The sequence below is a fragment of the Anguilla anguilla genome, chromosome 17, assembly GCF_013347855.1.
Source record: "Anguilla anguilla isolate fAngAng1 chromosome 17, fAngAng1.pri, whole genome shotgun sequence".
Taxonomy (NCBI): Eukaryota; Metazoa; Chordata; class Actinopteri; order Anguilliformes; family Anguillidae; genus Anguilla; species Anguilla anguilla.
This window is the reverse complement of record NC_049217.1, coordinates 25392962-25460461: the sequence shown is the minus strand read 5'-3', so window position 1 is coordinate 25460461 and position 67500 is coordinate 25392962. Positions and strand designations below refer to the sequence as shown.

Below are 67500 nucleotides of genomic sequence, written 5' to 3'. Positions count from 1 at the left end.
TACACTGTACTGGGGTCAGTGTGTGCTACACTGTACTGGGGTCAGGGTATGCTGCACTGTTATCTCTGACCAATGCATTTCCTTTGCAATTCTTAAACCAGGGTTTTGCACTTTCACACTTCACAAAGACTGACACAGTCACACTCTCATATCACACTCTCCCTAACCCACTTTAAAGGCACACGGTGCAGGATTTTTACCTTGAAAATATTATAAAATAACCCAGCTAAGGCATATTTGTGATGCACTGCCATTCTCAGTCTTCACACACTCTTGTCGACCTGTATTTGTTATTCTAAAACGTGTTCAGGACGTTTCTGGGCATGAAACGCACAGACACACACACACAGAAGCGCACAAAGGTGTGCACACACATGCATACAGGCACACGTGCACGCATTCACACACACACACACACACACTCAGGCAGGCACACAGACTCACAAGCACACACACGTGTACACACACGAGCACATGCACACACAAACGCACACACACACAGACCCACACACTCATACACACCACCATTTACCCACCTTCCTCAGGGCAAATTCCAGCTCATGAAGCTGATAGGCTGGGTTCACAGACACCTACACAGAATAACAAGTTTAGGGTACATATCTATAAATCTGCCATTTTTGACATGTGAGTTTGTGTGTGTGTGTGTGTGTGTGTGTGTGTGCCTGCCTGTGGATGAATGGACCTGGTCTGACAACTCTTGTGACTGCAAAAAAGTTCAAAGCAGTGGAACCGGCAGTTCCGATAAAATACACTCGCATTACGTAAAAAAAACGATTTTGCAAAAATGTTGAGTTTGCATTCTATTCGAAGTAGGATGTATACTCCACGTGAGTGGGGCCTTGTGTCCATTTAGTGGGCCCGCTCCAGTGTAGTGAAGGCACTAAGGCAGTCTAGCTTATCATTGCAGGCTGTTAACGCCTTGCAGCGCCTTCCCTGAGTCTGAGAAGAGCAGAGCCCAACACCGTTTCAGGTCTCTTTCTAAAACACACCTTTTTAAATCAGAATCAGAATCAGAATCAGAATCAGAATCGAATTTATTGCCAAGTACATTTACACATACGAGGAATTTGCTTTGGTCAACACACCGAGGCAGCCATCTGCGGCGCCAACTTATTAGATGAGAAATGAGAGAACAGGAGGAAGGAGGAGGAAGAAAAACAGTCCTTTCAATGAAACGAGAAAACACTCGTTTCATTGAAACGAAGAAAAACCTCAGCACATAGCAACATCATAAAAACATTACAAACATTACAAACATTACAACAAAAACTCGAAGACTTGCACATGTGGTAGGGGGTAGGGTGTCGGGGAGGGGAAGTGTCGCAGCACAGACACTGGGGGGAGCGCGCAGCCGCTCAGGCGCAGCGCATCAACCCTCAGCAGACTGCACTGTAACGGGGGAGGGAGGGGGGGTGGGAGCCAAGAAGGCGTTGAGTAGGAGGTGGTGTGTGTGTTATCTTCATGTGCGTGTGTGTGTAAGTCCATGGACTTCATCTCCACCACAGTCTCAACATTGTCTCTGCCGTCTGATACTGATGATGAGGACACGGCCGTTGCCGTGGAGATAACCTCGAAGAGTCCTGATCCAGAGACAAAGTTCCATAGGAGCAGGGAGGTGGGGGTAGTGCTTTTAACCTTGCCTGCTTTCGATTATATTGCTTTATTTTTCTCACTTAGTTATTAGCGTTTCAGTGCCGCTGTGATATGTTTTTTGCATTGGTTATCTTCCATTTTACGCTTTGCCACATTAATTTATAGTTACCTTTTACTTAAACTGTAGTCATTCTGTTTCGTTACTTTGTTTTGTCTTAAAATTGTTTAAGGGAAAAAAAATAAGCATTTACAATATTACAAATGGTTCACTAATTCCTTATATAGTGGACAAACTATGGTGTCAGCTAATTTCCAACCCTTTATGGTGTAACATCCCAAATATATGATTAGAATGTTCTTTACTATCAGTACTGGAGACTGAAAGCAATGTTCTAGAACTTGGAAAAAACATACCAAAAAACCTACTTTTCAAAGGGCTAGGATTTGGCTGCCACCCTAGAAAGACCACAACACAGGGAACCAGCAGACCATTTGAGACATAGCAATTATTTGTGAGTGTGTATCAGCATAGTGGGTGTGGCCTAAGTATAGTGGGCGGGGCTCACCAGTAGGATGCCAGCCTTGGCTGTGGCGAACTGGAACACGATCCACTCGTAGATGTTTGGCCCCCACATTCCGAGCCGGTCCCCCTTCTTGAGCCCCAGAGCAAGCAGCCCAGCGGCCGCCTGGTCCACCTGCAACGCCACACACCTACGTCACCTACGTCACCCTAATGGGTCTCCTCCTGCCATATTGTTTTCACAAGAACACCTTCATAAGAACTACGCCGCCATTTTAGAACAGCTGCCCCATATAAAAGGGCACAGGTTAAATAAAAGCACACAGCTGCCCCATATAAAAGGACACAGGTTTCCGCCTTCTTTAATTTTGCCACCCACATCATAAAAGGATTATGCAGCAAGAAGGAAGTGGAGAGACAGCAGGAGAGTGAGAGAGAGAGAGAGAGAGAGAGAGAGAGAGAGAGAGAGAGAGAGAGAGGAGGAAGAGAGAGTTCAGAGTTCACACCGCATTTAATGGACAAAATAAAACATTAAAACACAGAGCTATCGTATAACAGATTTCAGTTCAAATAAATGGTTAACCAGCATGATGAGAATTAAAGGTCTGAAGTTCAGTACAGTCTACTTATATGTTCATATCATATATTCATCTGGTCAGCTCTAACAGAATTTCACCCAAAAAACCAACGCCAATATAAATGCAGAACACATCTTCTACTTCAGTACACTCACACAAGCCACATACAAAATTATAATATATAACACGTTAATTTTTTTATTTGACAAAAGTTCCAGGGGTGAATGTGCTTATTAACAAAGGGACAATGCAAAATAAGAGAAGAAGCAGACGTTTAAACTCACAGGTTGTGCACAAAAAATACACATGAATGCATGTGTATGCATATTTATATATATGCGCATATCTATAGCCTGAAGCTACAGAATTCACAAAAATAACCCTAGTTATTATTGCAAGCATTCAAACTCTGTCCAAAATATTTTTTGAATGGCACCTTGTTTCTCAATGCTGAAATGAGACCATGATGCTATGACACAAAGATCAAGACTTGATGATTTATCTGAGCGACACCACTCCAGCTCGCAGTCGCTAACGTCTGCCCCAGCACCATCCGCCCCCACACCTGCTTCCTGTCCCTGCGGTTATCTGCAGTGTAAAGCTCTCGCGCTCAACGGCGGTTCACCCGCCACGCCCAGGGCTCGAAACCGAAGCCCCAGCTCGAGCTGTGACGCTAAGGCGATCCCGGGCCGCGACGGACCCGTACCAGAACCCCCGTCCCCCGCCCCCGCCGTTCCCTGCAGCTCAGCGCCAGCGGCACTGGGCCTGACCGGGTCGCCTCTCGGGCGCCGCCACCGAGGGAACCCGAGTCACGAGACCTTCGCAAAATTTAACAGGCCAGAACAGGCAACAGGATGAAGGAGTCACAAACCACAGGTGCAGGTAGACCTCTGCCCTGTGTCTGATAGGACAGTAATAGAGGGAGTGATATTGACCCTGGGTTTGATAGGACAGTTCCTGGTTATGGTTATACACTTTGTTGTACGTCGCTCTGGATAAGAGCGTCTGCCAAATGCCTGTAATGTAATGTAACAGTAAGAGAGGGAGAGGTGCAGGCCCTGTGTCTGATAGGACAGAAAGAGAGGGCGAGGTGCAGGCCCTGTGTCTGATAGGCCAGTAAGAGAGGGCGAGGTGCAGGCCCTGTGTCTGATAGGACAGTAAGAGAGGGCGAGATATAGACCCTGGGTCTGATAGGACAGTAAGAGAGGGAGAGGTGCAGGCCCTGTGTCTGATAGGACAGAAAGAGAGGGCGAGGTGCAGGTCCTGTGTCTGATAGGACAGAAAGAGAGGGCAAGGTGCAGGCCCTGTGTCTGATAGGACAGAAAGAGAGGGCGAGGTGCAGGTCCTGTGTCTGATAGGACAGAAAGAGAGGGCGAGGTGCAGGCCCTGTGTCTGATAGGACAGTAAGAGAGGGCGAGGTGCAGGCCCTGTGTCTGACAGGACAGTGAAAAAGACAGAATTAAAGGTCTTGTGTGATCGGCCCGTGAAGGGCAGGGGGTGGATCCGAACACTCACATCTTGCTGTAACTGTGCGAAGGTCTTGCGGACACCTTCCTGGAGGAAGACCACAGCCTCGCGGTCCGGCCAGCGCTCGGCAGAGTTCTGCAGGGCCTGGCCCACGGTCAGGGACAGCAGCGACCGGGAGGACGTGCCGTGGACATAGCTGGTGGTGAGCTCGGGCACGGTGGGGGCACTGTCCACATGGAGGGCACTAAGGGGGGGGGGGGGGGGGGGTTTAAAGGGGCAGGATGAAAATAGAGATAAAAAGAGAGTAAGAGAAATGGACGAAAGAGATGGAGATTATTTTTTTGGAAACTCGCCTTTCATTTCAATTGCCCTGTTCAAAGTTTTCTTAATCTAATTGCACCCAATCTAATTTTGTTATTTTGCATTGCCAGAGGCTAAACAGAAATAACCGAAATCCATGGACATTCAGAATGTTAGAAAAAAGCTAAATGCATCTCTTCCCACATTTGTCAAGACACACATGCAAAATTTTGTAAGCACAAGCATCCAGTAGAAGCATCACCAAAGGTAAGAAGAGAACTCTTTAATCCTGACACAGGGGAGACAGTGCAGTTACTCTCAGAGGTGTGGGTAGAATGTCAAACTGGGGGGTAAAGACAGAAGGTTCTGGACATCAAGGAGGCCAGATTTGAGCAGGACATAGTGTACAGAGAAACCGTGGGGAACACACACACACACAGCATTTTTACCCGTGTCCTGTTTTATCTATGCATGACAGCAACTGATTTACCAACTGACCTTCGACCCTTCCCCAAACCGCACGGTGGACTCTGCTTTGTAACCTGGATTGCCCTTTCTCAAGATGGTCTCCCTCAGCAGTATTCTCAGTTTCACTCTGACCTGGATGTCAGCCAAGCTCTCACTATGATTCTAGGTGCCACGTTTCTATGGTAAAGGACTAATTTGCACACCAAATACAGTGGGTCAAAATTTTTTAAAGGCAACAATCTTTTAATGGATAATTTGGGGAGGGAGGGGAGAGCATTCAGCTCACAGCTCTGATTGAAAACCAAGAAGCCAAGACAATCAGACGCACATCACCAGACAACCAAATCACAATCACCTCCCCATAGAATAAAGATGGTTACCAAGCTAGTGTACATTGTAATTGGTAAAATGAAAGGCTTTCTTGCTTTACCTGATATTTTGGTTGGGGTTGAAGCCATTGCACTAACAAAAAGTTATTGGGTCTATACGAAAACACAAATACTGCACTATCAGGATGTTCTGTAGGGTACTTCCCATCCTTTTCAAATGATAACTTAAAAAGATGCTATCTGTTTTAGTGAATTTGTGGGCATGGAGGTCTACGATCTACTCAACCTGATCTTGTCAAAGGAATGCAGCAGAACATGTTGGCTTTGTGATAAAGAAAAACTGCTAAAGCAACTGGCTGTGTATAATATTACATCCCCCCAGCCTAAGGAGTTAGGCACGCCTTGAGAAATCCTACTTGACAAACAGCCAAAGCACACTGAATTTTGAAGGCATTATCAAGAGAAGGGAAAACATATCTACTCATATTTAAAAGTAGAAGCAAAGCAATAAAACAGTAATCATAGATTACAGAAAAAGCAAATGACAATGAAGCACAGTTAGGGAACTGCGCTTGCAAGTCCGAGTTTGTTGGTTAGATTCCCTGGTGAGGCACTAGCTGCCATTATACCCGAATGGAGCAGTACTTAACCCGAATGAAATCGGTAAAAAAAAAAAAATTTCCAGTCGCATACTGACTGTATGTAAAATTATTGTGTAAGTCGCTCTGGATATGAGCATCTGCCAAATGTCTAAAAATGTAAAATCTAAATAAACTTCAGGGTCGCCCAAAGATCTCGTGATGAGTGTCCGGACACCTCAATGAATTCCAAAAAGAACTGTGACAACGTTACTCGCCTCCACAAAACATCTCTGGTGCACACCTACCGCGCTCAGTGTAATGAAAACAGGCATATATTCAAAATATTCAGTTGAGAAGAACTCTGCTCCTGTTTAATAGGAAAGCTATTTGCGCATAAGAATTTCTTATCTCTATGGCTTATCGCTATAATTGAAAAAACAAACAGGGTAGTAGACCACCATGAGCAACCGTTGGGAACCGTGCATTACAGAAGGACACGAAACTTGTCCGTGTTGGGCTACGATTAAGGATATAGGGCACAGCACAAGAAATAAGTATATCTAGTTAGTTTGCAAGTTCCCTTTTGAGAAAAGCACTAAACCCACGGATTTAAGGCCAATAGCCGTGCTCACCGACATCCAAGGAACTGCAGGCTTGATCGCTGAGATGTCCAAGTCGTCTGCAAAACTTTGGAGAATCTGACGATGGACTGAACTTGTCTTATTAAAAGTATGCTGGATGACATACTTACATTCGGAGTCTATACTTTCGCTTTTTCAATTCGATATAGCGAGTTCCCCTGACTACCCGCGTCTCTTATATAGCCTAGAGTCGCTTTCGATAGTCTTGATGGACTTCAACACAACCAGAGGCGTGTTTTAGAGTTTACGTCAGAATGGTTTATTTTTGGTCAAGGCGTTAACACGTTTAGGACGGAGCAAACAAGTTAAACATTCGTATCAACAGGTTACAGGAGCAGTTCCACTTTATTCAGTTCTACTTTTCTTGTCACTTCATTTCAGTTCTACCTATATGAATACGCATATGCATGGCTTTACGGGGTTTGTCGGGAACTCTCCGTAATGCCTGATTTATACTTCGTGCACGACACTTTGACAAGTTCGCATGACAAAAATAACGTATTTTCAACTGAAGAAATTGTCGCGCACTCTATAATTTTGTCATGTCGCAGAACTTAATACTTTGTTGCAGTGTTGATTGGACAGCCGAATGGATTTCTCTGTAATTTCACCGGGCGCCGCATTTTTTTTCACAGACGTGAGTATCGCAGTTTCGCGTCTCGTTACCACAGACAACAGAACCCTATCCACAGCCCTTTGCCGAAGTATAAATGCAAAACGTCGTGTGACACTTGTCGAAAGGGTTGTAAGACGAAGTTTAAATCATTCTTAACACTATGCATGTGAGGTTTCGAAGCTGCACTTTTTTTTGCTGACTAGCCATAGCAGTGTCCAAATTGACGAACATGTTTACATTTTCTAAAAATAGTCTTTGGGGAAAGATAAAACAAATAAACAGTTATATTCAAGGGTTGTGTGGAATTGCATTAGTTAAGTGCCTAGCTGCTGAAAACTGGACAACAGGAAGCCAAAATAAACCTGTAAGCTTTATAATACATCGCATTACACTTATAGAAAGCTGGTTAGCTGGTGGTATTAGTTAAACCAGCCTCTGCCCTTTCGCATGGCTATTGGCTGAAGCTAAACAGGCATAGGTTTTGTTAGGTATGGGATTGGGATAACTTGGTTGTTACTGGAAGAGGTCACAAATACTGCACATCATACATACATTCAACCAAGCATCCTTATTCACATTCAACCGGTACCAATGAGTAGTTATTTTGTTTTCTTGACACTGAATTTCTTTTTTACCACAAAAATTAAAACATGGCTCTGTTTGGTCCTCAGGTAATTCAAGAGGCCGTTTGTTATTATTTTCACAGGTGGAAACTAAAACCAGGCCATCAGCCATAGATACATCATTTTGAAATTAATCAGGAGAAGCTTAATTTGGAAAATCAATATGGGCATGTCAATCGATTATTAAAGAGGGTCTTTTTGATAATGGAATCGTAGCGAATATGCTGCCACCTCGTGCCCATCCCTGATATCCACGGTGTGGCTTCAAATTATCCCGAGTCGCCCCGCAACTAGACAGGCAAGCACACGTTCAACTAACCTAAAGCCGCGTTTCCACCGCAGGAACTTTACCCCGGAACTAGGAACCTTTTGAGGAACTCAGTGCGTTTCCACCGCAGGAACTAGGGTCTAAATTTAGTTCCTGTGGCTTTATTTTACCCCCCAAAAGGTTCCTGCTCGGGGGGTAGTACGTTTGAGAAGTCCCGGAAGTAAGCCTGTAGGCTACTGCACATGCTGAGGGCAAAATCAGATTATCGAGGGCAAAATAAAACCGATGTTATTCTGAAATTCGATTAACGATCATTACGTTTCATATGAAAAGTAGATCGTAAAAATTTGTTTCCCCAAGACTTCTAGACCAAAAGAAAATATTGTTTCACAAACTGCTACACATAGGCTAATGAAATTTATGATCACAAAAAATTGACCGATGAGCTTTTCTTTGGTAGTTAAATCACCTTGGTTTTCTACATCGAATTCAAAGCTCTTTGTCCTCAACATTCACAGCAGAGGCTGCTTCCTCTTTTACTTTCTAGGGTTCACGACCTGGCCCCTCCTACCCTCTCCAGTTCGTAATAATAACCCCCCGCCCCCACCCCCGTCCCCCCGGCGGGCTGGACTTTACTACTGTAACTGAAACGTGAGCTCAGCTGACGTGTCACTAAGCATAAACACTCTGGTTGGCTGCTCCTGCGCTGTGCAGGGTGCCATCAGTCCAGGATCAGTCTTACGGTTGTGCACACCCCTTTCTTTTTATCCTCTAGATATGTTGCCATAGCAACCATATCTTTTCCACATTTTACTCAGCTCCGCACAAGTTTCATGTGTAACATATTTTAGCCTGTCACTAACCCAGTTCCATTTCTGCCCCTTCCCTCACTCAAAATGAGCATGGCACATCTGAGCTGCTTCCCTGGCTAGTAGGCTACTACAAGCTCAGTTATGCAGTCAAGGGGCTAAGCTATGCAGAGCTTTAAAAGACACCATTAACATATTAAAATGTATGCTGTACTACTGCGGGCCAGTGCAGGGAGGCCAAGACTGGAGTTACATGTGATCACTTTAGTTAAGTGCCTAGCTGCTGAAAACTGGACAACAGGAAGTCAAAATAAACACGGTAGCCTGCAGTGCACAGTGGGGGAGGGAGGGGGGCACTGACCTGTACACTTATAGCAAGCTGGTTAGCTGGTGGTATCAGTTAAACCAGCAGCCATGCCACCCTGTGCCCTTTCTCATGGCTAAAGGCTGAAGCTAAACAGGCATGGGGTTCTGTTAGGTTTGGATTGGGAGGCTCCAGTTGTTGCAGCGTCCCAATCCAGGCCTCTTCCAGGAACAACGCTCGGTCGTTACTGGATGAGGTCTTGGTGTGCCAGTAGAGGGCCAAATGGAAATCCAATCTCTTTTGTGTCCCGGCCAAATTCCCACTAAAACTCTTCATCCGTCCACATAAACACCCCTCATTTCCGATTGGCTAATTCGTCTCTCACATTAATGCCCACTTTGATTCCTCAGGGTGTCACAGCGAAAGAGAATTTAATTCTTACTTGCTCTGCCTGTCTCATTAAAGGATAACAAACAAACAGAATTTCTCATTTTTTTCTTTGTAGCTCAAATATCCTGGGAAAGACAAGAAAAGCCATTTGAGAACTTTTCAGGAGGAGCACAATCTCTCACATCTCTTTATGAGAGCAGACAGTTTTTCTTTGCCCGGGCTAAATTAAAGAGTTTCAGGCTGCTTCACCTGGAAACGGATTTTGGCACAAGCTGCACCCTGTAACTATTTGGCATTGGGATTCAGACCCTTTTCATTTTGGATAAAAATAGTAACATTCTAAGAGTGAAATTATAACTGTGATCTGCAGGGGTACTTTTAGAAATGTTCCGATTGTGTACATGTGTGTGTATGTGTGTGTGTGTGTGTGTGTGTGCGCGCGTGTGAGAGAGAGAGAGAGAGAGAGAGAGACAGAGAGATGTACTGTTTTTTATTGATAAAACTTGCTCTTTTTGACCAAAAAATAAAAAATTCAACATGTAATTTAAATCACAACTTTAATACAGTTAAATATTATTTCCATGAATAAATCCTTTATCAAAATTAACTATTTTATTCCAGTGCAATAGAATTCACTAATAAAATACATTTTAAATATGTCCTTTTCATCACATTACCTCTGTCATCACCAGACCCCGGTCAAATACATATTTGTTTTAGATTCAAATACTTCTTTACTGATCTTGTGTGGTGTATTGGACCAAAGAAATACTCTCAAAAAGTGCAAACACCCCGCCTTCTGGGCATACTGGCAGGCTCAATTACACCACGCAAGATCAACAGAGCACAGAAAAGTATTTGAATTCGAAACAAACACGTATTTGACCCAGGGCTGGTCATCACTGCTACATCTAAAAACACAAAACAAAGCTTGCGGACCGTGCTGACACACCATCGGCAGACCACCGTCGGTCCAAACCACATCGCATTCGCACTGCGCGGTTCCTTAGCGCACAGCGCGCGTACAGCATTGCTTGCACGGTGCAGCGAGTGTCAGTGCGATGCAGCAGCGATGCAAAAACATCGTCAGAACTTCGGCGAAGTCACTGCGGAGGCACAAAGGAAACCCGCCACGGACACTAAACTCCACGCGCTCCTTTAACTCTCGAAACTAATCGCGACGCTGCCAATTACTGCGAGTAACACGGTATCCTTTTTCAAAAAATTGTCTTGATGATAGGCACTTCAGAAATGCAAAATAATCTGATAAAGATCATTCTAAAAAAAAAAAAAAAAAAAAAAAATATATATATATATATATGTGTGTGAACATGTTCTATAAGTTAGTATATGCAATGTAAAGTATGCTCAGTTCCTTCCATTGTGCGTGTGTGCGTCTCCTGGCACTGGCTGTGGTAATACAGCACCCTGCAAAAAGGATGCACACTCCTGGTGAAGATTAACAAAAGAAATACCGTGTAAGATAAATAACACAAGCAATCGGCTACACTTTAAACCTCGGCCATGTGTAAATATTCTACTTTAAAAACGACTCAATGGAATCAGCCAAAATAGCACTTTTCAATTTATAATTTACAAAGCGTGTCAAATATTCACTTTTTTTTAAATACTTGGTGTACTCTCTTCAGAACTTTCTTCACTTATCTACCAGTGTTTTCTGGGATTGGTGAATATATTGGGGGGGGGGGGGATCTTTGACTATTCAACTCCAGATGCTTATTTTTGTTGGTTGTTCTCAATATTGTTTTTTTTTTTTTTGCATTGATATGAAAGAATAGTATTCTTTTTTTAAAAAGAATATTATTATATTGTTTTTGAGCATACAACATTCTTGGTGATCTTTATCAATGGCATGAATAACTTTGGAGAGGATACCGTAGTGAACACATTTGGTTTTTAAGGTAAAATATGAACAGAAGAACAGACACCAGACTAAAGACACTTATGCCACTCAACATTACTGCAGCATATTCAGGGCTGCAGAGTGAGGCCGTGTTCATATTCATATTCATATTCCCTAAAGAGCAAAAGCTCGGTTACATGTGAACTCAGGTCAGCCTGAGAGGCAGGCAGCTCCACCTGTATTTAAAACTGAAGCAGCACCAGCCGTTTCTTTAGAAAGGGAAATGGAAAGTAGGAGATCAAGAGGAGTAATTATATTTGTGTCTTTCAGTACTCAAGCATGTGTTCATTTGAAGCATGTGTCTTTATCAAGTCAAGATTCTGGCTTTTTGCACTCACTGTGTGTGTGTGTGTGTGTGTGTGTGTACATGCGCTTTTCACATGTAAGTGGAATGCATGTGTGTGTGTGTGCGTGTCATGTAAGCATCCATGGTTCTTTTATATGTATGTGTGTGTGCATGTATTATGTGTATTTCTGTAATGAGTGTATATGTGGTGTGTGTGTGTGTGTGCACGCTTGTGTGCACTTCTGTCATATGTGCCAGCATGCCGGCCTGGAAGTTAAGAAGGCTCCCATGTGTTCAAGGGCCACTCACACACTCGTGACATACATGAACTCCGCCCTCTCCGGGTAAACTCCTCCCCCTGCCCGTCCCTCTGTAGGCACGCTGCGGTACTGCCAGCCCCGCGAGGGTGTGGCATCTGGCCTGGAAGGGGGAGGGGCTTGCGTCTCCTCCCCACCTCTCTGTCTGTCCAGCCAATAGAAGGACCCCACGAGGAAGAGGGCGGCGGAGGAGACCGAGGCGCTGCAGGCGTAGAAGACGTAGGCGTACTGCCCCGTGCCGTCCACCAGCATCCCTGCAAAAGAGTATCCAGTGTGGGAGGACACGCGGTAGGAAAGCCTGGGGATTCGGCCTGCAGGCCAGAGACACAGCGCAAACAAACCCAGGGCAAAGTCCGCGACAGGCCGCCCAATCACGTCATAAGGACAGGGCGCAGTCAGAGTGTGGGCCACACTGTCCACAAGCGAGGATGACAAGGATGCAGCTGGCCCTGACATTTCTGTTGCCATGGCACTGGGAACCAGAGGAGCCCCCTCCATCAGACTTCAGCCCTCAGATTTCAAAAGCAGCCTCCTGCCCCCACCCCCACCCCAACAAACCCAAACAGGATCCGAGGAATCTTAAAGCCCTGCCCATTCCCTCAGGACACACATGCACACACACGCACAGGCACTCAGGCACACAGACACACACGCGCACACATACACACGCACAAAGACACACATGCACACACCAACACACACACACACACACACACTCACACTCACAAACACACACACACCCGCACACACACAGGCACACACACACACAACACACGCGCACACACACACACAAACACACTGAGACACACATGCACACACACGCACAGGCACTCAGGCACACACACACACACACAGGCACACACACACACACACACCGTACCTGCGAGCGGGGGGCCCAGCAGGAGGGTAACGCTCTCCATGGTGCTGAGCAGGCCGAGGGCGGCTGGGAAGCGGCTCATCCCCACGATGTCCATGAGCACGGTGAAGAGCAGGGAGCCCACCACGCTCATGGACAGGCCGAACGCCACCGCGTACGCCAGCAGCGCCGGGAAGCCGGCCGCCGCCGAGCACGCGCAGTCGCTCAGCCCGTTGGCCAGCAGGGCAGCGCCGAAGGCGTAGGGGTAGACGCCGCGGCCCTGGAAGCGGGGCAGGCCCAGGAGCAGGCCGGACAGCGGGCGCGCGAACACGTTGACGAAGCCCAGCGCGGAGAGCAGCAGTGCCGCCCGGCCCGGCTCCACCCCCTGCGCCGTGGCGTACGGCACCAGGTACACCAGCGGCACCACGAAGCCCAGCATCATCCAGGCCACGCCCAGCGCGTACGCGCGGTAGCGCCGGTTGCTGAGGAACAGGTCGAAGGCCATGTGCTGGAGCAGGAAGGCCACCAGGGCGTCGAGGGCCGCCCGCACCCCCCCCTTCAGCCCCCCCGCGTCCCGCGGCGACGGGCGGGCGTCGGGTGGGTCCCGGCGGCGGCGGCGGCGGCGGCGGGGGTCCCGCAGGGGCCTCATGACGGCCCCGCACACGCAGCAGTTCAGCAGGAGCCCGCCCAGCACCAGGAAGCTGCCGCGCCAGCCCAGCCGCGCCAGCAGGAAGTCGGCCAGGAGCGGCAGCGCGCAGAGCCCCAGCGCCGTGCCCGTGGACGACATGGCGTTGGCGAAGGCTCGCCGCCGGACGAAGTAGTGCCCCATGATCGTCACGGCCGGCTGGAAGGAGAAACAGCACCCGAGCCCTGAGGGGAGAGGGGGGGGGGAGAGAGAGAGAGGGGGGGAGAGAGGGTGGGAGGGGGGGAGGGAGGGAGAGAGGGAGAGAGAGAGAGAGGGGGGAGAGAGAGATGGGGTATCGAGAGAGGAAGGGAGAGAGAGGGAGGGAGAGAGAGAAAGAGGGGGGGAAAGCGGGAGAGAGATAGATGGAGGGAGGGAGGGGGGAGAGAGAGGGGGGAGAAAGGGAGAGGGGGAGAAAGACAGAGATGGGTAGAGGGAGAGAGAGAGAGAGAAGGAGGAGAGAAGACAGACAGGAAGAGAGAGTGGTGGCGAGAGCAAGAGACTTGCTTGCTTTACCATGCTTTAAATGATTTTGTACATCCTGCACTCCTAAAAACACACATTAACATTAAGCCCAGCCTTTAGGGAGGAAGTTGTGTGTGCGCTCGCTGACCTGTGATGAAGCCGGCGGTGACGTACAGCTCGGTGACGGTGCGGGTGAAGGAGCTGGCCGCCATCCCCAGGCCGCTGAGGACTCCGCCCACCATCACGGTCGGCCGGCAGCCGTAGCGCTCCACCAGCACGCTGCACAGGGGGCCTGCGTGTGGGCGGAGCCAAAGCCAAACGTCAGGTGAGTCCGCCTCACTCGCCTCTCTGTTGCCGTCACGCCATTCCTTAAATGATCTCCAGTACTTCATTCACTTTTTTAAAATTAATATTACGCCCACTGTGCTGTGCTCAATGTTAGTCCTCTGTGGAGGACGTCCCTCCACACGACAGTTTACCGATTTCTCTGAATTCCACGGCCGCAGAAACATCGCTGTGCTGCATTCGAGCGACACGCCACAGCAGTCACACGTGACGAAAAACTGACGGCGTGGACGCAAACGCAGTAAAACCCACGCAGGGTTTCTGGTTCTCACGCTTCAGTAGATCCAAGCCACGTTTAACACAGAGAAAGGTACACATGGACACACTGAGGGGCCAGGTGACCCCCCCTGAGGTGACTGGGGGAAAGGGGGCTGGGTGACGTCAGGCCTATCTGCAGGACACACTGAGAACATTTTTTTTTTTTTTTTTGAAATGGCTTGGAACCAACACAGAGGTAAATACTCGAATGTAGCCAAGGACAACATGGCTCAGGCACACAGCAACAATCAAAGCCCTAGCAACAAGAGGAACACAGAACTGTGTTTCAGGGAAATTCTCATATCATGTTCTTCTGTTTTTTTTTTTTTTTTTTTTTTTTTTTTTTTGCATTTATAAAAATATACTTTCAAACCAGCACTTTCTCACCCCACCAGACACTGGTAAGATGTGCAGGTGACGAAGGAGTTTGCCCAAAAACACAAAGCAGGCTCCCTGAAGCATGCTCTTCAGAAATTCCCAACCAAAATCATCACAAAGCAGTCCTATAATTCAGGCCCCACGGGCCAACAGCAGGTTTGTGTGTAAATAGTAGTAAAATTCATCCTTTGTATGAGCTGTATGAGCATCACATGACAGAGTTTCCCAGGACTTCGCCCCCTGATGGCTGTGAGACATATTGCGGGTGGCCTTTTGCATGAGGTCTCTTTTGTCAAGGGCCTGTTCTGTTCTTAGTGCCAGTTATTCCACATTATTTATTTTTAAAAATCCCACACATTTCCCCATGTGAATTTCACAGTGCACTTCCTCTATTAACAACCACATCTGTGCTACATAGTGTGATATCTGTAAAATTCAGGTATCACAGTTAATCTCTGGATCTTGGCTTCAGAAACGGTGCAGTGAACGGAAAGTGCTGGCTCTCTCTAAACCAAAGAACCTGCACGCATTCTCCCACAGGAAAACTATCGGTATTGATAGTGAGCATAAAGTTTGGGGAGATAAGCATGCTCTTATCTACTGCTATCTGACAAAGGCAAACAATGAGCAGCAGCATGGGCCCACTGTCAGGCAGAGCAGAGGTGACCAATGAGGAAAGAGCAGCACTGCCCTTAATTCCAGCTCAGTGCTCAGTGTGGGCTTCTGGCTGCATGCAACACAAGTCTTTTGTGTAAATATTCATTAGTCGGGCGATAATGTGGGTTTGGATATGTTTACGCACATTTCATTGCTGTCTTAGAGAAAGACTGAGCCATCTCTGAGGCTCCCATGACATTTAGAAAATATATCCTTTATTTTTTACAGAATGAGGACCATCATGAGTCACAACCCATTCTCTTAATGTGTGTAAACAGTAGAGAGCTTTAGCAATAACAATCTACAGTCATGCTTCCTTATATATCTGGAATAAAACATTTTTAGAGTCTGAGGGTCAAACATTTATCTGCTCAGCTAGGACATCCAGGGGTGTATGTCATGCAATGTGTAATGTGTAATGTGTAAATGTAATAACTCAAGATTTATTTGACGGAAAAGGACAGAAGCAGCTTCCAGGATTATGAGGCTGGCTGCAGATCCTCTTTGACCAATTTGCAACCCAGGGATTTCATTTGGAAAAACACTTCTTGTGTGACTGGAAAACCTAAATGGCATGATATTTTAGAAGGGTACCTTGAACCCTATATCTGGGATCACTCAATGCAAAATTCTCCTTCTGAATGATGAGGCAAAAAACTACACAAATGCAAATTCACAAATTTAAAACTCTTGTTAGCGGCTCTTAAAGCTGCTGTATAAAAAAATGGTTTACAATTAGAAATCATGGCTATGCATTCAGTTAATCCACTGGCAACCAATCGGGTACCAAAATTCAGAACATCTTTTTGAAATCAGTAAAGAGCATGACATAATCACAGTTTATCTGTAAATAAAAGCAAATGAATGCGTAATTAATTTTATGAACATACTGTATATTAAGTTCTATTCCCTGTAAACTCCAAAAAAGTTTCATTTTTAATGCTTAAATTTGTATGTAGCCATGTCACTGTTCAGAATAAAACCCACAAAACAAGGCAACAAAAAAAAGGACTCATTGGTTGGATACAAGCCTGTAAAACATTGTATTGGGAAATGGGGAAGCGCCCCCTACCTCCAGCATGCAGTACTGCAGTCATTATGGAAGGCACCCAGGACGTTTCAGTGTTGCTGGCCTGGAACTCGTTCTGCAGGTCGTTGTAAAAGATGCCGATGCAGGTGGGGAAGGCCAGGGTGAGGGCGAGCACCATGACGGTGGCGCCCAGCACCACCCAGCCCCATCCCCCATCCGGCGCCACCGGCTGCTCCTCGCCATCCTTCGGCTCGCCTGCAGTACCCTGCTGGGCCAGCGGGCGGCGCTGCTGATCCTCCCACTCCTCCGAGTCACACCCCAGCGTTTCCCCTGCACCGTCCCGGTCCCCCTCCCCTGCCCCGCATGCACGCGGGGCAGTCTCGCTTCCCGTCCCAGATCCCTGAGACACGATGTCGCCGCCCTGACAGCAGGGGGCGCTGTGACTCTCGCTCTCCCTCGTTCCCCGGGCTGGGGGCTGGCCGCTTGTCGCTCCTTCTCCTCCGATCGCCCCTGTGGTGTTGCTGCGTATCCACGGACATGTCTGGATGTCAAAGCCGGCCGTTAGTCACACGGTCCAGGGGACCACACTTGCTCCCAGCACCCCCACATTCACAAGCCCCGGATCCAGCACCCCCACATTCACAAGCCCCGGATCCAGCACCCCCACATTCACAAGCCCCGGATCCAGCACCCCCACATTCACAAGCCCCGGATCCAGCACCCCCACATTCACAAGCCCCGGATCCAGCACCCCCACATTCACAAGCCCCGGATCCAGCACCCCCACATTCACAAGCCCCGGTTCTGAGCTGGATCCACCGCTCTTCACTGAAGTGAGGATTAGTGGTTCTCAAGCTTTCTGGGGCAACAAGGCCCTTTGAGAAATTTCTCTTTTTATTACCCACCGTGCTCAAATGCTGTCTAACATACAGTGCCGTCTATAATGTTCGGCACAAAGACTTTTTTTTAAAATGTTGCTCTGTACTCCACAGCTTCAGATTTGTAATCAAACGGTTCACATGTGGTAAAAGTGCAGATTCTCAGCTTTTATAAAAGGTATGTATAAAAAGTGCCGTAATTTCTACGTGGTGAAACAAAATGAGAACAGGATGAGAATCTGCACTTTAACCAGGTGTGCATTGTTTGTTTGCAAATCCAAACATTGTGGAGTAAATCCACAATTGTGGAGTGGACAAATCAATAAAAATATGTCTTTGTTTCAAACAGTATGTTCAAAAATTGTTTTCTAAACAAATGTTAAAAGAAGTGCAGGTAAAATGCAGCTTACGCAGGGTATGCAACTAGCACAGCATTTGAATTGACCGCCCGTCAGTGTCTTTGGAAGGTGTGAGCCAAGACATTGTTTACATGTCCTGCCATCCTTACCTCAGCCCCTCTCATGACCCTCCAGTGGGTCTTGACTCACAGTTGGGGAGCCGCGGTCTGTGGATAATCTGGTTGGGGCATACAAACATTAACATACAGTAACGCAAGCTGACGGCAGAGGATGATGCCTGCAGAAAAGCAAACGTAGTTCCAGAGACAGGTTTGATATAAGAATAGAAAAAGGAAACGTGTGTAGGCTTTGCATCTAAATACACGTTGCCAACAACACTTTCATCACTCCTGAAGGGTCCGAAATATAACTGATTGCTGACAGACGTACTTGTGTAAATTAAGTGTCGTCACGCCAAATATTTTTGCCCACAATAGTCATGTAAATATCCCACAACAACGTCCGATATAAAGTACAACATTAGAAGCACACGCGTTATAAAACGCAACAGGTTTTTTTTTTTTTTTAAACACTTACAACATTTTAAATTAGCTTGTTTTTTTTCGTATTGAGACAGGTTGATGCATGTATAAAGACGACAGTTACCGAATCTGTAATTACTAACATCCAATAACATATTCCCAATATATTTCCAGAAACGACACTGCACTTTTCTTCAGAGATCAAGGCGCGTTATTAGTTCCTAACCTCAGTATGCCCCAATCGGTTTCCCTTACTTGCCCACATACTCTGTATCACTGTCCAATCAAACACAGAATACATAGGCAGAGATTAAACGCTCCCAACTTTCACCAACCTCGAACTAGCGGAAAGCCACGCGCAACGCAGAACTAAACCCGGCGGGTAGTAGTCTCTCAATATGCACTGCCGCAAGGAATGTGTTTGTAATCTTCTTTTTTCATTATTATAATCCTCCTGCCCTTGCGTTCTCATTAGCAGCCTGAATTTGTAATTAAAATTACAATCCCCACGCCATTTTATGCATTTCGCGTGTGTGTGGAAAATTGCGTAATTCTTTTTTTTCTTTCCTCGGCGTTTTAGATTATTCCATCCTCAATACAGCGATCCCATTTTCGCGTGATGTCTCCATGGGAACTGCTCGACAGACCCACACCTGCGTCCGCTACGGGGAAATCGAGTGCAATAAATCTAAATGATAAGGACTAATTTAAGCCAAGGGGAAAACAAGCAGCAACCACTATATCAGTGATATTATTACATGATTGTACAGTTAAAACAGCGCATATATATATAGCATCGCTAGTGAGCGCAGTAATAATTAGTCGAGATTGTAGAACTACAAGTAGTCACATAGTGGTCGTTGCACGTTTCTATGCTGTTGCGTAGAGATGTACATACCCCGTTCTCCTCTATTCCAAAAATCTCGGCGTCATCATGGTGTGCGACTCTAATGAACTCTATGGAAGTCACAGCTGCACTTGACTTGCGTGCGCACAAGTAGCCCATGCGTTACGCAGAGTATCCTGCCCTCCAACCGCACTCTCATACCTCAGGCTTCGAATACAACGCTAGGGAGTCTCGTTTTTGAAAAGGCACCGTTGAAATAACTAACACCGCACCACAGATCAAGCTGCATTCGCGTGCGCGCGCGCGCTTTTGTGCGCAAAGGGATTAGACCGAAGAACTCGTGACTGGAGGGATCAGAAACAGATATTCATATTACAAAGAATTAACATTTATTATTTAAGAATTTTCAATCGGTTAGCACAATTCTCAAGACAACTACTACTTTCATTTTCTGTAATCATTTTTCCACAAAAGGCAAAAGATTATAGAAAAAAGAAAAGGTGTCCGCTGAGTGAAAATTCAAAATTATGCAAAGAAAACTCAATTTTCTTTTAAACACAGCATCACATTTTAATATAAAATGTACATTTTTTAAATAATTACATTAAATATGTTACAAAACTGCTACTCTGTTAGACATAACTAAAAGAAATAACAAAAAATAAACTAAGGATGTTCCAAACTAAGATCTTCCAGTTCCATAACACTGGGTCAAACTGGCATTGACCAGCAGCTTTTTCTGAAAAATCAAGTCTGTGCAGATCCACTGATCTGTATACTATTGGATAGGCTGATATGGTAGCACTCAGTGAGTAACAAGAGCCAACCAGGTGATTTAAAGATCGCTGAATGACTCCAGTCGCCACACCCCTCCCCCCGAAGAAAATAATAAAAATAAAACCTGACATCAAACAGGGATTAAATACATACAACACTCCTAGCATTTCCATTAGACAGGTTGAGTTTTTAGCAGGCATTTGGCTGGGTGTGAATGTACGTGTAGACACTGTGCGTAGAGGCCTGGAGGCCAAGTATGCAGGAGCTGAAAGCTCTTGAAATGTGATGTCACAACGAAAGAGGGGTTGCTATCCTGTGGCTTGTGGTCAGTGCAGTGTTACCAAGGATGATAAACGCGGCCTGGTTTTCTCTTTTAGTTTTCTACCCCTCTCACTGCTCCAGATGTAGTCCCAGCCTGTGGAGCCAAAATGTTTCATGGGCAACCTAATTAGAGGCAGCATCAAAAAAAGGCTTTTTTTTCTGCTTGCTGATGGTTGAGTAGGTCCAGTGCTGGCAGTGAGGGAGATGGGCCAATTCTTGGACTACAACTCCCATCAGCAACAGGCAACTAATGAAGCCAGCGCACGACGGCCCACTGACCATAGAGACTACAATTTAATGCACCACTCGCATGACGAAACACGGCTACGTGGAAATGTGGGCTTTAAGCACTAGCGTATGAAGGTGGGAGAGATCCAGTCTTCCGGAGAGTGAAACGAGAAATGAAGTCAAATATAATGAGCACGTCATACTGCAGAAAGAAGGCAATCAAAAGATGCAATGAGACACCAGATGGTTTCCACAGTTAGACAATGAACATGAAAACTAAGTCCAACTTAAAATGAGACCCGTGCACTGTGCTTTTCCACACGGGGAGAAAAACAAGCAAAGATATTGTCCTATTTCTGCGAACACTGGACAATTTAAATTACAATCAGCATCCCCTCAATGTAAAATAAGGCGATAAGAACAACAATAAGGATAACCAACAACAGGAGTTCCATGTGGGTTTCAAAATGTAGGTAACTTCTGGTATGAAATCTGACAAACGTGGGTGATCAGTCACACTTTAAACACACTGGTATGACTTGGTTTAAGCATTGCTCCAGCATGCTGGGGTCCACAGTGGTGGCACAAATATGACCAGGTCTAGAAGTGAGGCGCAGGTGTGACCAGGTTCAAAGGTGAGGCACAGGGATGACCAGGCTCACAGGCCAGACCCAGGTATGAGGGTGAGGTGAACAGGTGAGCTGCATGCAGTTAAGACCAGGTTTCACAGGTGAGGCACAGGCATGACCATGTTTCACAGGTGAGGCACAGGCATGATCAGGATTCACAGGTGAGGCACAGGTATGACCAGGAGACACAAAAGTTCAGACGAGAAGCCGCAGGGCTGAAAAAAGGTCAAAGCTGAAGAGCCCGAAATAACCCAACAGTGCTTCAGCGCGGTCACAAGTCTCACATTTCTGCACTGTACTCTCAACCCCACACCTCTGCACTGTACTCTCAACCCCACACCTCTGCACTGTACTCTCAACCCCACACCTCTGCACAGCACTCTCAACCCCACACCTCTGCACAGTACTCTCAACCCCACACCTCTGCACAGCACTCTCAACCCCACACCTCTGCACAGTACTCTCAACCTCACACCTCTGCACAGCACTCTCAACCCCACACCTCTGCACAGTAATCTCAACCCCACACCTCAGCACTGTACTCTCAACCCCACACCTCTGCACTGTACTCTCAACCCCACACCTCTGCACAGCACTCTCAACCCCACACCTCTGTACTGTACTCTCAACCCCACACCTCTGCACAGCACTCTCAACCCCACACCTCTGCACAGTACTCTCAACCCCACACCTCTGCACAGTACTCTCAACCCCACACCTCAGCACTGTACTCTCAACCTCACACCTCTGCACAGTAATCTCAACCCCACACCTCTGCACTGTACTCTCAACCCCACACCTCAGCACTGTACTCTCAACCTCACACCTCTGCACTGTACTCTCAACCCCACACCTCTGCACTGTACTCTCAACCCCACACCTCTGCACAGTACTCTCAACCCCACACCTCTGCACTGTACTCTCAACCCCACACCTCTGCACTGTACTCTCAACCCCACACCTCTGCACTGTACTCTCAACCCCACACCTCTGCACTGTACTCTCAACCCCACACCTCTGCACTGTACTCTCAACCCCACACCTCTGCACTGTACTCTCAACCCCACACCTCTGCACAGTACTCTCAACCGCACACCACAGCACTCAGTCAAAGGCGGGCTGACTGCTCCTTCTAGGGTACATGTTTCTAAATTAGGAGATGCAACTTCAAAAAGATGGCTTTCAGGTCTCAAACGCCAATTTCACTGTACTGTATCAATGTACAGTAATGATCAGGTTTTTATCAAGGTATTTTCCTACAGGCCCACTGAATTCACTCACAACCTGAATCTTTGGTCGTGGTCTCAATAAAATAATCAAAAATTCCTTGTACACACAGCCACTGAGATCCACGGTAGTTTAAACAGTGCTTTGCCCGGGTCCATGGCAACCCGGGACTTGTAATACACAGGGAATAAAGAATAAACGCAATATCTGTGGTCGTACTTTTTCAATGTGATACACACCACTGGGTGCAGCAAGCAAAGTGGGCCACTAGAGGTCAGTGTGGTGCAGAAGCCGTCTAGCAGAAAACTTGGGAGACTTGGACCGTGAGTCTACATGAGCCCCAGACCGGGCGGAGTCAACACATTGCAGATCATGGACTTGCACAGACCAATGTGAAGATTACGGTAATTGTATCACAGTGCTGCTACTGCTTTGAAGATCACACTCAGGGATACGTGATAACAACTGGACTGCATAGCCATTGGCTGAAAATAGCTTAAAATGAACTTTGCGTTATAGCAGATAGTCTGGGTCGATATGATGAAGCAACCTACAAGCACTAGCGAGGCAACACAGCTGATGCTGTGACCTTCTTCAAGCGGAAAAAAACCTGCAATTTTCCAGTCAAAAACCCTTGTTTTTCTAACAATATACCCCGGTTTTATTTACCCTTATCTCTAAAACAAAAAAAGAGTTTGGTTAGGTGTGCTAGACTCGTGCCCACTGCTGAATAATAAAGTTCAAATATTCTGTTATACATATAATATCAGTTACCCTTTTCCTTCACCAGCTTTTTGGTGTTTGTGCTCATTTGCCTCGTCTGTGAATACAGAAACTTGGTTTGCATTTGTGGAACAATGTAAAACAGGCCAGGATCTGCATGGACCCACACAGACAGGCAAGTGCCAGTTCCTCATATGGGCCCAGAATTTCCATATTACACGTGCCTGATCAGAGCAGGGGGGGGGGCATTTCACCCATTCCAAGGCCCATAAAACCTGACTGCAAGAGACAGTATGTTGAGACACAAGCACACGTGCACACCCAGCCATTTCCAAATACATTTCATGTCACGTTCGCTGCTGCTGCTGCCATCCCCCCCCCCAGCCCAACCCAACTGGAGACACAGCCCAGCATGGAGGCAGGGTAATCTGTATCCACAGATTGAGGCTGCAGCTGATGAACAAGATAAGGTCGGCGATGATGAAGGAGAATCACCTCCAGGTGAGGTGGGACGCAAGGCTAAACCGGTTTTTTCAGGGGGAAGGGGGCCCGGAGGAACAGCTGTTTAAAGGCTTGTTACGGCCCGCGTTGCCGTGCGTCCCAGGAGTCGTTGCCATCGTTAGCGATAGCAGTGTCAGTGTAAGACTTAGTGCCCGGTGATAATGTTATCGGCGTTAAAACGTTTCAACATCACAAAAAAGGCCGTGACTGCCCACTGCCCACAGCCCCCCATTTCACTCTACTGTGAAAGAGCGATTAACACTGTGAAGGTAAAGCCGTGGCAATGCACCCCGCCATTTTGTGGGTGCGGGCATTCGCGCACGGGGCTACGTTATACGTGTCCAGGAGGGAGGGGGGGTCGGGCTTAAAGTGGACCAGGGCTTCTGCGAGGGGGGGGGGGGGGGGGGGTGGCGGGGCAACCGTCTCTAGGGGTTTTGGTCCGCGAGGCGGGTCTCACATCCGCGAACCTCGCTCCTGGAGAATCTGCTGAGAAAAAACAGCCAAATGAACAGATGGACATACTTGCAAGTCAGAAAACTAACAAAAATGTAACAAAAGGTGGCCAGAGCAAAATAAACAGATTGTCAGTCACCTCATAATATTTAATTAATATTTTAATAAAATTAATAAAGGTCGGGTCAGGCAGTTAGATCATATGCCAGATTGGCAGTGTTTTCTGCTACCTGCTATGCCTGCTATGTTCAGTGTACTGATACTGACACCAAGTGGCAGGAGTGCAGAATGCATCTTTTTCAGATAACTGCCCTGCACAGGCACTGTCTGTTTTCCATCCTTCTGTGCCCAACAGTGAAGTTTCTGAACACCACTGCAAAATTCATTTCTTTCATTGTTCTTCAAAACCATAGACATCTCAGAGACTTTGGAAGAAGAAGCAAATCCAAACCATAGAAGTCCCAGCAGTTGCGCTTACCTTGGCTTTCTCACTGGGTTCGATGACGAGGCCGTTGGTGGAGTTGTTCAGCTCCCGGGACACTACGCACAGGAATTCCGCCTGGTCCTCGTTGCCATAGTTATAGGACGAGCCAATGCTGATGAGCTAGGAGGGGGACAGGAGAAAAGTGGTAGGAGCTAATAGCATACAAATGGTCCAGCAAATGTTTGAGGAAGTTCATGTGGGAGGAGCCAGTTAGTGTTGACCAATCCGGTTTAGCCACTCTCTTTAAGGCACAGGTATACTAAATTGTAAACTCTAAAAATGATTCAACCCAGACATTGATTCAGGCTGAATAAAATAGTACAGGGTTAAGACATGTCAGACGTTAGCCAGATGTGACACCTGACAAGCCCTCTCCCTCCAAACAAAGATCTTCAAAAGCCACAGCTGTGCCGTAAGTCAAATCAAGTCAAATTTATTCATGAAGCACGTCTAAAAACTACTCACGCTGCCCAAAGTGCTGTACAAACCAGAACAGGCAAGTAAAAAAAAAAAAAAACAAAGTGCGGTATCTGTGATTAAAAGAGCGACCCAGGGAGAGGGCACAATCGGCAGTTCTACCTGCTCGAACTTCCAGCCATCAGACATGGTGGACACCATCTGAGTGAGCTCCTCCTCCTGGCACTGCAGCACCCTGTACACGTGCTTTACTGGGCCCTGAGGATGGACACACTGTTAGTGCACAGGCACAGCTTTACTGTATATACACACCATTACTACTCACTCACACACACACACACACACACACACACACACACACACACACACTCAAGCACAGCTTCACTACACATGCACACAATTACTACTCACACCCGCATACACACATGCAGTTACCACACACGCAGCTCTGCTGCAGATACGCACAGAGTTACTGCGTGCACACGCGACTGAACTGTACGAAAGCGTCTGCACGTGCGCGCACAAACAGACTGCTGTGCGTTTCACTATCTCAGAGGACACACACTGTGACTGCACACACAAACCTGCGACGTCCTGTTCTCGTTGTCCCGAATTCTCTCCTTGACCAATCGTACAAGAGGAGCGATGTTGTAGAACTCCGCCTCCTCCAGAACTCCTGCGGGAGACAATTATTACATTCCATTCCATTACGCTCATTTGGCAGGTGCTCGTATCCAGAATAACTTAAAATGAAAGAGAACCTGAGTGCATCCACTTGACTTATTCATGCAACAGATCCAGACCTGGCAAACAGCAATCCCAGACCATCAAGTGTGTGCGCGGTGTAACAAAAGCGCAAAATGTAAGTTCACTTACACCAACCTGAAGCCATAATAAACATCATACTTCACACAGCACACATAAATGGCCACACAGGGTGGGGACAGCCTTCTTGGGGCCAAGAGGTCCTGTGCAGTCCTGTGTAATGGTCTGTGATTGTTGTAGTCCTGTGTAATGGTCTGTGATTGTTGCAGTCCTGTGTAATGGTCTGTGATTGTTGTAGTACCATGTAATGGATCTGTGATTGTTGCAGTCCTGTGTAATGGTCTGTGATTGTTGTAGTACCATGTAATGGATCTGTGATTGTTGCAGTCCTGTGTAATGGTCTGTGATTGTTGCAGTCCTGTGTAATGGTCTGTGATTGTTGTAGTACCATGTAATGGATCTGTGATTGTTGCAGTCCTGTGTAATGGTCTGTGATTGTTGTAGTGCTGTGTAATGTATCTGTGACTGTTTTAACCTTGCATAGTTACCTTCCTCTGCCAGGTCCTTGTTCATAATCAGCTTGCCATGGCGCAGGTAGTTCAAGACGGGGCCAAAGTAGGAGGGGTCTCTGTCGATCAGGTAGGCCCCCGTCTCGTCCTGTACGGCAAACAGAGGCGTCGGGACATTAGGGGTGAACAGCATGCTACCCACCGCCCACAAATCCCACTCATACGACTGCAACCATCCACCATTCCCACTCAAATGACTGCAACCGTCCACCATTCCCACTCACAAACCATGCATAAGTTACTTCTGATAATTCATAATCTTATGTTGGTCGGACTGCAATAGGGTTCAAGCCAAGTCAATCACTAACATATGACGTAACACTGGCTAGCTCTTAAAAAAAAAAAAAAAACTAATTAATTATTTTTTGCATTAAATTCTGCAGTCTAAAAAAAAACTACATTCAGTCTAGCCATTTACAAACACATCCCTTTTACTTATGTGTTTGCATATAGTGTTGTTCTGCCGTACATTTAAGGAATGTTTAGTGAGGCAGGTCTAGGCTGAATGCTGGACTCGCCATGCACTGAAAATATCACATCCCTCAAACTGCATGCCAGCACCTAACAAACTATGCAAAATATAACTGAAAGCTGGCAGTAAGCTAGATGAACGTGAGTAGTAGTAGTATTGTCTACCACAGACAATAACCAACTTGTATGCCTGCAGGTTATTTATAAAGAATATAAAATATAAATGGGTACAGAGTATGGCACATTCAAAGCGAAACCGGTACGATCTAACCAAACAGGGTCATGGATGTCTCTGTATTACAAGCCCAAATCATACACGATTACAAATTCTGTCAAGTCTGACCCATGTCTAGTACCGCTACTAAGATGTATAAAAGACAGTCGCTACTTACAATCGATGAGATGATTCGGTCAGCATTATCATTGAAGTACTGAAGTAGCAATGCAAATAAACAACCACCCGGTGAATTAGGACATTTCTAAAGTTATTCACCTTATCCGAGTCAAGATCTGGACCGTCCTGGCACAATCGATATAGGAAAGACTTGGGATCTCTACACAGAGTCTGTTTGGTGGTCACAAAATAGGTCCCACCGACGTTGAGCCGTACCCATCGAGAGCCTGGCTTATCCGACTGCTCGGACGGGGAACTTTGGTTGCTCTTTAGGGGAAATCCGAACACTGGCCGGGCCGACACCCCAGGACTGCACATGGAGCTCCGCGCTGGAATTATCAAAGTAGGCGAGGCGAGTCTAACAGATCGAGACCCTGTCTGTTCTATGGTACTAGTGACACTTGGCTCCATATGTAGCAAGCTCTGCAGTATATCCGTGGTTTGGGTCTCTCACATACACAAAATATTACAATGCCTATCAATGTCGAATGCCGTGTCTTTTAACACGGGGGGATGAAGGAGGCAGTGGAGCGCATTAGACTCGATAAAATGGGCAGTTCTGGCTAATGCTAACTGGCTAGCTAAGAAAACACAAGTAAACAGAGGAGAGGCAGAACTTCCGGGTTGCATCCAACTAGATTTTAATTAAACCTGTTCCACAAATCAAGCGTACTTTCGGAGATGATGAGTTACAAGCAACCTATCCGATGTTTTCTCAAATAAATTGGCACCCAAGTGTCATTCCTTATTGCAAATTAGTCAACAGTGTTTGACAACGTTGAACACAGTGAGGTCAGAATTTCTTCCGTGTTAAATTCATGCGTTACTGGAAAGATAAGTAAAACATGGATATATCAGTTCTGGACAAGTTTTCAGTTAGAATACAGGATGAACCTCCGTAATATTTTCACAAGTATTAATGCACAAGCATTCCAAATGTGTCATTCATCTGTTCCAAATTCAAAACGGTATGGTTCAGACTCCATTGTTGTTGTGGCAGTACGCAGTCGCAATTTCCGTTTCCGTTCTCCCATAGAATGTTTTACAGGGGCTATGTTCTTATCTGTTCTTATTTTTTACGGTCTCTGGTTCTTATGCAGTTGTGGGCCTATAATAATTGCTGTCAATAATAATAAATATTATTGACAATAATAAAAAAGCGTCTATCAGTAAAGCGTACCCATAAGATTTAATGTCGATAAACTTTTTTCGTCACCCTTAAATATGCATATATTTCATTGGCTTCTTGGCAGCTAAATTGGACATTTTGATGATACAGATCGTCTTTCATCGCCTCTCTTAGCAACAGCTCTCAGTTTATCCCAAAAATGTGCCTTACTACTAACCTGTCTCTGTACCCAAAATGTTTACCCAAAACGTTCAATTTGCAAAATCTACAGACGACATACATCTTGTCAGTTTTGCCCTCTTTATACTTAAAGGAGTACCATGGTGGTTGAACGTAACACTTCCCAGTTGTCTTCAGGCAACAACAAAACAAATGTGCATAATTTTTTTATTCTTCAGTCATTTCAATGTACTTTAAAACGTATTTTTCTAAGCCTAAATTTCCCACGATAAAATTCACCCGAACCGTCTGGGCGTGGTAATGAGAACTGTCAGTTAGCTATGATTGACAGACCGTGCCCCGTTACCATAGCTACCCCCATGATATGCGCTCTCTTTGGGAGACTGAATTTTCACAAGCTAGCTAGCTTAGTAGGGCTAGTATATCAAGTATCGGTAGATAGCTAAGGTAAGGACGTTGACTTATATCTAATGATAATTTTTGATATCTAGCTAGCCAAGTTAAGATTAAAGCACAACTATAACGTCCTCATAAAAGCAAACTAGCAAGCTAACGTTATCGATAACATTGCCTTATGAAAGCAAACCTCCTAGCTAGCTAACGTTAGCTAGCTAGCTAAATGAATATAACCAGAAATAATCTAAAGGCACTCTAATTTAAGTGAACCTAACGTTAGTCAAATATTTGCATTGTCTAAACAGCAGGACGGTGTGCCCTGTCAGATTTCTTTACGGGGCGTGGAAATGGGAGTGGTTACTGTATTAATGACGTAGCAAAATGACAACTTTCTCAACCGGTTGAAAATAGGACGATGAATTTAAAACGCATATTTCTCCAAGAATACAGAACGGACATATTTAATACTTTGCTCATTGTGTTTCTTCAATGCCTCTTGTGCAAATAGCACATAAAACCGAGAAAGTGTGAAAATCACCATGGTACTCCTTTAAGTTCATATCTCTACGTTCTTGGCTGAAGTCACAGCCCGGATTTCTACTCATTGCCTTCAACTAAGCCTGGGGAACAGAGCTTATGCTCCTCCCAGCAAACTGCCACCCTCGTAATGTGCTTCCATCACTGTGAAAAGCTTTTCAGTGTCTTCAACTTATTCTGTGAAGAGCCTTGGTGTGACCCTGCATGGCTAACCGAGCCTCTAGAGACCCTACACACAGTGGCCATGCTGAAGATACGCTCCTCACAACAACTGGAGTTATCCTTCCTGTCCATCCATTCTCAGCTGCTGGACCAGGTCCTGCTAATTTCACTTCTGGACTACTCTAATGGTCCTAATACAGCAATATGGCTGGCCAATGGGCGTGTGCCAGTCTGGCCACTTTAACTGGTCCCGAATGCTGTTGCTCACCTGGCGTTCCTAAATCGGCACATCACTTCATTCCCCCCTCCAGTACTCGGCACTGCGACCGCCCACCCTATCTATCTACAAGGCATGCACTTCCAGATTATACGCTTTTCACTGGAGGGATTGCGCTGCCCTGAACACATCCCTCCCTCTCGTTCGCTCTTTCTCAGTCTCTCATAAGCTACCTTCCAGTGGAAATTCTTGCTGTTGGCCAGTAAGTGCATCTCGGCAGCAAACAGATTTGTCAACTTTTGCCACTGGGGGGTACTGTTGTACTGCAGTCACTTTCGTAGCTGAAAAATCTGAGCCCGGGCTCTGAATTTTCTCTCTGCTTGCCAGTGAAAGTAATTACAGAACCATATGAAGTGTAGATGAACTTTTCACCAGAATGAAATTATACTAATATATATTATAATGACATGGATTGACTTACAAAAGGCAGTCAGTTTTTCAGGTTGAGAGATCAGGTGGCCAGCCGGTATGGTGTCAGATTGGAAAAAGAGGTTACTACGGGTTGGTGTCCTCATTCTGTCTTGGCAGAAAATGTCAAACAGAAAATGCTAACCAGTTTTTACAAGCCAAAATAAGCAATGGCCCCTTAAGTACTCACCTTCAGGAGTTACTGTAGGTTACAGCCCCACCATCAGATGCCTGCAGGTTTGTTTTTCTGTAATCACCCTACATATTTAAAGAATTATTTTCCTGATTTCACCACGGGTAATACAGGTATGGAAGGCAGATGTGTGCTAGTGCACGGTGTGCTGAAGCCGCAGATTTTAAAGCTTGTTTATTTGGTCTCAGTGCCAGTCTTTCTCTTGCAGTGCTTCGTCTGCTAACTATCATCCACCCTGATATGATACGACAGACGGCTGGTCCATCTGATTTGAAAACACCACTGCACAATACCCGCTGTGTGTTCTTCGTGGATGTCGAGTGGTCTTACGTGAGCCCACCTGCTGCTGCAAACTAATGAATTTACTAAGCTGGGAGTCCTCGCCCTCACCCTCACCCAGGCCCAAACCAAGCTTGCCCTCCCCCGCCCCTCTCCAAGGGTCAGAATGTAGAGGTCGTGGCAGACTGCCTGGTCGCCATGGGGAGGGCTGATGCCCTGGTTTCCATGGCCTGTTTCCAGGGCACATGCAGACACTGCTCCTTAGATTCTGCAAACAGCAAGACCTGGGGAGTGGGGGGGGGGGGAGGGCAGGACAAGCCTAGAAATGAGACTGAAGCATCCTGGGAAATGCAAACCACAGAAAGGGATACTGTACATACACACATGCATGCAAGCACACACTCAATACGCAAACATACACATATTTACGCAAGCACATGCTCAACACACACACATACACACACATGCATGCATGCATGCAAGCACATGCTCAATACGCACACGTACACATATGCATTCACATAAGACAAAGACTTCAGAAAAGAAGCAGTCGCGGTGCAAGACTTTTTGAAATCGAGCCACAGGCTGGAAATTTGCGAGTCAAACTGCAGAAGTTGTAGGTTACCATTCAAAAGGTGCATAGAGAGCACTGCAGGCTGCCTGTAGCCTGAGCTGCTGTGCTTCGACCCTGACCCAGCGTGCACAGCCAACTTCCTCTTCCCAGTACCCCAACAATGAGCCATGACATCATTAGAAACTGGTTGCCCTGGAAACCTGGCCAAACTGTTGCTAGGAGACCTCTTAAATGGCACTCCAGTTTCTAGGGGGAATGAAGGCAGGGTTTTTTGTGTGAGCGTGTCTGTGTGTTGGAAGGTTAGAGTAAATAAATGTGCCATTGGCAGGGTGTGCGACATCTATTTGTTGTCAGAAACAAACAGAGGGTTTTTGTGCAGGGAAGCAGGGCAGGAATCTCTCCCTCACAAGAAGACAGACACAGAAATGGGAGACCTTTCGTCTGCACCCTGCGTTAGGCAAGTCCGTGTGCTGTGTTTGCCAAACTGGGGGCTTCTGTGTCAGGGCTTTGTGTTTGATGATGTGAGAGACTGTATCTGCGGACGCTGTTAGCTAAGGGGGGAAGACTGTCCACTGTGTTAACCAAGCTAGGCGACTGTCTGTGCACTGTGTTAGCAAACCTGGAAGACTGTGTCTCTTCACTGTGTTAGCAAAGCTGGGAGACTGTGTCTCTTCACCGTGTTAGCAAACCTGGAAGACTGTGTCTCTTCACTGTGTTAGCAAAGCTGGAAGACTGTGTCTCTTCACTGTGTTAGCAAAGCTGGGAGACTGTGTCTCTTCACTGTGTTAGCAAAGCTGGGAGACTATGTCTCTTCACTGTGTTAGCAAAGCTGGGAGACTGTGTCTCTTCACTGTGTTAGCAAAGCTGGAAGACTGTGCCTCTTCACTGTGTTAGCAAAGCTGGGAGGCTGTGTCTCTTCACTGTGTTAGCAAAGCTGGGAAACTGTGTCTCTTCACTGTGTTAGCAAAGCTGGGATACTGTGTCGGATCAGTATGTTAGCCGAAACCATGTAAACCTACCAAATCTACTTGGGAGTCACTCTAGATAAGAGCATATGCTAAATTAATGCAGTAATAATAATAATAATAATAATAATAATAGTAATAATAATCATAATAACAACAATAATAATTATAATAATAATAATAATCATAATAATAATAATGTAGAAGTCATGTTAGATTAGACCCTCAGTAAGCATGCAGTGTGGCAGCTCCTGCAGTGCCTTCTGGGTAGTGATTGTGAGTGGGCGCTGGGCGTCCTGGCGGCAGAAGAAGCGTTTGTTTTCGCGGGGACGGGGAGCGCCACGTGCGCCCGGCCTGCCGCCCGCCCGCGCCGGAGCAGCAGAGGTCAGGGGCCCCCGGCGAGCGGGGCGGCAAAGTCAACACATTCCCCGAATTCCTCCCCTGCCCCGGGAGGCGAAAATGTCAGCCGCTCCGCGGGACGCTCTGAGGTGCCTCTGTCTCAATCCGCCCCCCCCCCCCTCCTCCTCCGTCAGTGACCTCGCTCTCATGCGCTCCACACCTCCCCCCCCCATCCTCCTCCTCCTTCCTCCCCCCCTCCCTCCTCCTCCTCCTCACCAGCCGGGTGACTCTGCATTTCGCTGGCACCGCGCTTTCCACAGAGAGCGCCTTTGTTCCGCTCCGGCGGCAGGCCCGCCCCGGGCCCGCCCCGCCCCGCCACTCTCCCGGCCCGCCGGCGCTCGCGCCGTCTCAGCTGAGCTTCCCTCAACGCCTCGACTGTAGAAGCATCGCTCCAATCAAGCCCTGCGGTGCCGGCGCCAGCGGCCCGGGCCGACCCGACACAGCGCTAATTATTCTAGCGTGCCCGACGGGGAGCGCTCCCGAAACTGGTGAACTGGGGTGGAAACATTTTGTGGATGCCTATGTTAACGTAGGTAGGTAACGCCTTCCACGGGAAACACCGAATCCCAGAACTCTTTGAGGTTGAAGTAAAAATACCCTTTTTGAATACCCTACTGCATTTTGGAAGGCCCCTTTCGTAACTGCGCGCTCCGATTAAGGGGAGAGGAGACAAGCATTCTCCCTCTTCCGAAGCGTGCCAACGCATGCCAGCTCCTTCTCAGAGCTACAGGTTTTATGGGACAGCAGCGAGCAAACAGATCCCTAAATGCGCTGCTCCCCTTTCCATTGACCAAGGGCCAGAGCCAGAAGGCTCAGAATGGAAAGGCTGGAATCTTATCGTTGTCATGGAAACTGTTTGCATTTCCCAGCATGCTTGATTCTTGGAGATGGGGGGGGGGGGGGGGGGGGGGGGGTGTTGGAGCTCAGGTTTTCGTTGACTTAGTGAAAGTCATTATGGGTACACTTCAGTTGGAAAGAGTAAGAGGGAGGAAACTTTGTCCATCCACAAAGAGGATACAGGGTTCCAGGAAAACGTTTTCATTCACTGGAAAAGCAAGAGAACAATCTGCAATTTGCTTGCCTGAAGAAAAATAACAGGCAGAAATTGTACTGTAACATGAAAAAATTCTTACAAATAAAAATAAAATAGAAGGTTTCTGCTTTATACATTTCTGTCATAAGAAACATTTTCAAAACTGTACATCAAGCTCTTTACAAAGCACTTGGGACTTTCTGTTACAGTCTGCAGACTACATACACACTACTCACACACAGAACACACACCTCAACACGCTACTCACAAACAGAACACACACCTCAACACGCTACTCACACACAACACACACCACAACACACTACTCACACACAGAACTCACACCTCAACACGCTACTCACGCACAGAACACACACCTCAACACACAACTCACACACCGAACACACACCTCAACACACTACTCACACACAGAACACACACCACAACACACTACTCACACACAGAACACACACCTCAACACACTACTCACATTACATACATACTGCTCATTCGCAGTGCCGCAGGACACACACACACACACACACACACACACACAAGCTGTCAGATACATGTCTGCTCACTCCCCATCTAGCTGTCTCCATCTCTCTCTCTCTCTCTCTCTCTGTCTCCGTCTCTCTCTCTCTCTCTCTCTGTCTCCGTCTCTCTTTCTCTTTCTCTCTCTCTCTCTCTCTCTCTCTCTCTCTCTCTCTCTCTCTCTATCTCCGTCTTGCTCTCTCAGTCTCGCCCTATTTCCACCTCACACTCTCTAAGGCACACACACACACACACACTCGCACACTGCTCCTCTCCAAAGGAACAGCAGCATTAAGAGTCCCAGGGTGTGTGGACGGCAGCTTCAGAATGTGTGCGTGAAAGAGAGAGTAGCCAGTGAGTCCTCCGGCGGAAGGCTTGGGCTCTGCCCTCCACAGGCCAGCACCTGGTGCTCTGCCTCATTTTCGGCCCCGCCTGGGAGGCCCGGGCTCAGTCCATATCCATGTGGCACGGGTTGGTCCCCCGCGCCTGCGCTGTCCTGTACACCTTCAGGAAGTCCGCGTACCGCGGGGCGCACCCCAGCCACGCCTCCCCGAAACGTATCGTCCCGGTCAGGAGGAACTCCTCGCCCTCGGCGTGGCCCCGCGCGAAATTCGCCCCGCACCGCGGAGGCGTCTTCACCTGCCCGGTCCAGCGCCGCGCCCGGCCGCCGCCCGCCACGAACACGCGGCTCTTCTCCCTGTACAGCCAGCTCAGCGTCACGGCAACGGACGACTGCCCCGCCCCCTCCTCCGCCCCCCGAACACTGCCTCTGGCCACTGGACAGAGAGAGAGAGAGAGAGAGAGACAGAGAAACAGAGGGGGGGGGGGGAGAGAGAGAGAGAGAGCGAAAGAAACAGAGAGGAAGAAAGGAAGAGAGAACAGGCAGAGACAGAGGGGTAAACTTTTTTTTCTTTAAACATCGGAAAGGTTTCACTGATCAATACTGATGAGAACGGAAAGCAATTGTTTTGCATCATTGACAGTAGGGCATGTGGGAATTACTAAATGCTAAAAAAAACACCTTTGAGATCCACTTTGTTAGATCAGGACATGCCCACTTCTCCCACTTCCTGCTTTTAGAGTTTATGATATTAATAAATGCTGAAAGTGAGTACATATGGATGCAAAAGTGAAGACACGGGGCGCAGCTCACCGAAATCGCTGGTGCAGACAGCCATGAGGACCTCCTCATCACTGCAGGGCTGGCAGGGGGGGCCTGCGGGTGGGAGAGGGGAGATTCAGGCTCACGCCAGGCCTGTACAGAGATGGGCCCGGTTCGGCAGAGCCCTCTCTCCCAGGCTTCAGGCCCTCTGGCACCGCCCCGAGCCCGCGATGGGCCCTAGCAGGCTGCACGTGCCTCACGACCGACATGAAACACAACCCCGCAAACTCTACGCTCCGCCCCGCCACGCCCGCAAGAAAAACTAACCAGCTTGGACCAGAATCACTTCAGAGAGATATGGGAAAAGAAAGGGAAGGAGTGAGGGAAGGTGGATGGAAGGAGAAATAGGGAGACGGAGGGAGGAAGGCAGAGAGAGAGAGAGAGAGAGAGAGAGAGAGACTGTTACATCTGGAGTGATTTGCACACATTCCACTCAAAGGGAGAGACACAGAACTGCAGGCCCAGTGGGGTAGGGTCGTGGTGCAGAGGGTTATAAACAGGAGTAGAGGGATGAGCGGCTCCGCTCACAGGACCAGCCTCCGTGAGCAAGAGCACAGCCGCACGAAGGAGAAAGCTGGGCTCACGGCCCCAACCGCGGAAGAGATCCAACAGCCGTCGGATTTAGCTTTTTTTTTAAAAACCTCACTTCGACTGTAACACTGAGCCCCGCTCATCATTTGCTGACACACGATCCCTGGCTTTAAAAAAAAAAAAAATAAAAAAAAAAACAGCAGATGTGATAAATTTGATGTCAGTCATACTGAGCTTTGGCAGGGGAGGATGAAGACTCCCCGCATATTCAGAGGACTGGAAGCCATGTGGTTTGGCCGCCGTCTCGCAGAGTGAAGGAAGTGCTTTTTCAGATGGGAACGTCTGGCACAGGGGCCAGGGGAGCACATGGCGAGCATCTCACAGAGTCACACGGCCAGCGGGCTGCGGCTCGTTCCCACCTCCGCTTCCTTTTGCCTTCAGTTCTGCTTCCTGCTTCCTGCTTCCTCACCCTGATACCCTCAGCATTGCTCGGTGATGGTGCAGTCAAGTGGCAAAGCTGAGCCAATCGCAGCGCCTCGTTACAGACAGCTGCACCTTCCGCAGCACACGTGAGTCGGTGATTGACAGGACTGTGTGGCTCCGCCTAGGCTGCCACTCACCTTACCCAGCCTAACAGAGAAGGAGGAGCACTGGAGGCATCTCTGAAAGGAGGTCTCCACCCCCCAATTTAATCCCTCTCTCCTTCTCTCCATCTCCCTCCCAATCACGGTTTCACTTTTCCTGCCTCTCTTCCCATCTCACTGCATCATATTGCTCCCCTTTCCCTCTCTCCTTCTGACCTTTTTTCTCTCCACCTCCCCAAAAAATTGAAAAAAAAAATGTGCTGCACCATTTCGCTCCAAACTTAACTCAAGTCCACATTTAAGGAAGAGCTCGTTTACATGAGTGGAGAGTCTTGGTTCAGGTGTGTTATCTTGTAGGTCTCTTTTTCAGGCACATCAGGTATATCTGTGTATATCTACAGTATCTAGGTGTTAATCAAGGATGGACAGGGACTGGCAAAGTCGTACCACTTAGTTGGACGACTGTGAAGTGACAGCCGGAAGCACAGATTTTGGAGCACAGACTCTCCCAAACTGACAGAGGGTGATGCAGCTATGAGACTGGTGCTGAGAACAGAATTGCGTATTGAAAGTTGTGAGAGAGGAGAAAAACCAGGAATACAGATTGATTAAATAAAAACCAAAATGGGGGAAGAAAAAATAAATAAAAAAATCCCACCTGTGGATGGACCTTGCTGGGCACTGACCAGCTCGTACTGGAAGGCAGTGATCTTTCGGCTGATGTCGCGGTAGGGGATGGCCTCGATGAACAGCGCCCCCTCCTGGATGCCGAAGCAGTGCACCTGGCCCAGGGCCTGCTGGGCCTCGGTGAGCAGCAGCCGGAGCCGGCTGGCTCTGTCCAGGTAGACGTTGGAGCCGCGCGACCCGACCGCGGGCTTGATGCACACGGTCAGGCGCCGGGCCGCCGGGGACGCCGTGTTGGGGCGCAGGTTGACGATGATGGCGCCCGTGGGGTACAGCCACTCCAGGGAGCCCTGGGAGCAGCGCAGGTACACCTGCTCCACGTCCCGCGCGTGGGCCTCGTGCGTCAGGCCGCTGAGGGGCAGAGAGACGGCCATGCGTTCGTTAATTTAAAAAAAAAATATTTCACTGTTTTTAAAAAATAATTCCTCCCCCCCCCCCCCCCCAAGCCACACCAGAAAAGTTTTTCTCCCCAATTTGGTGTCAGCAGTTACGATTCCGGAGTCACCACTGTGCCAACACTGCCCTCACCTGGGGAGAGTGTCATCCCAAGTCCTCAGATGCACCTGACTGTGCGAGCCGGTTACTATTTTACCCCCCTACTGGCCCAATGTAGTATTGCAGGAGGGGTACCATTGATTGCCAGAGAGGTGTGTTTCTCAGTGACCCAAAAAATGGTCGCCTGTGGGCACGTGGCACGTTGTTCTTGGGAGGAACTAATGTCACCTGAGGGACCCTGGCCTACTTAAGCCAAAGTCTATCCTTGGCAGGCGGAGGCTAATTACCTCACCCCAACTGTTGAGTTCCAGTCATAGGACCTGTGAGTGCAGGGCCTGGCTTGCTCATTTGGAAATCTGAAAGCAGGTATCCGTCCACCACTCTGAAGAACTACAATAACCAGCAAACATCAAAGCTGATGTCTTCTCACTGATAAAGATGAGCATTAAGGAAACAGATTCTAAACAGAGCCAAAGTGACTCATCGTCGCAAACAAAGCAATGATATTGTCCTGATCTCACTTCAGCTGAATTCTGCCGTGGAATTCCACACATGGTTTCAGATGAAAAGCAAACAAGATATTCAGGCAGGGGTATGAAGTTCATTCAGTTCAGACAGATTCATTCAGCAACACTGGAAAATTAAAGTCATGCAATTTTAATCTTCCCAAGCGAATGCAAAACAAGAGGGTGCACACCCAATGACATCAGAAGGTGCTAGCTTACGGTGGTGAGCTTATTAAAAAGAAACATAAAGCTGCACGCTTTTTATTCTCCAAAATATAATTTAGTTACCAAACATTTACCAATGTTGCGGAACAAAGTTTCACAACATTTGATGTTTAAAATCGACAATTAAACTGGACTGCTACCCATGGGACAATATTTATAGGCATGTTAAATTCATCATGCTGCCTGGCAGTTTTAATGGATGAGATGGAATGGTGCTTTTTTTTTGCCAGCCAAGGCTAAAAATACTTTAAAAAGAATGGATCTGGGCAAAACGGACAAAATGTGTGGGCTTTGAGATTCTGCTGTCGACGAAGAGGTGTTAATTAAGGTAACTGCTGAACCTGATCTGCTGCTGGTTTGTGACCAAGTGGAATCTCGTGCCAACAGGAAACCTTTTTTTTTTTTCTTGGAGCAGCAGCAGCAGAGCGGAAAGAATGCGATTAATATCCTCCCGGGCAAGGTGCAAAACCCCAGACGCGCGAGCCTGGCTGCATGACCTGTCACGTGCGCTCATGATCAAGCGAATCTCAACAGACAAACACGGACAGTTTTATTGTGGCTTTCCAAGAACTTTTCACCCTCTGAAAATAGTACTAAGATTGGCAATGTTGCCATCACGAGACTAGGTCGATTTGAATAAAAACCGACGAACGCACAGCCTCCAATCACAGCAACACCAGGAGAGAAACAGTTGCTGCATGCCTGCTTCTACTCCTTATACCACGTCTCGTCAAATCAGTAGAATCTATATCTGAAAAGAGAAATCCCTTCGTACGGCATTCGATACTACAACGTTAAAGGCTTTAAAGTCTCTGAATGGAAAACAGTAGGAATTTTTTTTATAGAGAAACATTTGCCTTCCATCGAACGAGGCGCACCACAATTAGTCACAATTTTCTCCTCTTGCAACAGCATGATACTGCAGATGCACCCCCGCATTAGCCAACAGGCATGGGCTCCCCAAGTACAGCCCTTTATTGGGTTGTTTTTATTAGGTTTTAAAAATAGTTGTTGGTGAGCAATTGCAAACGTTTAACTGAAACCCAGGCTAATGGACACCAGATTATTGGTTCAGGAGTCAGGGAGTCAGGACTGATTTTTTAAAACTCACTGTCTTAAGTAGGAAAACATTTCAACCAATTCCATAAGGAGCGGTTTGCACATTTGGCATTCAGCCTCCAAAACACATTCAGATATTTTTTAGTTAACCGGTACTTGCGGGGGGGGGGGGGGGGGGGGGGGGAATCTTGATCTTACAGGCTTTCTCCTTGCCCTCTCAATTCCTTTGTGCAAACAGGCACTGTTGACGGACTTAAATGTCTTTTATTTTAGAAACATTCGTTTTAGCAGACGCGACCGCATAATTTTATTGCACAGCGTTTGTTCAACGCGCGCAGTTAGGCTCTCTCTTTCACCGACTTGAACAGGACAAAGAACATAAGTTAAGTTGCTTTTGTAGTTGCCAGCTACTCCAACGTTGGAACTTAAATATACTACCACCTGTAATAACTGTTAAAGTACACGTCACATTTCCAATCGGAATTTTATGTTGGAAACAGCATTATGACACAGAAAGATGAAATCCATAGCCTAACTCCTCAACTAGCCATTTATTTTGTGAACTACATAACGAATTAACTGCTTGTAAATTTTTACACAGTTGTAGAACTGTAAATTGATTTTTAAATTAATTATTTCAGATATATAACACAAACAGAAAATAACTGGGGAACGACCAGACAGAGACATTTGATTTACACTGAAGAAAATAAAACCCTACGCATGAGAAAATTAAACACCAGGGCCATTTTTTTTTTACAGTTTGATGTCACTGACAGGGGTGAATGGATTCCTGAACCAAGAGGGAGTGTTTAATAATCGGCCAATAGCAGATACCGTAACAGGTGCTCAGGTTGTCCGCTGGGACAGGTTGTGTTCTGCTTTCGCCTCACCAACCATGTAACTTTAAAAAATATTATTCGTGCGCGCTGGTAAAACTGACTCACTAAAAAGTAGTCCATACTACGGCTTTTAAACATCCTCGATTCCATAAAGTGAGACGTAGCCCACTTCGTTTAGAACTTAGCAGAACAGACATGTTTAAAAGACCCAGGGCAACGAAAGCCGACGACAGAATTCGAGCAGAAAGATCAGAGATTCTGAACGACAACGGAGAAGTGCATCTCGCCCTGTACACTTCTTACTGGTGGATAAACAGCACAGAGAGTACAGTCAAAAACATTAAATCACGCGCACCTTCCTTTCCAGCTGCACTGGTCACTGGAATACTGAGAACTGGTTGTCCGGCAGAGCAGCAACATCGCTACCAAGTACGCCAAAAGCGGCGAGAGCAAGTCTGTCCCATCGCTACTCCACGCCTTCATCGCAATCGTGTTCGTTCGTCCTCAAGTATAAAATAAATCCACCGCGATCACTTCAGCTACATGGTACCTGCGCTTCAAGCGCGCGGATCATCCTTTTTCTCCAACGCCGTGTCTTTGCCCTCGCGGGGATCGCCTTGCCGGATCTGCCCTCTCGTGCCCAAGTCTGGCGCAGCGTGCCTGTGGAGCAACTTCACTGAGCAGCTACTTTACTCCAACTTCATTCACGTCACCGCCCCTCCAGCTGACCGCGCCGTGCTGTGCGCTCCAGGCCACGCCTGCTTACTAGTCAGGCTATCACAAAGTGAATATTCCCCGAACTATCTTTTATTAAACAGAAATTTAATATTAATCTGTCAATCACATGCAACGCGATTAAATGGTTCTCTCTTCGTGTCTGAATAAATTACGAAGTTGAGGAATGTGTCTGTTCTTATTGAAATTTTTACTTTTTTTCAACTTCAGAATTTATGACTCCTGAATTGTATTCTACTTCGCTACCACAATTAATAACCATATTTATCTTAGTTATTGCGCAAACCTACACTCTTCCTGAGTCCCAAGAAAAGTGTATTCCCAAAAATCAGTGCATGAATAAGATAAAACATAATCTGGTGAAATATGCTTCATTGTACTTATAAAGGGACAATTTTCGCAAACATTATAGTGCAGATGCACACAGTAGGCAAATAAAAAAAATGCTTAGAAAAAGTATGAAAGCAATATCATCACCCCAACAGTCATCAGCCAAGCATCACTAAAATCTGCCCAAAAAAACATTTAGAACTGATAATTATTCTATAAAGGTGAAAAAATGAATGCACAGTAAGTCATACTGCTGTAACCAAACCATGTAGTACATGGCATACCACACAATTCTGCCGAGGTCCTGCTACCATGTTTTAAAATATCTCGGGGCTTGTACAGTTTGACATGTCCATGGACTCATTTTTTTTCAAACCCTTATTCTAAATGCAGTGACTTAGGATCTGTGATGCCATGTTCGGGAATGCAGAATTTGAAACCTTTGGGGGTAGCCTAGGTCAGGGGAGCACCAGCCGACGCTGAGCGGTGGGGTACGAGTCAGGTCAGCCGATGACAGGGTGCGTGGGTCACCTAAAGGTAAGGTGATCACCTTGAAAAAGTGCTGAACTTGCCAAGTTAGCTTAAAGCTAGAACAAATAAGCAACACAATATAAAAACGGCTTAATGCATTTGTCCACCATAGGGCATAGCGTAGCCAGTTCCATTCCATCTGAAATTCTGGACCCAGCGTGGCGAGAAAGCTGGGGCAGTTCCTCTGCCGTTTCCACACGTCTAACTCGATTAAACACAGAACCACCCCCCGCCCTTCCCGATTTTAGCCTGAATTTTATGAGGAAGTCAAATAAGGGCACAGATCTAAGTGCTCCGTGTGCAACTGGGCATAAACCCCCCCCCAACGCTACCCTATAAACCCACAATTAAAATGTGACAAAAGCTACCGCCGCCTACGCGTAATGAAAAATACACCCATTATTGAAGCATGACTGTACAATGCGGATTATAATGAACAATACGTTCACAGTTCAGACGGCTCTTCTTGTCATAAAGTAATAAAACATGCCTTGCTCAACTACGCTGCGCCTACTTAGAAGCCCAGTGGAAACTGGTTAGACGGGAGAAACCGGAGCCGCTGAAACAGTTACTTTCGCTGTCGGGTTTCCTTCCGCGCAAAAAAAGAAAAGAAAAAACACTCCGTGTTTTTGTTTTGCTCCCGGCACGCGGGCTTGCTACAGAGCCGCAAAAGGAACTTGTTCTGCCGGAGAGCACCAACAGGACGTATGCAAAACAATAACGGAGTATGTCGAAACAAGTGCCGTCAGCTGTTACGTGCGTATGAGTAGAAGACTGAGCGAGCGAATGTGCTGCCGTGTGTAGTCCATGTTCGCGTGTTTGTGGGTGCGAGCCCCGCGTGGACACGTGTGCGCATTTCTGTGTGTTTTTATAATGGAGCTAACTTTGTTCTGGAGACCCCCACCCTGGCACACAGAGAATGCCCATGTAACGTAGGGGGGAGCTCCTCCTGACAATCCCTCTCTCTGTCTTTCATAGGAAAATTAGAGTATAGTACCACTGACAGTAGGGCGTCCAGCCCAATCCTGAATCATAATTTATGTTCATATAAAATTACAAAAATAACATTTCCTTGCCCTAAAAAATATTAACCAATTGACCAATTAATGAGAGTATGTACTAGGACAAAGGATGGGTGAGTTGGGGAGGTGTCATGTGAAGTAAGGATAGATCAGTGACGGAGGGTGATTCGGAGAGTACAGGAGAAGCTTGGAGTTCTGCCTGTCTGCACACGCATGAGCTTGTGAATGCATTTGCATTTGTGCGTGTGTGTGTGTCAACACACTCAGGGGTGCTGCCAGGGATTTTGGGACACACGTACAAATCTCACATTGGGTCCCACCACCCCAGGCCACCCCACCCCCACATAATTACAGCTCAATATTTTGTGGGGCCTCTGTCAGTCAGGGACCTTGGGATCATCCTAACCGACCCCCCCCCCCTTTCCCCTCCCATATGGCACACCTGCACCCTCTCCACATCTTCCTGAATGTTGTTTTTTTTTTTTTTTTCAGTTGAGAGCAGGAGTGGCTTTTTTCGGTTTTGACTTCATTTTGTACTTACATCGACATGGGCACGCATGCTGTATGAGCAAACGTGGATCTGTATGAAAAAGCACCATGTGCATCTATACGAGCTTACATCATGTGTAGCAGCACACTGTAAGACCAGAGTTCAGTATACTGAAACGGTTTGAGGTAACTGTCAGCCTAAAAATATTTAACATGTATTCACTGGTCTTTAACTTAAACTTTGATTAATTTTCAATAAATTTGAAATAAACCTCGTTATACTGTTTTTAATTGAGTTATGATTATTTGATACATTTTTAAAGTTGAGACTACTTAGTTAATTTACTAGGATTAACATTTAGGTTTTACAGTGTAACTGAAGTATGAGTAAAAAATGTGACTTAAAATGCCCATTTCCAATTTTGTGCATTGTAACTTATGCAATTTGTATAAAACGTCAGCAACTTCAGCAACATCAAAATATCAAGCAATGTCACATGTAAATTACTAATTAGTCACCGGCTGCCACACATTAAATTAATATTTATAACATATTAAATGTTTGGAAAAGATGGGATTGTTATAAATTTCCATATTTATACATTTCTAAAAGTGCTAAAAGTAATTTAGGTTTAATAGTTCCATAGACCATATATAAATAAACAAATAGCCTAATGTCATGTTCATAATACCCAACAACCCCTTTCCTCTTTTTAAAACCAATGAGAATGTTTACAGCTGGTTGGGAGAGGGCTATCAATGGGTTAGGCACGCATGGTGTTCACTCTGGGCACTTTCTGCTGTCAATCGCTGATCCGCTGATCTCAGATCAGCTTTTCTATCCTCAGTCCTAACTCCACACACAGAACATTCAGGTGCCTTTGACTGGCCCTGGGTCAGCGGGGGCAGGGTTACAGAGAGGTCTGAGGGAACCTTGCCTCGCCCTTTCACCGTGACCCTGCAGGTGGGTTATATCCAGCCGCTTGTCTTAGCATGTCACGCTCGGTCACGCGCTTTTTGTTTTGAGGTCAAAGCGGCGGAGGTCTGAGAGATAGGATGGAGGAGCTAGCGCTAATGCTAGCCTGTTTCTGCGCGCCCCTGCAGCCGTCACAGCTGGGAGGGAGACGGCACGGTCACGGCCGCGCACCGAAAGACAAACACGTCGAAGGTCGAGGGCAGGCAGCGGCGGGAGTGCGTGAGGGTGTCTGACAGCCAGAGCCACTGACACTCCGTTAAAGAAGCAGGTCAGTGCTGATCACTCTGTTAGAGGAGCAGGTCAGTGCTGGCAACTCTGTTAAAGAAGCAGGTCAGTGCTGACCACAGACGAGAGGAGCAGGTCAGTGCTGATGACTCTGTCAGAGAAGCCTGTGGGGTGGCAGGGGGGCTGGGGTTGGGATAACAATATAATCCATTGTTTGGGTGCAGACACACTGACTGAGTCAACCTGTATCTCCGGTCAGGACAGACAGAACGCTCAATAAGAACACTGACCGCTGAATGTTCTACACTCTCTAAAGACCGGGGCTTGTATCCACTGCATCTCTCTAGGGTCTCTGAGCATACAGGGGGTGGGAGGAGTTTGATCGAGAGAGAGTGAGAGTGTGTGTGCGCGTGTGTGTGTGTGTATGCACGCCTTCTCCATCCCAGTCCTTTTCACCAAAGCTATCATTTCCTGTTGTAGCTATTTTGACACCTCCTTGTGCGTCAGCAAAACGTTTTTCAAATGGATTCAAGGAGATGCTGCCGGCCAAATAGAAAATCTCTGGAAGGGATATTTTGGAATTCTTTTTTAGTACTCACAGCTCACTACATGGAAACATTTCTGAGAATCTGGTTTTTATTTCTCTCTCTTGGCATTTTTACACAGGAATGAATTGTTCTGCCAGGAAATAAAATAGGCATGCACTGGTATCATTTCATGCCCTGGACGAGAAATACAGTTTCTGGAGGAGTTGAATGAGAAACGTCATGCACTGTTTCACTTGGCAGTCTGACATCAGGCCTTGCAAAACACTTAATCCTCTGCATGTCAACCCCTCTGAGTGTCCACACACACACACACACACACACACACACACAGGCGCGCGCGCGCGCCCGCACACACACACAATCGCACACACATACTCACACACACAGACACACTCACAACCACAGACGCACAGGCACGCACACGGGCACGCGCACATACACAAAGACAAACACACACTCACAGACACACACACTCGCAGACACATTCGGAGATACCCACACACTCACAGACACACACACTCGCAGACACATTCAGAGAGACACACACACATACACACACACTCACAGACACACACACTCGCAGACACATTCGGAGACACCCACACACACACACACACACACGCACACACACACTCACAGACACACACACTCGCAGACACATTCGGAGACACCCACACACAGACACACACACACACTCACAGACACACACTCTCGCAGACACATTCGGAGACACCCACACACACACACACACACACACACTCACAGACACATTCGGAGACACCCACACACACACACACACACGCAAGAAAAACCGCGGAAAACATGCCAAGGCCTGCAGCATTACCTCCGCTTAATGTTGACAAACAGATAACCTGTTCAGCCTCTCTCTCTCTCTCTCTCTCCCTCCCTCCCTCCCTCTTTCTTTTTTCTTTTGCTCACTCCCTCCCTCAATTTCTTTCTCAGCTTGTTCCTGTTTCTCCTCTAAATAATCTGCACAGTCAAAAAGTAAAATGGCCCCCGTATTGCGTACGTGTTTGTGAGGTGAGTGTATTTGTGCATGTGCGCGCGCATTTGTGCCTGCGTGCGTGTGATCCTCAATTGATCTCTGCCCTAATTACATCATGTCACAAATGTGTCAGCTGACTGACACCAGCCGACCTGATTGGCGGACAGGTTTCATGTGTATGCAAATACAGAGGGGAGGTGAATCAGTGCAGGCCTCAGGGAGAGACGTATGCAAATCGCTCAGCCTGCGACTGTACTTCAGAGCCGGAATGGAAACTGTTGCAGTAGAACGTACGGACTACGGTTTTATGAAATCTTCATTCAGGCACAATCTGCAGTCCGGCGCTGTCACACGGACACCAGCAACGGTCACGCACGGCGCTCGCTGATCTGACCAGCTCTGTGATTGGCCCGGGCGGCTTTTCTTTCGTTTCCGCCCCTGAGTCTGAACCAATAACAGAACATTCCCTCCTCGGCCGGCTCTGTAGACCCCCCCCCCCCCTTTTTCTTGCATTTTTATACAGAAGTACGCCTCACTTCCTGTCATAGCTCCTCCTCTTCTGAACGCACAGCCGCTGTGTTCACAGGTGCAGAGCGGGAGAGCCCTGGCACCGGGCCATACTGCATGTGTTTGGATGAAACGCAGATGAAATCATGCTTTCGCCACACAGTGTTTTGGGCTGTGCTACAAAGGGAGAAGCATTTCTACACTTCTGCAATAACTGTCACCCTTTACTGCGCTACGCAGATGAGTGTGTGTGTGTGTGTGTGTGTCATAAGTCTGGGTGTGTTTATACAGTCATCACTTGCCAAGGCAGAAAGCCCTTAAGGGCGTGTCACGTGACCTTGATGGCAGCGTGCTGACAGGTAAATGAATGGGGAGGAGTGGGAGGAGACTCACGGCTTGCACACCTTTCACACACAGTTGGGAGAGAGAGGCAAAGCTGTCACTCACTCACAGAAGGAGCCGAGGCTGGCGGAAAGAACAGGGCAAGAGAGAGAGTTACGGGGTCAAAGTTCGCACGTGCTCATAACTGTCTGACCTCGCCAGGACCCCCCCAAGCCAGGTTCCAGTTCTGACCTCTACCTGATCGAATCCTGTCATCACTACAGGGTTCCTGACTGAGCTTGTGCAAAGATCAAACCTTCAGCGAAACAAGCATTCTCCCAGATCGCTGAACTCCCCTCATTTCACATAACTCTTACTCGAGTTCTCCCTGATCACCATCATCATCATCATCATCAAAATGCACAGTATTTCAGAAGGAAAATGAAATGCTCAACATTTTTATAAAGGGAGAATTGAAATGCACGCATGCATACACACGCACACAAATTTATGCACGCACATGCACAAATGCACACACACACACACACACACACACACAAATTTACACACACAAACACATCCCGACTCATTCCCATTCACACACAAACCCACATCCCCACTCACTCTTTGTCAGACACACACACACACACACACACACACACGTGTAGAGATCTTGCCCTTCCGATGGCATTTGCTACACCAACCTTTGATGCAGAAAGATACAAAACCCTCAGTTTCCGCTCCCTCCTGCCTGTGCAATGCCTGCCTCCACACACAAAACTTTAAAGCTCAAATTTTCATAATCTTTTTTTTAATGTCCTGGATGCTAGAGTCGCACAGAGAGAGGGAGGGGAGAAACAAAGCCAAGAGAAAACCACGGCAGGCTGCTAGACTTAAAACAAGCGGTTCAAACTGAGGATGAGGAAGGAGGAAGAGGGCAGCCCACAAGGGGCCATCGAACCCCTGCATAATGCACAGCAGCACAGCACTGTACATATGGGCCTATGTACACGTTATTAAAAAAAACAAAAAAAAAAAACCCACAACCCCCTCCGTGTTTATGTTTTCTTTTAAGGGCAGGGGATGATGTCATGCTCTTTGGGGAATGCGTTCACTTGCGCACGCTCTCTCTCTCTCTCTCTCTCTCTCTCTCTCTCTCTCTAGGGGATTTGCAGGTCTTCTCTCTGGAGCGTTTAACTTCACATTAATACATCTAACGATCAAAACCACTCCCCCCCCCCCCCCCCCCAGAACACTGTAATTACTAGCGTGCTAAAGAGAAACAGAGGGTACGTGCTGAGTGTGGACTTTTGAAGCAGAGTTCTCTCATTTCTGTTGCCAAGAAAAACGAAGGGGTCTGTGGAGACTCCGAGAGACGAAAGAAGACCTTTGAGGTTAATACTCCGCTTTACCTTATACTGTACATGTAGAGAGAGAGAGACACAGAGAGAGAGATAGGGAGAGGGGGGGAGAGATAGAGAGAGAGAGAGGGGGAGGGAGAGAGAGAGGGAGGGAGGGTGAGAGAGAGAAAGGGGGAGGGAGAGCGAGAGGGTGAGAGAGGGAGGGAGAAAAAACACAATGCAAATAATATATCAGAGGTTGCTCATAATATCATGTTGAGCAGTTTTGAAACTAATGTGTTTCAGTTTGGCCTGTGGCCACACTCATTCAGAATGACTCACAGTCTGGATCAATCCAGAACATTTTAAAATGTCAAATCTCAGTGCATTGTTCATCTCTAGCTTCACAGAAGCTTGCAACCCACACACACACACACACACACACACAACACACACAAAGCCTCAAGCATGCTTCCTACAAAGATTCCTGGAGCATTTAAGCTGACGTGCATCTGACAGCTTGTGTTCGTGCGTGTGCATGCAGTGGAGTTATAATGGCAAACGGTAAAACAGATTTTCAACAGTTTCCTTCAGGAATTCATCACAATTATGTGTGCGAATGCCTTTGAAGGTTTAGTGACATGACAGTAAGCTAAGAACTCAAAGACCTAACAGAGGAGGTGCAATTTAATTTGTTTCTTATCCACCCCTCGGCACAGGGCAAAAAGCAGACAGAACTGAATGAATTGTCCCAGAATTTGTGTCTGGAAGAATGCGGAATGCTGCTTAACTGACAGAGGGGTCAAAGAGGAAGCGCTTGAAGCCGTAACATCTCCAGACTGACAGAGGGGTCAGAGCCGAAACCTCGTAGAGTGACACAGCGGGTGATGATTTTTGGGGAGTAGGGGAAATAAGATGATATCCAGATATGAATGAGGAATAAAACTGTGTGTGTGTGTGTGTGTGCGCCATTGCGTACGTGTGTGTGGGGAGGGCCTTGGGGAAATGTGTCCTTGTGTTTTTATGTGTGTGTGTGTGTGTGTGTGTGTGTTTATGTGCCATTGCGTACGTGTGTGTGTGGGAAGGGCCTTGGGGAAATGTATCCTTGTGTTTTTGTGCGTGTGTGAGTGTGTGTGCGTGCGTGTGCTGAATGACCTCATTGAAGAAAAACTCTGAACATGTCTCCCTCAAAGACATCTGGTTCACTTTAGACCCAGTATCATCATCTGCTTTTCATCCTCGGAGTATAATAACACACACACACACACACACACACATATGCACACACACACGCACACACACACATATGCACACACGCACGCACACACACACGCCCAAACACACGCACATGCACACACGCATTCCGCAGAGGTGAATTATGGGCTGGATTGCTGCAGGTAATACAGTATTGCACTCAATCTGTTCCTCATGATGCATTTCGCCCCACTTTGTCCAAGGGGAACAAATCGACACTTTCAACAGAAGCCGCAAAGGATTTGCCCCTGCCCCCCCCCCCCCCCCCCCCCCAAGCCCGCCCCCGTCCAGTAGACCCCCACCTGCCTGCCAGTTTCAGTCAGCCTGAGTTCCTGGACCTCCGAAAGTAAGAAAGCTGAGCCGTGTTCCCTTCACACAGGGTACAGTGTCCCAGAGCAGAAGGAGCCCGTGATTAATAAAGGACGATGACAGCACCGCCACCCCCCCCCCCCCCACCTGCCCCTGCCCCCCGCCCCCACCCCCACCCGGCTCCCCCCACCCACCCCGCGCTACAGGGGTCTCAGCCTGACACCTGGATAACCTTTGGGCGACGTCAAACCCCCGAGCGCACCTGAAACAGGACCCCCGACAGGGGGGGTCCCCCGCGACTTTGTTTTGGCGGGGGGGGGTGGGGGTGGGGATGGGTCTGTGGATAATTCTGGAAAAACAGGGACTGAAACCCAGAGTGAGATTCCCCAATAAGGGATGCAGCTGGCACAGGCTCAGTTTCAGGTACAGGTACAGGTACAGGACCTACGGATCATGAAAATGCTAAATGAACACTCATGGGGATGTATTACCTGTGCTTGACAGATCTCTTTGACTTGGCCTGCCAGCCTCTTGTTGATTCGCACTCCTGGAACAGTCGGCGATTGTGCCTTACACTGCTCGGCTGCCATTTAACTTGATAAGATGGATTCTGACCCGCCGAGGAGCCGGTACTGTACAATCCTGCCATTGGTTCTGGCATTTGGTCCTGAACAGAGCCTTCTTTCTCTCACGGGCGAAAAACCTGAGAGTGAAACTGCAATTTCGTTGGGTAGATTATGTTCAACAAGTAGGTTGAGGTTTCGGTTTGGAATTGGCCGCAGCTGCCAAGGGTGCATCAGCAGTGGAGATTATCCTCCCTGACCTGACAGCGAAACAAAAGATCGTTTGTGACTTTAACACCTCCATCCAGCTTCAAGCTGCTCCTTCTTAAATCTTTTCATCCATCCTTTCTAAAACTCCAGAAAGGAACAATGAATTCAACGCCGTGATGACTTCACTTAGGCCTGGGCAACCATACAGAAAACAAAGAAACAAACAAAGAAACAAACAAACAAGCACACACACGCACACGCACACACACACACACACACACACACACACACACACACACACACACACACACACACACACACACACACACACACACACACACACACACACACACACACACACACACACACACACACACACACACACACACACACACACACACACACACACACTCATGCACAGGAATGCAAGCACAGATGCACTTAACAGGCTTTTAAAAATGTGTTGTGCTTTTCATGTGAACATTTAACAGGAAGCAAATAAATTGATGAATGACAGTATTTATTATCAACCACATTTATCTAAGCACAAGGCACAGCAGAGCCATGTAAATGGAGAATACACTGCCCCCAAGTATCCCTGGGGCCCCCGAGTCTCTCTGGGGCCCCTTTCTAACGGGCCCTGCATTTGCAGGTTCGAGCCTCGGCCCTGCCTGCTCTGAGAGGAGCAGCCCACTAGGGCCTGGGCGGGTCCTAACCGCTACGCTAGACCTTCCCAGCAGCAGCACTCTGGAGACCCATAGGCTAACTGACCTCCTTCATCGAGAGATCCTCCTCCTCCTCCTCTCCAGCTGGAGAATCGGCGCTCTCCTGTGGCCCCCCCGGGGCCCCCCCTGGATCAGTGCATTCCTGCTGTCTTGGATGCCGGGCTTTGGAAGGAGTCCGGTCCAATTTTCGGGTGGTTAATCAGGCTCTCGGCCTACTCTTTCGGCCACCGGTGGAACACCTGATCTGATCCCATGATCCTCCTTTCTGCCCATCTACAGAAATGTCTGTCTGTTTACTGCAGCCCTGCTGCGACGGGGCTGACAGGTCAGGGTGAGAGAAAGTCCTGGAACAGTGAGTCCCATTGTCCCATAGCAATATTACTGCCAGGTGTGTGTGTGTGTGTGTGTGTGTGTGTGTGCGCGCGCGCGTGCATGCGTGCGTGAATGTGAGTGTATATTCAGTTTGCGTGCGTGTGTGTGTGTGTGTGTGTGTGTATTTCAGTGTAATATATTACAGACAGAGAGAGCTAGAGAGAGATGGAGAAGAAAAAAGGAAGAAATGGAAGAAAGAAAGCAAAGCAAATTTTTTGCTCATATGTTCTCCCTGTAGAAACTGCCTGAGTTTGTGAGCAGAGTCTCCCTCTCCATCCAGCTCTACACTGCAGTGGTGGGGAGGTGTTGAATTAGGGGGTGGAATAGGGGGACAGGAAAGCATGTTGGGCACTAAGAACAGAGCATGAGTCATGGGGGGGGGGGGGGGGTAGAGGGGGGTATTTGGAGTGTTTGGGTATGAGAGTGTGTGTATGAGATTGCGTATATATGAGTGTGTGTATGAGTATGTGTACAAGTGTGTGTGTATGAGTGTGTGTATACGAGTATGTGTACGAGTGTGTGTGTGTATGAGTGTGTGTATACGAGTATGTGTACGGGTGTGTGTGTATGAGGGTGTGTGTGTATGAGAGTTTGTGTATATGAGTGTGTGTATGAGTGCATGTATATGAGAGAGCATATGAGTGTGTGTGTGTGTATGCGTGTGTGTATATGAGTATGTGTATGAGTGTGTGTGTATGAGTGTGTGTATATGAGTATGTGTACGAGTGTGTGTGTATGAGAGTGTGTGTACGAGTGTGTGTGTATGAGAGTGTGTGTACCAGTGTGTGTGTATGAGAGTGTGTGTACGAGTGTGTGTGTATGAGAGTGTGTGTACGAGTGTGTGTGTGAGCTCGTGGGTATGTGTTACCTGGCAGCAGCAGTTCAGTAATTACCAGTCTGCAGGGAGTTTTATTTAATCACAGGAGACTCAGGCCAAGAACAACCTGGGATCAGTTTCCACTGGGGAGCCACAGTGGTGCCGAGTGAGGAGAGGAGGACAGATCTGAAACTGAGATCAGTGAGAATCAGCAGCTCGCATCTCACCAAGGGACCGGCGACAAACTACCACTCGCACACAGACAAGAAACAAGAGCAACGGCAGGGTTCCAGAGCCAACACAACAAGGGCTTTTTGCTGACACAGAATGAGGCTTTCAAGGAAATAGCCTGGGGTTGAGAGGTAAACACAGAGGTCAACTATCATCATCATCATCATCATCATAACCATCATCATCATCATCATCATCATCATTATATAGCGAAGTTGATGATGATGATGATGATGGTGATGATAGTTATACCTATGAACTGAGTATGAACAATAACTCACTAGAGTCCAACTGTGTACGAACAATAACTCACTAGATTCCAGAGACGCACAGAAAAAAAACTATTGTGAATTAGTTCTTTGCTGAGGAACAAATACTTTATTTAATTTATAAAGTGCTTTTCATTTTCAAATCTAAAAGAGCTGTATAATCACGTCTAATAATAGCAACAATATTAAGAGAAGAAAGAGAAAGAGGAACAAGGAGGTCTGTGAGATTACAGCATAATTCTGACCGAGATTTGATTCCCCAAAACCAAGAACCAATTTGTAAATGCGGCACAGAAAAAAACTCAGTACAAAAGCTAAAAAGCAAATGGCGCTCAGCAAGGCTGAAGCCCACGAAATAGTGACTGCTTGTTTCGCTCCGGCCCTCTCTGTCTCCATGAGGTTAGCCAGGCCAGACTAAACAGTGACCACAGCTATTCTGAAATTCGCTTAAGAACGCACGAAACCTCGGTCGAGCTCAGCGACGGCAGGACTCTGATGGCGAGGGTGGACAGGCCGGTGGGTGGAGGAGTGACCACTTCCCCTGTTGGGGTTTGGGGGGTGGGGGTGGGGGGCAGTTACAAACTAGTGGGACAGCAGAGGTAGTTGTATCCCTGGCCCAAGGACCCTATAATGAGGAGTCATGCCCATACACAGTCCCCGCCCCAAAGTCCCCGATCAGGCTCCTCCCTTCAACCTGATTGGCTGCAGAGGCAAAGGCCTTACAAGACGGGTAATGTGAGCAACATGTACCCCCAAAAGAGCCAGTACGGGACATGGCTGCCAGTACGGTTTACTGCAGGGTTTCTCAAACCCAGTCCCGGGACCCCAGGGTTTCTCAAACCCAGTCCTCGGGACCCCAGGGTTTCTCAAACCCAGTCCCGGGACCCCAGGGTTTCTCAAACCCAGTCCCGGGACCCCAAGGTTTCTTAAACCCAGTCCTCGGGACCCCAGGGTTTCTCAAACCCCGCCCTGGGACCCAGTGTCTGCTCACTTTCTGTTTCGGTCCAATCCTGTAATTAGTGGAGGTAACTGAGAACCACGCTCCTATTTGCCTCCACGATGTTTACGTTCGCTTTAATGAATGTTTGGCTCAAAGCAAACACGGAGGTCCCCAGGACTGAGTTAGGAAATCTCCAGGGTATAGGATTCTCTCAGTGAAAGACCTGTGCCAATGTTTCTGTTATTGTAAAGAAGGGGAAAATAAATTTAATTTATTTCATGTGAAAGACACGCCTAGTTTACATTACTGTGTGTCAAATGAACTGATGCCAAAAAACGAAACAATGCGTTACCTTACTGCTGGAAAAAATGATAATGTACCCTGACTGCTTGCATTTGAGTCCATCTGTAAGTGGATATGAGACTAAGAGGTGATCCCCCACTCCGCCGCCCCCCCAAAAAGAAAAAAAAAAAAAAACGCAAAAATGAATGGGCAGCAATGTATTTATTTATATCGACTGAAAAGTGCCCTGGCGGATACTACCTCGGGGAAACTGCTGAGACAAAGCCCTGAAAGAGCTCCATTCATCAGTGACGCGCGGGCTGACGTGCGGGTCATGTGACGCAGAGCCGTGACCACGCGGCGTCCTGACACAGACCGAGGAGCTGAAACACAAGGGAGGTGATTCAATTAGCGAGTCCCGCGACATTTCCCGCCCCTTCCTCCCGCCCAGTGCGGCCCCTCCCCAGGAAAGAATCGTGAGCGCCCCCCCCCCCCTCCCAGAACAGCCCGCTGTCCCCCCCAGGCCCACCTGGAGGATGGAGGTCACGCAGAACCGGTCCCAACGGCGCGGACAGTCCACGCGCATCCACCGCAGCGTTGCCGTCGGCGACCCGGCTGGAGGTCGCCCAGAGTCTCTTCAATCGGCTGCCACTTCTGTTACTTTGCTTCTAGCGTTTCCTTTTGGTTGTTTCAACGTTGCCACAGCGTTCACTCTCCCAGGAAGGCCTCCACCACGTTGCTGATGGGTTTCCTGACATGGATGTCACTCATAATAATTCATATAGTCATGAAATATAACATGTTCAGAACACAAAGAAAAATACACCTGATATTTCAAGATTCAAAACAGACATGGGAAAGTGCAAGACAACTAGACCATAAATTAATCACATATTATGTGAAAATTATCACAATTTAAAGTAAAAAGATAAATAAACAGTGCTAGTCAGAATCTTAAATTTAATATTAATTTCAAATGCTTTTAAAGTGAAAAAATAAAGATTTAAAACCAGGCCAGTCAGGGTGTCCCAGCGGGAGGTTCCTGAATATTCTGCAGTGGGTTCCCTGGTCCGGTGGTTGAATTTCCAATCCTCATCTCAAATGGATCAAACCAAAAAACATTTTTATGGTGTGTGGCCTCAAAAGTGCTTGACTGTGAATAATATTTAACAAAAAAGCAAACTTCAACATTAACATTTCTGCCTGTGACAGTGAACAGCATTGTGGGTAACGGTCATGTGACAGACCAGTGTGCTGCTCAAGCAGGCTGGAGACATGGAGAAATACAGGGAACCCCTCAGGCACCTCACTTATTGCCACGTGATTATGGCGATAGCAATAACAACAATAATAACGATATTAAAAAGGAACGCGGTGCAGCTGAGGTTTGTCCTGTTTCTGCTCTTCCTCGGTGAAGTGAGTGCTGCCTGTGTTCACTTGAGCTCTGCTCATGAAGTGATGACATTTAGTCAGCGCATGCATGCCTACTGCTAATAATAATGGACTGCATTCACTTCGGCCATGGGTTGCTAATCCGGAGAACACAGAGTGAGTTTTTTTGTTGTTGTTGTTACCCAGCACTGAATTAACGAATTAAAGCAACTGATCACACAGCTGCTTTTGGGGGTACAGGGGACAGGGGTCTGTTGTCCGGACGTTGATTTTAAGTTTTGGACCGCTTAGCTGAAAGCCAATGGGGTTTGTTTCCTTGTTGAGCACCCCCCTCCAGCCCCCCTCCCCCCGCCCCCCTTCCTCAGCCCCCTCGCACCGCGCTTGGGTTGGCTTGGCTCTGTCCGAAGCGGGGGCTGAGCGTCTGGGGTGGGCGTGCGCTGAAAAACCCCGGCCACTTTTTAATTACTGCGGGATTCTGAAGGGGGTTGCACAATGGATTCCAAATGTAGGGCCAAGGGCAGAGGTGGGGAGGGACGACAGAGAGGTTCCTGTAAGGGGAGTGTGTGAGTGTGTGTGGGGGGGGTGGCCTGGGGGGTGGGGGAATGGGGGGGGAGGACAGTACAGCTGCCCCCCCTTCAGGTACCCTATCCCTGTGAGGCTGCCCCAGACTGAGCCAAAGGCAGAATCTCACTGACCCACACCCACAGACCGGGATGCAAGTTCCCACAGGAATCCCACCCTCTCTCCCTCTCTCTCTCTCTCCCCATCCCATTCTCTGTTTCTCTCCACCCCCTCCCTCCATCCCTCCTCCTTAATTCTGCTCTCCCTGCATCTCTCCCCCCTAGAGACACTCCCACGTCCTTGGGTTCTCTGCCGAAACGCAGAAACACAGACCCACCCCCCCCTTCGCAAGGCGCAATTTACGGGGGGCAGGGGGAGCAAGGTCACGCACCCCTCGTAAACAAACAGACGCGCGCGCGAATGCCTGCACGCACACGCACGCACACGCCTGCACGGCTGCGGGACCCGGGTCAAACCTGCTTTTAAAATACTTTAACTCTTTCCATGTGCTTAGATTTGGGGGGGGGGGGGGGGGGAGAAAAAAGCTCCTCTAGATCCATGAGTGTTTTCAATGAAACATGTAACTAACCAAAAAAATGCAATCAAATGGAAGATTATTTTTTTGTCGCGCTTATTTTGTGAAACGCTTTGTTTGAAATTGTCGCTTCTGGTTTAAAGAACAGTTAAAAGAATTTCACGCAATTATTTTGATCCTGAACAAATGCCAAATAAACAGTGGAAGGACAAATAGACAGAGACGGAGACAGCGGTAGGCAGGTAGGCAGACAGACAGTGACAGAGGGAGAAAGACAGACAGACAGACAGACAGACAGGCAGGCAGGCAGGCAGGCAGCGACAGACAGACTGACACACACAGACAGCGACACAGAGAGAGAGACAGACAGGCAGGCAGACACAGACATCGACAGAGAGAGACAGACAGACAGGCAGGCAGACACACAGACAGCGACAGAGGGAGACAGACAGACAGACTGACACACACAGACAGCGACAGAGAGAGACAGACAGACAGACAGGCAGGCAGACACACAGACAGCGACAGAGGGAGACAGACAGACAGGCAGGCAGGCAGGCAGAGGTCAGAGGTCGTGTTTAACTTCAGACAGAACGCATGCAGCGGTAGGCCGTTCCCAGGGAGACCTGCAGTGTGCAGCCTGCTGCTGTCGTCCTCTTCACTGCCCGATTGAAAAGAGATTCCCATCCTCCAGCATTCACAGCCGAGCACCCCATCGATGGCGGGCAGCAGCCGGGAGGGCGCGATGTTGGGTGGGCGTTGGGCTGGCGCTAGGCTAGCATTGGGCTGGCGCTAGGCTAGCATCGGGCTAATGTGGTGCAGTCACTGGGAAGACATTGGGCAGCCGTTCGGCAGAAGCTGGGCTGGCGTCGTGCAGCCGCTGGGTGGATGCTGGGCAGCCGTTGGGCAGCCATTGGGAGGCTGTTGGCCTGGCATCAGGCAGCCCTCAGACTGATATATTAGGCTGTTAACTCAAGACAAATGGCAAGGAGCGAGTGAACAAGGGCGGTAGACAAAAGGACATGGGCAATGCTATGGTGACGCCATGACAGCGCCATGAAACTGTATTGCCTTTCGCCGTCTACTGTCAGGTGACCTCATTCTTTGGAGAGTCTCCACACAGTCCAGATCCAGGACCCCAGCTGATAATGTGCCGATTTGGAGGTGTGACAGAGCTTCCACAGAGCACGAGTCCAGCTTAACAAAGGATAAAATAAAGCACAAACTCAGTGCGTGGCACACAGGCTGTGGATAGTACCAGAGGTGACAGCTCCGCACTGAGGTCTACAAGACGAAAAATCACATAATGAACCTGATGAGCGGATCTAATGCCATCAGCTGGCTCGGGGTGCATCCACATCCTCTGCCACTGCTCGGACAAAGCCAGACACCCACAATCCTTTGCAAAACAGGAAATGCCAGCTATTTTCAGGCCTGAATGAAACATGGGCACTGAATGATGCTCTTTGAATCGGCCGATACAGAAAGGTCAGGGAAGGAGGGGGAGGATAGTGACAACCTGAATAAAATCAGATTTGCTTTAAAAGGCAGTTTTTGACATTTAAAAACTAGTACAGTTTGGAGTAAAATGAATGAATGCTGCAAGTAGCGTGTATATAACATCAAAGAGAAATACAAATTAGAAAACATAAAACAAAACATGTTCAACTACGTCAATAGCAGATTAAATGCCTGTAATGTAATGTAATATGTCCAGTCTCCCACAGCCACTTGAGACCAAAAAAAAAAGGGGGGGGGGGGATTATTATGCTGGTCCACAGTCCCCCCTGCGTTTGCTTTCCACTGTCCTTCGTCTACTTTCACAAAGTACAATGCTTACCATTTCGGTACAGAATCGCGGACCACCTGCTCCCCGAACTGAATTTCCGGCTACGCGAGCGCTTCAGGGATGCAACTCAACCAGCAGCCGCGGAGGAAATTTAAAGATCAACCAGAACTACAAGGGGGTCGGGCTTTCTTGTCTGGGGGTTCAACATCACAATTTGACCTCGCGGCAAAATTACCGTTTCAGTTTTTACAAGCCTTCACCTCTGGCGTGCGCGGTATAAAAACAAACCGCTCCCCATTAACTTGCGGTGCGTGGAAACACACGACTTGCCGCTTGTAAAAAAAGAAACTCAGTGGCAATAAAGTCCGGTCGTCGCCGCCGGCCGGCAGCCAGTCCCCGAAGGGCTGTAATTCCAGAGACCAACGTAGCAATTTCTGAAGCGGCGAACGCATGCCTGTTTAAATGCAGCTTGTTGCGTTTTTACCCCACAAAAAAAGTGCGGTTTCCAGGACAACGACTGCGTCGGCTGTCATACCGCGCATAATTATAGAACCTCCAGGACTCCCATCAAGGTCGTAGTCAACACAATCGTTTATATTTATGCTATAATTAAGTACACTACAACTTCTCTGCCATACCAAATCATTTTTCCTCAGAAGTTCAACAAAGGCAGAAATCTGGATTGTGGTTTAAAGAGCTGTTCATTTTTAGGGACACTGAGGACATTTCTCTATTGCCGGATTGACAGGTCTTACGTCACACTTCCCGAGTCTATGAATTTGAGGGGAAATGGGCCTGTAAAGGACCTGAGAAGTGGACGATATGTGCCATAGGTATAAGTCTGAAACCATGTGACTTATGTAGGCCTACATTATACAATGAACAGCTACTGTAACTCCGCTGCTTATGACTGGATTCCAGAAGTACAGGACTGATACCTTTCTCCCTGCAGGTTAGGACCAGTGCTCCTGATGGCGAGGACAGTCTCATATAAAGAGCCTTTTGTTCTCAGGGTCACGGGGCTTCCGTTGGTGGGTAAGGGAGGGGGGTGGGGCTCTGGCGACGACGAATCATCTGTGAGCTGTTTCGTAGAACTGCAGCTCCATAATAATCACTAAAACCTTAAAACCTCCGCTGTGATTTTTGATGCTAGCACAGAGAGGGGGTGTTGGAGCTGGAGTTTAAACTGTATTGTGCTGTGGAAAGGAATGGCCCTTCCTCGTCTGCAAGGTCCTTCGGAAACCAGAACATTCCAGTTTTAATGGAGCTCAGTGGTCTTGCGGTGTAAACTCAGTATTTAACCCCTGCTAAGGTCACTGCAACGAATCTTGTGTCTGCTATTGCTAACAAGTTTTATAATCAGGGGTTTGATAATGGGGGTGGGGTGGGGGGGGGGGGGGGGTGCTTTGCAGTGGATAACACACATAATTTCTCAACAAGCCAGATAAACCAGTGATTTTAAGGTGCATTACTTCTATTAAGCCAAGTCACAGTTTCTGCTCTAATCAAATTTAACAGTAAATTCAATCTAATTAGAACAGCTGTTCTAATCAGACTCAACTTACTTCCCAGACCCCTTTCACCCAAAAAACACACAAGCGTGCACACGCACGCACGCACGCACGCACGCACGCACGTACGCACACACACACACACGACAGGGAGAGGATCACAAACATTGAAAGTTAATGCTGTGGCAAAATGTTTGCATCATCCTGGTATATACTGTATTAATCTGAAGACGCTAAAAAAATTTTAAATGTCACATCCAATCAGAGCTTGTATTTGGCTTAGGTTTGGGTTTCACAAGTTCAAATAATAGCCTCTCCAAGTTTAACAGAGAGAGAGAGAGAGAGACTAAAAGAGAGAGACAGACAGTCCAAGAGAGATATCACCATTTAAGTATAACAGAGAGGAGAGAGATATCACCATTTAAGTATAACAGAGAGGAGAGAGATATCACCATTTAAGTTTACCAGAGAGAAAGAGAGAGAACACCTTTAAAGTTTGAGAGAGGAGAGGGGGAGACAGAGACTAAGAGAGAGAAATATCACCATTTAAGTTTACCAGAGAAAAAGAGAGAGAACACTTTTTAAGTTTGAGAGAGGAGAGAGGGAGAGAGAGAGAGAGGGAGAGAGAAAGGGAGAGGGAGAGAGAGAAAGAAAGGGAGAGAAAGGGAGAGAGAGGGAGAGCGAAAGGGAGAGAGAGAGAGAGAGAGGGAGAGAGAGAGAGAGAACGGGAGAGAGGGAGAGAAAGGGAGAGAGAGAGAGAGGGAGAGAAAGGGAGGGAGAGGACACACGCGATGGACGGACAGGCGGTGCAGCTGACTGGAGTGAGGTCGCTGGTGTCCAGTGGTGCTCTGGGTCGCGGCGCGCCCACAGAAGCTTCCTCAGGCTCGGGTTGTTAGCTCAGCTGCGCGACGTGTGGAGAGAGCAGACCGCTCTCCAGCTGTGGGGGCGGGGGGGTGGGGATGGGGTGGGGGGTTAGTGAATCCGCAGCGGGCAGAACACCCTCCACCCCCTCCCCTCCACCCCCCCCTCCCCTTCTTCATTTCCAGGATCCACCCCTCCACCCCAACACATCTGGGACCCATTCAGCCCCACCCTGTCCCCCTCGCCGGAGGTCTCGGAAGCGGAGAGATCTCCAGATCGCGCGGCGCAAGGCGGCCGTTACCGAGGCCCGTCCGGTTACCGGCAGGACTGGGCGCGAAAAACGTCTTCAGACATTAAAAATCCCTTCGTCAGCTCGCCCGCAGCAGCCCTTCAGAACCCCCCGCCCCCCCCCCCCCCGTCCCACCCCGTAAATGAGGGGCAGGCAAACGTGGCTGAGAGGGAACTGACTCTCTCTTCGTAACGCAGCCTCTGGAGTGCCAGTACTCCACACCTTCCGAGTCTCGCGGACGTGGCGATCGGGGGGTCTCTACGTTACGGCGTCGACTCCAGCCGAGCGTCATCATCTCAAGGTCTCCCTGCTTCTTTTGCACTTCTGGTTAGATGCTAACTGCATTTCGTTGTCTCAGTACGTGTACTCTGTGCAATGACAATAAAGTTGAATCTAATCTAATCTCAAGGTCCCCCTTTAACGAGAGGTCTTTGTCCCAGCCGGATTTCACCTGTCGCGAGCGTCGGTTTAACAGCACGGACTGTTCCGCGTGCCCTGGATCGCACTGAAGAAGCGCTGCGCCGTTCGCAGCCGAGGCCGTCCAATCCGGAGAGCCGACTAGCCCGCGTGCTCGAGGTGAATCGTGCGCTCGGGCGGTTTGGACGCTACCAGCGGCCCGAACGCGGGGCCGAATCTCCATGGAAACCGTTTAAATCTCGCGATCGCGGTGGAGAGAGAGCGGCGGCTGTTCTGCGCTAACGTCCGTCCGGCACATCAAGCCAGCACGACTTTCTCCTCGTTGTGTTTCCCAAAAAGACCGCCATTATGAGAAAAGGCCCATCGCCATGACTACGCAGAACCAGCACTGCTTACAGCACTCAGGCAAAGAGAGAGAGTTTATAACTCTACAACGCTGGCAGAGGCTACAATGACTTGATTTTTTTTAAAGCCTTTTCCTCTTAATAAAAAGGAGATTTTGGAAATCTACCCCGGGATTAATTAAAATCGAATTATTTTAAAGCAAGCGAGCGGGAAAAAGAATGGAAACCCTAGACCAACGCGGCAACGATGAGGCTTCGGGCGAAACGCTAACCGGAGCTACTTCCGTTACCGTGTGAACACAGCCAAACCACGGGGTGGCCCGGCAGGTGGGGGGGGGGGGGGTGCGACCCCATCAGCAGAGACCAGACGCCCCGATCTCCACACAACAGACAGCCAGGTCACAGTGGGGGGGGGGGGGGGGGTGAAAAAGCAGAGAAACCAAAGCGATAAGGGACACCGTTACGGATAAAGCACACGCCAGGAAGGACATCTCAGCCGCTGCTCTCCAAAGCATCGACGGGCTGCTCGGGGTGTGTGGAAGCCCCAAGCTGAAGTGAAGGAGCCCGTCAGCCAGAGGAACCAAAACTGTGAGATCGCACCACCTAAGGAAAAGTCAAAGCCCTCAATGGCATTCTGTTAAGGAGACCAAAAAAAACTACCAAACAGCTTCTGACTGAGAGAGTCAGGAAGCAAACACAAATATTTGAAGAAGACCATCTTGCCATTGACATCACTCTACATATTGGGGGAAAAAACTGTTGTTTTTTTGTGTTTAAAATTGATGTGATTTTGGGAGCATTCCAGGAAGCGAGTTGTCAAAGTTAACTTTGCTTACATACCATCCCTTAGATCTCTGACCAGTTATCTTCACGTCAGCCACAGATGCAATTGTGGCGCTTCATGTCTATTTTACGCAAAATCTTAAATCGTACCAAGTACGTTCAGGACATTCAGGCCTATGCATTGCATTTCATTAATCAGAGGCTGAGTTTTACTGTCACAGTTCTGTACTGTGCGATTACAATTCCCTCTGCTCTAGGGCTCGCAGTTATCCTTGTTGCTTGCACTTGGTAAGGCTTGCCATAAAAAAAAGTGCGTAACCTGACTTTCTGCTGTACAAACGCTTTTATTAAACGCCACTGCAGAGTGAGACACCAACAGCTCACTGACTAAACCCGCTCCCCCGCCGTCCTGGCAGTGCTGCTGCATTGTGCCGTTGCATTGTGTCTTAGCACGACACGGCCCCCACAACCCACTCGCCCCCGCTGCTGAACCGTGACATCACAATGGAGGGGATTCTATTCGCCCCCCCCGATGATGTCATTGTTATATTTAACATTATAGTGTTACCGCGTGAACTCTGGGATGGAAAATCCCACAGGAGATCACCGGAGCAGTCACACAGAGACATCGTTTAAAAAATTTCTAGGCCGCATATTATAAGAAGAGTAATCAGATTGAAAAATCGTGAAATGGAGGCACGAGCACACTCCGCAAAAACCTCTCGGGGTAGTTTTCTTTAGCTCACTGCAAACAGCCAGTGAGCAGCATTCACACTCATGTCTTGTGACTGTCATCCGATTTTACTGAGAAAAAATAAAAATCTACAGGTTTGAGGTGTACTGTAATACATTCTTGTCATTCATCTCTCTATTTGGTCTTTAAAAACATACACTTAATCGCTCACACACACACACACACACACAGACACACGGTGGTGGAGCATGGAAATAATAAGTAATATTAAAACCGTTTTGTTTGTTTATTGACAGATCATCACAGGGTTATGATTGGATGCCAGCCAGACTACACATGAACCCGAAAATGCACAGATGGATGGAGAGAGTGAAAGAAAGAAAGCAAGAGAAGGAGTGAGAGAGAGGAGGTATTCTTCTTGTATTGTAAAATAACTCCTTGACTCCCAATTTAATTGGACGACTATAATCAGAGGGCAAGTGAGCATGCAGCTGTGGCATCACTTCCACCTAGCACAGTATGGTGTAGTTTCTACTGCTGTATTTTTACTAAATTACACTTCAATTATTTTTAAATGTTTTACATAGTTAATTATGAATTATTATTTTACATTAATAACGTAAAATAACAATTAATAATTCACCAATTTATTATTATTATTACTGGTTTAGTTGCACTTTATTGATTGTGCCATTTTTGTATGCCTAACAAAGCCTATTTGAATTAGACAGACAGAAAGGAAGGAAAAGAGAGGGAGAGAAATAGAGGGAGAGAAAGGAGGGGCACGAATGGGTGCTCTCCTCAGATCGAGTGATGTCCAGTGCTGTGGTTGAGTAGTGGGGGGGGGGGGGTCACTGAGCTGGGCTCTGTAAGAAAATGGACACAAACATACACATTATTTACACATAATCTACACTCATTGTTCCACAATGATGCTATTCAGTTTAATTAATTAATTAATTAATTTATTCTCTTTCCGTGTCAGTAAAGTCAACTGGACTGAACTCTGTAAAAACTCTGTAGCCCTCCAGAATATCACCTTGGCAAGCATAGCAGGCCTCTGAACTCCCAGCCAGTCACAGAGCTGATTCCTGTAGTTGCGCACCGCGGACAGGTCCTCTTCCCTGAGTGACAGATGTGCAGGTAAAAGGTGGTGTGAGCTCACAGTGTCCTACACGCTGATCACAGTCATCATAATAACCGTTTCTGTTATAACAAATATCATTATTATAATGGTGACATTTTAAACAAATTTTTTTCCCCATTTTCTTCCAGTTTGGAATTCCCCATCACATCTGTTGGCGCGGCGACATCCCCTGACAATTAACAGTCACTGTGCTAGAGGCGTACACTCCCTGTGCAGTTGGGATAGGTTCCACACCGACCAGAGGAGTCGACGTTGCATGAGTCATGGAAAATCCCGCCAACTAAAACTCTCCCCGTGACTATGCACAGCCTCTTGGGGCTTCTGGCTAAACTCTGTCCCACAGCCTCAAAAACCATCACTGACCAGTTGGTGTCACTCAGCTGGGTCATGACATCATCCAGGACAGAAGGGTCGATGACATCGTCGTAGGTGAGCAGCATCTCGTACACCTGGCTCGCCGCGGTTTTTCTGATCTGCAGGGTGGGGACCAGAGCACCTTCAGTCAACTGTGGCAGGGTGTGAGAGCTTCCTCTCCCCTGACCCCACCCCCTTCTCCCCTGACCCCACCCCACCCCCTATCCCCTGACCCCACCCCCTCTCTCCTGACCCTGCCCCCACCCCCTTCTCCCCTGGCCCCACCCCCTCTCCCCTGACCCCGCCCCCTCTCCCCTGACCCCACCCCCTCTCCCCTGACCCCACCCCCTTCTCCCCTGGCAACCCCCCCTCTCCCCTGACCCCACCCCCTCTCCCCTGGCCTCACCCCCTCTCACCTCTCTATGCTCTGGCCCCCCTTCTCTAGACCCCTACACCCCACTTTCTCTGTTCAGATGCAGGCCCACCTCTCCAAACCCCGCCCCCTTACTCAGACACCACACCCACCGCCCAGACCCCGCCTCCTCTGCAGGACTCACCACAGGGAATGGGTGGCAGAGCAGCAGCAGGAGCTGAAACAGAACCTTCTTCCGGATCTCCCCCTGGAACTGGATCATCCCACAGAACCTGAGAGACAGAGAGAGAGAGTGTATAAGGCACAGAACGAAAAAACAGAGAGAAAAAGCATGAGAGGGAAAGAGAGGAAGGGAGTACGAGAGAGAAAGAGAGAGAGAGAGAGGGGGAGCGGGAGGGAAGGAGGGAGGGGAGAGTGAGATGTAAACACGCAGATGTTCCGTTCTGCTGATCTAGTGTTTTCAGGAGAAATAACATCCTTCACCCTGTCAATCACAGCAGATTCATGAACTCACATTTCATCTGCAACAGCTGTGTTTGTATGCACGTGTGTGTGTGTGTGTGTGGGGCGGTGTGTGTGTATGTGAGGACATGGTGTTAGAAGTGTGTGTGTGTGTGTGTGTGTGTGTGAGAGAGTGCGTGTGTGTGTGTGTGTGAGAGAGTGCGTGTGTGTGTGTGTGTGTGTGTGTGGGGCGGTGTGTGTGTATGTGAGGACATGGTGTTGGAAGTGTGCGTGTGTGTGTGTGTGTGTGTGTGTGTGTGTGTGGGGCGGTGTGTGTGTATGTGAGGACATGGTGTTAGAAGTGTGCGTGTGTGTGTGTGAGAAAGAGTGCGTGTGTGTGTGTGTGTGTGTGTGTGTATGTGTGTGAGAGAGAGAGTGTGTGTGTGTGTGTGTGTGTGTGAGAGAGTGTGTGTGTGTGAGTATGTGTGTGTGTGAGAGAGTGCGTGTGTGTGTGTGTGTGTATGTGTGTGAGAGAGAGAGTGTGTGTGTGTGTGTGTGTGTGTGAGAGAGTGTGTGTGTGTGAGTATGTGTGTGTGTGAGAGAGTGTGTGTGTGTGTGGGTGTGTGAGAGAGAGAGTGTGTGTGTGTGTGTGTGTGTGTGGACATGGTGTAAGAAGTGTGAGTGTTAGGGCGTGGTGCTCACACAGTGATGCTGGAGCGGAGCTTCTGAACGTCTTTGGACTTCTTTATCTCCTCCTTACACAGAGCCAGCAGCTCCACACAGAACGGGTGACTGGGGGACACAGAATGTTTGACTTCAAAGCTCTTCAATGGTAAAACAGAATAATACAAGAACAATAGCCAAAATAAGAAAATAAATACATACACACACACACACACACACACACACACATAAAACACAAGCTTAAAAGATGGGACCACACACACACTTCTATATACACTTCCACACACGCACGCGCACGCACGCCCACGCACACACACGCACGCACGTGCACGCGCAGCAGAGTGGAACTGTGGGATATCTGAAGATACTGGGTCAGAGGTCATTAATCCTCCCCCCAGGGTGGCCTGAGGGGCCCGGGGCCCCGCACACTCACTCGTCTTCGCTGGTGAAGATGTCAAAGCAGCCGTTGGCCAACATCTGGTCCACCATCTTCAAGAGGGGGATGGACACTCTTAGGACAGAGAACACAAGGACTGTGTCAAACGCTATACTACACTCTAATTGTCACACAACACAACACCACTTCTACTGAAGTAGAACTGTCCTGTCCTCCATCTGCACAGAGCCGCCTCCTCATAGGTCAGTTCTATCTACAGAGCTGCCTCCTCACTGATCAGCCGCACCTGTGCAGAGCTGCCTCCTCGTTGGTGGGCACAGCTGCGGCTGCGCAGTCCTCACCTGTCGTTGCGCTGATGGTCTCTGAAGATGCGCAGCAGGGTGGCCCCGAACTGCTCCAGCGCGGACCGGTCCTGCTGGATGGTCCTCATGTGGTCAAACAGAGACTGGGCTGAGAACAGCACCTGAGGAGGGGTCAGAGGTCAGCACAGGCCGCGCCCACG

At 47.9% G+C, this 67500-nt stretch overlaps 5 protein-coding genes across 12 annotated transcripts in view; all 5 read right to left on the bottom strand.

Moving 5' to 3' along the window:
• The window catches only part of acsf2 (acyl-CoA synthetase family member 2), an 18783-nt gene extending 12047 nt beyond the window's left edge, over positions 1-6736 (bottom strand). Inside the window, exons 1-4 of the mRNA XM_035398426.1 lie at positions 6490-6736; positions 4228-4423; positions 2181-2309; positions 537-590 (exon numbers count right to left, since the gene is read on the bottom strand). Of these exons, the coding sequence (XP_035254317.1) occupies positions 537-590; positions 2181-2309; positions 4228-4423; positions 6490-6602 (492 nt within the window). The 5' untranslated portion in view covers positions 6603-6736. The remainder of the gene's footprint in view (positions 1-536; positions 591-2180; positions 2310-4227; positions 4424-6489) is intronic.
• Positions 6737-11267: 4531 nt separating this feature from the next.
• Positions 11268-21450, bottom strand: LOC118216854 (monocarboxylate transporter 6-like). Of its 6 annotated transcripts, none has more exons than XM_035398427.1 (6): positions 19363-21450; positions 18093-18160; positions 16749-17247; positions 14187-14330; positions 12916-13761; positions 11268-12289 (listed from the first exon to the last, which is right to left on the bottom strand). In XM_035398427.1, the coding sequence occupies exons 2-6, from the start codon at positions 18105-18107 to the stop codon at positions 12024-12026; spliced, it is 1770 nt and encodes a 589-aa protein (XP_035254318.1). In that variant the 5' UTR covers positions 18108-18160; positions 19363-21450; the 3' UTR covers positions 11268-12023. The 6 variants fall into 6 exon arrangements, with proteins under 6 accessions (XP_035254318.1, XP_035254324.1, XP_035254321.1 ...); XM_035398433.1 differs by lacking the exon at positions 19363-21450 and adding an exon at positions 18800-19355; XM_035398430.1 differs by lacking the exon at positions 19363-21450 and adding an exon at positions 18691-18806.
• Positions 21451-24112: 2662 nt separating this feature from the next.
• LOC118216863 (BTB/POZ domain-containing protein KCTD5-like) lies at positions 24113-28328 on the bottom strand. Of its 2 annotated transcripts, none has more exons than XM_035398451.1 (6): positions 27370-28328; positions 26385-26493; positions 25656-25747; positions 25234-25329; positions 24649-24774; positions 24113-24203 (listed from the first exon to the last, which is right to left on the bottom strand). In XM_035398451.1, the coding sequence occupies exons 1-6, from the start codon at positions 27679-27681 to the stop codon at positions 24171-24173; spliced, it is 768 nt and encodes a 255-aa protein (XP_035254342.1). In that variant the 5' UTR covers positions 27682-28328; the 3' UTR covers positions 24113-24170. The 2 variants fall into 2 exon arrangements, with proteins under 2 accessions (XP_035254342.1, XP_035254343.1); XM_035398452.1 differs by having other exon boundaries at positions 24113-24200.
• A 5833-nt stretch (positions 28329-34161) lies between these two features.
• On the bottom strand, positions 34162-55270 carry LOC118216862 (meteorin-like protein). 2 transcript variants are annotated; one of them, XM_035398449.1, is made up of 5 exons: positions 54956-55270; positions 50509-50840; positions 37272-37648; positions 35490-35552; positions 34162-35112 (listed from the first exon to the last, which is right to left on the bottom strand). In XM_035398449.1, exons 2-5 carry the CDS (start codon positions 50676-50678, stop codon positions 34784-34786), a joined length of 939 nt encoding a protein of 312 aa, XP_035254340.1. In that variant the 5' UTR covers positions 50679-50840; positions 54956-55270; the 3' UTR covers positions 34162-34783. The 2 variants fall into 2 exon arrangements, with proteins under 2 accessions (XP_035254340.1, XP_035254341.1); XM_035398450.1 differs by lacking the exons at positions 50509-50840; positions 54956-55270 and adding an exon at positions 40780-41346 and having other exon boundaries at positions 34170-35112.
• An 8599-nt stretch (positions 55271-63869) lies between these two features.
• The window catches only part of tbcd (tubulin folding cofactor D), a 30870-nt gene continuing 27239 nt past the window's right edge, over positions 63870-67500 (bottom strand). Inside the window, exons 33-39 of the mRNA XM_035398416.1 lie at positions 67340-67461; positions 67035-67112; positions 66620-66709; positions 65661-65748; positions 65113-65222; positions 64642-64726; positions 63870-64468 (exon numbers count right to left, since the gene is read on the bottom strand). Coding sequence (XP_035254307.1) covers positions 64454-64468; positions 64642-64726; positions 65113-65222; positions 65661-65748; positions 66620-66709; positions 67035-67112; positions 67340-67461 — 588 coding nt within the window. The 3' untranslated portion in view covers positions 63870-64453. The remainder of the gene's footprint in view (positions 64469-64641; positions 64727-65112; positions 65223-65660; positions 65749-66619; positions 66710-67034; positions 67113-67339; positions 67462-67500) is intronic.

Excerpts from the sequence above, each read along its gene's own strand:
- LOC118216863 (XM_035398451.1), bottom strand. The coding sequence starts at position 27,681 with ATGGAGCCAAGTGTCACTAGTACCATAGAACAGACAGGGTCTCGATCT. Across the intron at positions 24,775-25,233 it reads ATGGCTGGAAGTTCGAGCAG|CTCATCAGCATTGGCTCGTC; the intron begins GTAGAACTGCCG and ends TCCCCCTCCTAG. Across the intron at positions 24,204-24,648 it reads AACCCAGTGAGAAAGCCAAG|CAGATTCTCCAGGAGCGAGG; the intron begins GTAAGCGCAACT and ends GTTTTTTCTCAG.
- LOC118216854 (XM_035398427.1), bottom strand. Across the intron at positions 14,331-16,748 it reads TGCAGTACTGCATGCTGGAG|GCCCCCTGTGCAGCGTGCTG; the intron begins GTAGGGGGCGCT and ends GCCCACACGCAG. Across the intron at positions 13,762-14,186 it reads CACCGCCGGCTTCATCACAG|GGCTCGGGTGCTGTTTCTCC; the intron begins GTCAGCGAGCGC and ends CTCTCCCCTCAG.
- LOC118216862 (XM_035398449.1), bottom strand. The coding sequence starts at position 50,678 with ATGCCAGAACCAATGGCAGGATTGTACAGTACCGGCTCCTCGGCGGGT. Across the intron at positions 37,649-50,508 it reads AAGAGATCTGTCAAGCACAG|CGGCCTGACGCACGAGGCCC; the intron begins GTAATACATCCC and ends TCTGCCCCTCAG. Across the intron at positions 35,113-35,489 it reads TGTCTGCACCAGCGATTTCG|TGGCCAGAGGCAGTGTTCGG; the intron begins GTGAGCTGCGCC and ends CTCTCTGTCCAG.